General features: G+C 42.0%; 1 protein-coding gene across 2 annotated transcripts; it reads right to left on the minus strand.

Annotated features, from left to right (window-relative positions):
- Nucleotides 1-15,687: 15,687 nt before the first annotated feature.
- On the minus strand, nucleotides 15,688-56,188 carry SUCLG1 (succinate-CoA ligase GDP/ADP-forming subunit alpha). Of its 2 annotated transcripts, none has more exons than XM_043603831.1 (9): nucleotides 56,055-56,188; nucleotides 45,723-45,826; nucleotides 38,314-38,430; nucleotides 35,023-35,235; nucleotides 34,818-34,875; nucleotides 26,051-26,134; nucleotides 24,061-24,212; nucleotides 17,510-17,698; nucleotides 15,688-15,934 (listed from the first exon to the last, which is right to left on the minus strand). In XM_043603831.1, exons 1-9 carry the CDS (start codon nucleotides 56,149-56,151, stop codon nucleotides 15,908-15,910), a joined length of 1,041 nt encoding a protein of 346 aa, XP_043459766.1. In that variant the 5' UTR covers nucleotides 56,152-56,188; the 3' UTR covers nucleotides 15,688-15,907. The 2 variants fall into 2 exon arrangements, with proteins under 2 accessions (XP_043459766.1, XP_043459767.1); XM_043603832.1 differs by having other exon boundaries at nucleotides 55,710-56,159.
- Nucleotides 56,189-72,089: the final 15,901 nt, after the last annotated feature.

The raw sequence follows: 72,089 nt of genomic DNA on the forward strand, positions 1-72,089 counted from the left end.
TGGGGAATACAAAGTTGCCCAGGGCCCCTTGCAGAGCCTTGGAAGGGCAGGGGAAAGAGGCTCGAGGCTTGTTTGGTTGGCTCCATGGGAAGTCTGCCCACAATCTCCATTCCAACCCTATACCTCCCACTGCCTGAAGTTGGGGAGCCTCTCCTGGAGGTGCCTCATTAAAACTTACACCCGATTCTAAACACACTCATTCCCATTCAGGCCAGCATGCCAAAGAAAGCAGTAATGTGGGCAATCAGGATTCTTTCAGTCATCTAACAGATATTTATGTATTTGTTAGGTTGCATCCAAAGTGTATCACTTTTTGTTGAAAACTATCAAGCACTTAATAGGCTTTGAGCATGACCCGAAGAGACATATGTATTTCACATCCGCTTTGTACCAAGTACTATACCAGACTCCAGGGATACAGCTGTGAATTAGATAGATACGCCTGGCCTTATGGATTGCCATCTTGCATTCACCTTAGCAATTTTCAAGTAAGAGAAGGTTTTCGGTCTCCTTTGTAAGTCTCGGCTAATGACCTGGTCACAGTTAATGACCTCCCAGAAAGTCTTTTACAAAATGGACAATCTCCAAGAGTCTTCTAGAGAGACTGCCTCATGAGAGCAGTGGGTGGGAGTGATCGCCAGCATTCTGCTGCTGATGCATCTTTGCAGGTTCCACACAGAACTGCCCCTCTGTGGAAGGCATTGTAGGTGTACTTAGAAACTCGTTAGTTTCATTTTGTAGATAGAGATGAAGCCTGGTGAGAGAAGAAGGGGCAGAATGTCTACACATGAGTTTCAGGAGTGTGGTAGCTGTCTTTTCCACCAGAGAAGTCTGAGAGCAAGATTTGGCTATGGTGGCGAAGGCTGGATTCCCATGGGCTGCCCTGAAGTAACTGAGGGAATGAAGAACTTCAAGGGAAGGGAGGAAATGTTAGGTCAGCCCTTGTTTAATTAAAAAAAAAAAATGCTTTTAGAGGGAGACACCTCCCCAGCAACTATTATTGTCTACTTTGCAAAAATAGCGTGGAGGCTATTCTGAGTTCAGGTTGAAGTTTCAACAGATTGACTTTGAATGTCCCTGCAGTGGAGGTGGGGCAAAGTTTATACCTGAGGCACAGAATTTGGAATCTTCAGAATCTGCTGTTTTCCCCCATCCTCTCTTCCCAGAGTATAGCAGCATCTCAAATAATATCTGGTCAGTGACCTCCAAATAGTGCTTGTGTCCGAATAATACACCGAAGTTTCAGTCAGAGTATTCCTAATCATTGTCCGAATTGTCCTAACAACATTCAACACACCCCAAATTCCTGTTGCTTCTTTCCAGTGTGAATTTATTTTATGGTGTACAATTACCTGGTATAAGGAAAAAGCCTTTAATAAAATGTCTAGTGTGGTCTGTTTTTGAGATTACTCTGACAGGTTTTGGTATATGACCCTTGGTGACCGGGGGCCCCGTACCCTTATGTGTCACCTCCTATCTATTAGATACAACAGAAATATAAGGTAATTTGGAGTATATTAGGGGCATAAAGAATCTAGGAAACCACACCTTAGAGACATCATCAAAATGAAGAATGCAAAAGGAAGCAATTTTGCTGGGGTTTGGCTTTTTATTTCTGAACTTTGTGCATAAAACAATCCCTTTGAGCCCTTTGGAGTAGGGTCTAAAAAGTACCATTTTTTTTTTCTTGAATATTTATTGAACACCACGTAGGTGTAGGGCATGACTCTATGAGACACATGGAGACATAAAATGCAAGCTCTGCCCTCCCTCCAGAAATATACAGTCTGCTTGGGAGGCATAAGATAGATAGAGAAAAGACAAATAACAGACCCAGCTGAACATCGTGAGGAGCACAGACAGTTTGGGCTACAGAAAGTCAAATACCATGCATAGTCCCTAAGACCTTTGGAGCAAGTGGGAGATTGAAGAACATTGAAGGAAAAGGAGGGGAAAGCATTTAGGTTAAAGTAAAGGACTTGTAAGAAGATGGATTTGGAGCAGGTAGGGTGGTCAGAGTTCTGCAAACACTAACTCACGGGATAAATTTGGACTGCCATTTTTTCGTAAGGCATGCAAGCTTAGAAAGGGCTATATGTTTTTTGATGGTGGAAAAACAAAGATATATTTTGTGACACATGAAATTTCTATGAAGTTCAAATTTCAGAGTCAACAAATAAGGTGGTTGGTGCTCCTTCATGCAGTATCATCTCTGACTTTCTCAACTGCAACAGCAGAGTTGGGGAGTCACGACAGAAACTGTTGTTGGCAAAGCCTAAAATATTTACTGTGTGGTTCATTATAGAAAAAACATTGCCTCCCCCTGGCTTATCTGAGGAGAGATCACTTGAACAGATCCAGGCACAGGGGGACCATTGGGACACAGGTCATGGTGAGTCTCACTAGGCTATGGACTTCCAACTCCACTGTCTTTTTTTTTTTTTTTTTTTGTTTTGTTTTTGTTTTTTTATTTTTTATTTTTTTTCTGAAATTTATTGACAAATTGGTTTCCATACAACACCCAGTGCTCATCCCAAAAGGTGCCCTCCTCAATACCCATCACCCACCCTCTCCTCCCTCCCACCCCCCATCAACCCTCAGTTTGTTCTCAGTTTTTAACAGTCTCTTATGCTTTGGCTCTCTCCCATTCTAACCTCTTTTTTTTTTTTTTTTCCTTCCCCTCCCCCATGCGTTCCTGGTAAGTTTCTCAGGCTCCACATAAGAGTGAAACCATATGGTATCTGTCTTTCTCTGTATGGCTTATTTCACTTAGCATCACACTCTCCAGTTCCATCCACGTTGCTACAAAAGGCCATATTTCATTTTTTCTCATTGCCATGTAATATTCCATTGTGTATATAAACCACAATTTCTTTATCCATTCATCAGTTGATGGACATTTAGGCTCTTTCCATAATTTGGCTATTGTTGAGAGTGCTGCTATGAACATTGGGGTACAAGTGGCCCTATGCATCAGTGCTCCTGTATCCCTTGGATAAATTCCTAGCAGTGCTATTGCTGGGTCATAGGGTAGGTCTATTTTTAATTTTCTGAGGAACCTCCACACTGCTTTCCAGAGCGGCTGCACCAATTTGCATTCCCACCAACAGTGCAAGAGGGTTCCCGTTTCTCCACATCCTCGCCAGCATCTATAGTCTCCTGATTTGTTCATTTTGGCCACTCTGACTGGCGTGAGGTGATACCTGAGTGTGGTTTTGATTTGTATTTCCCTGATAAGGAGCGACGCTGAACATCTTTTCATGTGCCTGTTGGCCATCCGGATGTCTTCTTTAGAGAAGTGTCTATTCATGTTTTCTGCCCATTTCTTCACTGGGTTATTTGTTTTTCGGGTGTGGAGTTTGGTGAGCTCTTTATAGATTTTGGATACTAGCCCTTTGTCCGATATGTCATTTGCGAATATCTTTTCCCATTCCGTTGGTTGCCTTTTAGTTTTGTTGGTTGTTTCCTTTGCTGTGCAGAAGCTTTTTATCTTCATAAGGTCCCAGTAATTCACTTTTGCTTTTAATTCCCTTGCCTTTGGGGATGTGTCGAGTAAGAGATTGCTACGGCTGAGGTCAGAGAGGTCTTTTCCTGCTTTCTCCTCTAAGGTTTTGATGGTTTCCTGTCTCACATTTAGGTCCTTTATCCATTTTGAGTTTATTTTTGTGAATGGTGTGAGAAAGTGGTCTAGTTTCAACCTTCTGCATGTTGCTGTCCAGTTCTCCCAGCACCATTTGTTAAAGAGGCTGTCTTTTTTCCATTGGATGTTCTTTCCTGCTTTGTCAAAGATGAGTTGGCCATACGTTTGTGGGTCTAGTTCTGGGGTTTCTATTCTATTCCATTGGTCTATGTGTCTGTTTTGGTGCCAATACCATGCTGTCTTGATGATGACAGCTTTGTAGTAGAGGCTAAAGTCTGGGATTGTGATGCCTCCTGCTTTGGTCTTCTTCTTCAAAATTCCTTTGGCTATTCGGGGCCTTTTGTGGTTCCATATGAATTTTAGGATTGCTTGTTCTAGTTTCGAGAAGAATGCTGGTGCAATTTTGATTGGGATTGCATTGAATGTGTAGATAGCTTTGGGTAGTATTGACATTTTGACAATATTTATTTTTCCAATCCATGAGCAGGGAATGTCTTTCCATTTCTTTAAATCTTCTTCAATTTCCTTCAGAAGCTTTCTATAGTTTTCAGCATACAGATCCTTTACATCTTTGGTTAGATTTATTCCTAGGTATTTTATGCTTCTTGGTGCAATTGTGAATGGGATCAGTTTCTTTATTTGTCTTTCTGTTGCTTCATTGTTAGTGTATAAGAATGCAACTGATTTCTGTACATTGATTTTGTATCCTGCAACTTTGCTGAATTCCTGTATCAGTTCTAGCAGACTTTTGGTGGAGTCTATCGGATTTTCCATGTATAATATCATGTCATCTGCAAAAAGCGAAAGCTTGACTTCATCTTTGCCAATTTTGATGCCTTTGATTTCCTTTTGTTGTCTGATTGCTGATGCTAGAACTTCCAGCACTATGTTAAACAGCAGCGGTGAGAGTGGGCATCCTTGTCGTGTTCCTGATCTCAGGGAAAAAGCTCTCAGTTTTTCCCCGTTGAGGATGATGTTAGCTGTGGGCTTTTCATAAATGGCTTTTATGATCTTTAAGTATGTTCCTTCTATCCCGACTTTCTCAAGGGTTTTTATTAAGAAAGGGTGCTGGATTTTGTCGAAGGCCTTTTCTGCATCGATTGACAGGATCATATGGTTCTTCTCTCTTTTTTTGTTAATGTGATGTATCACGTTGATTGATTTGCGAATGTTGAACCAGCCCTGCATCCCAGGAATGAATCCCACTTGATCATGGTGAATAATTCTTTTTATATGCCGTTGAATTCGATTTGCTAGTATCTTATTGAGAATTTTTGCATCCATATTCATCAGGGATATTGGCCTGTAGTTCTCTTTTTTTACTGGGTCTCTGTCTGGTTTAGGAATCAAAGTAATACTGGCTTCATAGAATGAGTCTGGAAGTTTTCCTTCCCTTTCTATTTCTTGGAATAGCTTGAGAAGGATAGGTATTATCTCTGCTTTAAACGTCTGGTAGAACTCCCCTGGGAAGCCATCTGGTCCTGGACTCTTATTTGTTGGGAGATTTTTGATAACCGATTCAATTTCTTCGCTGGTTATGGGTCTGTTCAAGCTTTCTATTTCCTCCTGATTGAGTTTTGGAAGAGTGTGGGTGTTCAGGAATTTGTCCATTTCTTCCAGGTTGTCCAATTTGTTGGCATATAAGTTTTCATAGTATTCCCTGATAATTGTTTGTATCTCTGAGGGATTGGTTGTAATAATTCCATTTTCATTCATGATTTTATCTATTTGGGTCATCTCCCTTTTCTTTTTGAGAAGCCTGGCTAGAGGTTTGTCAATTTTGTTTATTTTTTCAAAAAACCAACTCTTGGTTTCGTTGATCTGCTCTACAGTTTTTTTAGTTTCTATATTGTTTATTTCTGCTCTGATCTTTATTATTTCTCTTCTTCTGCTGGGCTTAGGCTGCCTTTGCTGTTCTGCTTCTAGTTCCTTTAGGTGTGCTGTTAGATTTTGTATTTGGGATTTTTCTTGTTTCTTGAGATAGGCCTGGATTGCAATGTATTTTCCTCTCAGGACTGCCTTTGCTGCGTCCCAAAGCGTTTGGATTGTTGTATTTTCATTTTCGTTTGTTTCCATATATTTTTTAATTTCTTCTCTAATTGCCTGGTTGACCCACTCATTCGTTAGTAGGGTGTTCTTTAACCTCCATGCTTTTGGAGGTTTTCCAGACTTTTTTCTGTGGTTGATTTCAAGCTTCATGGCATTGTGGTCTGAAAGTAAGCATGGTATAATTTCAATTCTTGTAAACTTATGAAGGGCTGTTTTGTGACCCAGTATATGATCTATCTTGGAGAATGTTCCATGTGCACTCGAGAAGAAAGTATATTCTGTTGCTTTGGGATGCAGAGTTCTAAATATATCTGTCAAGTCCATCTGATCCAATGTCTCATTCAGGGCCCTTGTTTCTTTATTGACCGTGTGTCTAGATGATCTATCCATTTCTGTAAGTGGGGTGTTAAAGTCCCCTGCAATTACCACATTCTTATCAATAAGGTTGCTTATGTTTATGAGTAATTGTTTTATATATTTGGGGGCTCCGGTATTCGGTGCATAGACATTTATAATTGTTAGCTCTTCCTGATGGATAGACCCTGTAACTATTATATAATGTCCTTCTTCATCTCTTGTTACAGCCTTTAATTTAAAGTCTAGTTTGTCTGATATAAGTATGGCTACTCCAGCTTTCTTTTGGCTTCCAGTCGCATGATAAATAGTTCTCCATCCCCTCACTCTCAATCTAAAGGTGTCCTCAGGTCTAAAATGAGTCTCTTGTAGACAGCAAATAGATGGGTCTTGTTTTTTTATCCATTCTGATACCCTATGTCTTTTGGTTGGCGCATTTAATCCATTTACATTCAGTGTTATTATAGAAAGATACGGGTTTAGAGTCATTGTGATGTCTGTATGTTTTATGCTTATAGTGATGTCTCTGGGACTTTGTCTCACAGGGTCCCCCTTAGGATCTCTTGTAGGGCTGGTTTAGTGGTGACAAATTCCTTCAGTTTTTGTTTGTTTGGGAAGACCTTTATCTCTCCTTCTATTCTAAATGACAGACTTGCTGGATAAAGGATTCTTGGCTGCATATTTTTTCTGTCTAGCACCCTGAAAATCTCGTGCCAATTCTTTCTGGCCTGCCAAGTTTCAAAAGAGAGATCAGTCACGAGTCTTATAGGTCTCCCTTTATATGTGAGGGCACGTTTACCCCTTGCTGCTTTCAGAATTTTCTCTTTATCCTTGTATTTTGCCAGTTTCACTATGATATGTCGTGCAGAAGATCGATTCAAGTTACGTCTGAAGGGAGTTCTCTGTGCCTCTTGGATTTCAATGCCTTTTTCCTTCCCCAGTTCAGGGAAGTTCTCAGCTATGATTTCTTCAAGTACCCCTTCAGCACCTTTCCCTCTCTCTTCCTCCTCTGGGATACCAATTATGCGTATATTATTTCTTTTTAGTGTATCACTTAATTCTCTAATTTTCCCCTCATACTCCTGGATTTTTTTATCTCTCTTTTTCTCAGCTTCCTCTTTTTCCATAACTTTATCTTCTAGTTCACCTATTCTCTCCTCTGCCTCTTCAAGCCGAGCTGTGGTGGTTTCCATTTTGTTATGCATTTCGTTTAAAGCGTTTTTCAGCTCCTCGTGACTGTTCCTTAGTCCCTTGATCTCTGTAGCAAGAGATTCTCTGCTGTCCTGTATACTGTTTTCAAGCCCAGCGATTAATTTTATGACTATTATTCTAAATTCACTTTCTGTTATATTATTTAAATCCTTTTTGATCAGCTCATTAGCTGTTGTTATTTCCTGGAGATTCTTCTGAGGGGAGTTCTTCCGCTTGGTCATTTTGGATAGTCCCTGGCGTGGTGAGGACCTGCAGGGCACTTCCCCTGTGCTGTGGTGTATACCTGGAGTTGGTGGGCGGGGCCGCAGTCAGACCTGATGTCTGCCCCCAGCCCACCGCTGGGGCCACAGTCAGACTGGTGTGTGCCTTCTCTTCCCCTCTCCTAGGGGCGGGATTCACTGTGGGGTGGTGTGGCTCGTCTGGGCTACTTGCACCCTGCCAGGCTTGTGATGCTGGGGATCTGGCGTATTAGCTGGGGTGGGTAGGCAAGGTGCTCGGGGGCAGGAGGGGCAGGCTTAGATCGCTTCTCCTTAGGTGATCCACTTCAGGAGGGGCCCTGTGGCAGCGGGAGGGAGTCAGATCCGCTGCCGGAGGTTTGGCTCCGCCGAAGCGCAGCGTTGGGTGTTTGCGCGGAGCGAGCAAGTTCCCTGGCAGGAACCGGTTCCCTTTGGGATTTCGGCTGGGGGATGGGCGGGGGAGATGGCGCTGGCGAGAGCCTTTGTTCCCCACCAAACTGAGCTCTGTCGTCCGGGGGCTCAGCAGCTCTCCCTCCCTTTGTCCTCCAGCCTTCCCGCTTTCCGAGCAGAGCTGTTAACTTATGACCTCTCAGACGCTAAGTCGCGCTTGCTGTCGGAACACAGTCCGCCCGGCCCCTCCGCTTTTGCAAGCCAGACTCGGGGGCTCTGCTTGGCCGGCGAGCCGCCCCTCCGCCCCGGCTCCCTCCCGCCAGTCCGTGGAGCGCGCACCGCCTCGCCGCCCTTCCTACCCTCTTCCGTGGGCCTCTCGTCTGCGTTTGGCTCCGACGACTCTGTTCTGCTAATCCTCTGGCGGTTTTCTGGGTTATTTAGGCAGGTGTAGATGGAATCTAAGTGATCAGCAGCACGTGCGGTGAGCCCAGCGTCCTCCTAAGCCGCCATCTTCTCTCTTTCAGCTCCACTGTCTTAACAATAAGGATTCATTGAAGGTTGTTAAGCAAGAACAGAGAAGCAGGTGTGAAGATAAAGACAGAAGAGAGATTTGAGTCAGGGAACAATTATGAGCACTTAGTTGAAGTATGATGTGATCAAGACTTGACTGGTTGCCTTTACTATTCTCCTGAAGACAGTTCACATGCTCTCCTTGTTCTTCAAGGCTCCAACAAATCTCCTCCACCCTTTCACTTTCAGCTGATGATCTTGTCTATATTCCATTAAGGTTTTTGTTTTTAACTTTTTTTAATGTTTATTCTTTCTTCCTTCCTTCCTTTCTTTCTCTTTCTTTCTTTCTTTCTTTCTTCTTTCTCTCTTCCTTTCTTCTTTCTTTCTTTCTTTCTTTCTTCTCTCTTCCTTTCTTCTTTCTTTCTTTCTTCTTTAATTTTATTTATTCTTGAGAGAGAGAGAGAGGGAGGGAGGGAGAGAGAGAACAGGGGAGTGGCAGAGAGAGAGGGAGACACAGAATCTGAAACAGGCTGCGGGCTCCGAGCTGTCAGCAAAGAGCTGTACACAGGGCCCGAACTCATGAACCGTGAGATCATGACCTGAGCCAAAGTCGGACACTTAACCAACTGAGCCACCCAGGTGCCCCACATTGAGAGTTTTCTAAAAAGAAGAAGAAACAAACCAACTCTGGTGTCCTCCCACAAGGCACCCAATAAACCCTGAATTTTGTCTCCCTCCAGCCACATGGAAAAAAATATGCCTGATCCCATCCCTGGAGAGCCTCCCTGGAGCTTTCAGAATAAAATGCAAATTCAGACTTTAGCATTCTCTGTGTATTCCCAAATCCAAGTCCCGTTGTGGAAGGAGCAGGAGGCTTGAATGACCAGGCAAACAGCTTTGGGAGGTCTCAGGGACTGCATGCTTGTCCCACTGCCCCCAAAAGATATCTGCATCCTAATTCCAGAAAAAAAGGTCTTTGCTTTATGTAATTAATGAAGGCTTTTGAGATGAAGAGATTATCCTGGATTACCAGGGGAGCCCTAAATCCAGTGAGAACTGTCTTTATAGGAGACACATGGGGAGATGCAAGAGAAGAGGAGAAGGTAACATAGAAATGGAGGCAGAGACTGGAGTGAGATAGCTACAAGCCAAGGAACCCCAAGGAATACCAACAGCTCCCAGACACTGCTGATTGTCCCCCAGAGCCTCTAGAGGGAGTACAGACCTGCTGACATCTTGATTTTGGACTCTGGGATCCAGAACCATGAGAGAATAGATTCCTCTTGTTTAATCACCCAGTTGATGGTAATTTGTTGTGGCAGTCCTAGGAACTAGCAGAGGGCTATTTATTTTTCTTACTCCTGATGACTTTTTTTTTTAATATTTATTTTTTATTGTTGACAGAGAGAGAGCATGAGCCAGGGAGATGCAGAGAGGGGGAAGGGAAACAGAGGATCCGAAGCAGGCTCTGAGCTGATAGCAAAGAACCTGATGAGGGAGTCAAACTCATGAACCGTGAGTTTATGATCTGAGCCGAAGTTGGTCACTCTACTGAGCCACCCAGGTGCCCCATCTCTGATGACTGTTTTGTTCCCACTAAAAAAATTCAAAATCTTAATACTAATTTAAATCACAAATTGCTTCAGAATTCCAGATTTCCAATTCCAAGTAATAACCAATAATATCCATCCAGCAGTCAGGCTTCTCACCATTTTCCGGCTCACCATCTCCACCCCCACTCCCCACCTCCGCCCAGTGGGCAGGAAGTCAGGCACTAGGGACAGGGCACAGTGGCTTCTTTCCTCCCCCTCACCCTTTTCCACACTTGCCAGCCTTTATTTCTCACCCTTCTGGGCTCAGAGTAGGACAGCAGGAAAGTTCTGCGCTGACCAACACTATCATTAACTGGCTCTGCCCTGTTTAGTCTTGGATGGTGTTTGTAGATGACTCTTTCTCCCCCCGTGGTTCTTCCTTGGGTTCATTATCTCCCCATTCCCACCCCATCCCTAGAAACCTGTCACCTGCATCTCTCACACTCTTCTCTGGATCACTGCTTATTCCTTCTCCGGCTGTTAGGGATCACCAAAGACCAACCAGATCACATTGTAGAAGCCTCCGTACCTGCAGTGTCAAAATTAAAGTTCTTGCATATCGAGATGTCATTAATTCAGCCCCTGAAAATGCTTTCCTTCCCATATCAGAATACTAATGAGCAAAAAAGGTTTTAAAAGATAGAACTTTATTTGAATAAAAGCCATCAGCGCTGACCTTCACTTCGTCAGCTCAACTTTCCCTTGGATCACAGCATACCTTACCCAGCTTTTGATCTTGAGCAATTTCGAATCTCGATTCCAGATCTGACAGGGCTGACACCGGACACCCAGTCCCACAGAACTTCGATGGCATTCTTGATAAAGTGAAATTGATAAGGAATTGCTGTTCCTTTTCCAGCGGCTTATCCTAAAGCTGCCCAGTCCACCTTGAATCATCCACCCCAATTGTCAGTGGTCGGCTCATTAGCAAGAAGAGTCTAGCTCTGTGACCCTGGAACCAAAAACCAGGTTCTCACTCCTGCTCGGTTCTCCAGCTTTACTCCATCTGATGGCCACGGAGCACTGTCCAGCCCTACCCCCTGCCATGGTGAGCCTAACTCACTTCTGGAATATATAAAACTTAAGGGGCACCTGGGTGGCTCAGTTGGTTAAGCATCCGACTCTTGACTTCTGCTTAGGTCACGATCTCTCAGTTCGTGAGTTCGAGCCCCACAGCAGGCTCTGCACTGACAGTGCACAGGGCCTGCTTGGGATTCTGTCTCCCTCTCTCTGCCCCTCCCGTGCTTGCTCTCTATCTCTCTCAGAATAAATAAAAATGAACTTTGGGGAAAAAAGGAAAAAAAAAAAGAATATATAAAACTCAAGGAAGGTGGGCCATAGTCATATTCACACTACTTAAATAACTATTTCTGTATGTTCAAATTCCCTGAACATGCTGTCTATTCTAAGCACCTCCTGTTCTCCCCTAACTGTTTTGTGATGGCCGGCTCTGGTGCCCTCCTCATGCCCTTCTAGTGAGGCACAGGCCAGGAGTCAGGAGGGGCACCAGTTTCAAATTTCAAATGTCAGTCTTGCCACCAACTTGGTTGCGATGTTAGGCCTAACCTCCAAATCAGCTCTCCCACCTGCAAAATGAGGCTAGGTCAATATTTGTCAGATCTTTTCTGTTATGGTGACTCTGTGTCATCCAGGCATCAAGGGACAATGACAAACTGTCTGCAACTCATGTAAAGAGAATTCTTCCCTGGCCAGTGCCACTCGCCTATGAGCCTCAGGTACAAGTCCTGGCCTGCCTGCTGTTCTCTGGGCCAAATGCCCCATGCCAGGTGTCTTCCAGAGAACAGCCCGGGACCAAGGAATTCACAACTGCACAGTTGCTCCAGATTCTGGGAGACTACAGAGCATGAGTCCTGGACTCTCTGAAAACATTGCATTGACCCAGCTTCCTGACCTCTCCCCTCCTGGGTTTCAGGCCCTTCACCTCCTGGGCCCCAAGATGCCCTTCTGCAGCAACCTCACTTCTTAGAACATCCTAAAGCCAGCCTCACTTGTCTCATGGGACACTCACAAAACCTAAGGTCCTTTTATCTTTCAACAGCTCAGAGAGCACGCAATTAACTATTTCTTTCCCCTGGGGAATACTATTCAGTATAGAGTAAAATGCAAAACTCCACTAAAGATTTCCCTGGGAACATCAGGTGTTGCCCCAAATGTGCCCATGCTGGTCTGCCACAGTACCTGATATCTAGTTCCACCCGTTTCTTCCCCAAAGGGACTTGCTGCTGCCCTGGCGAGGGTATTGTCAAGTGTGAAGTCAGGGTGGGTAAAATTGTGATTTTTCCATGTGCCCCTCCGGATCCTTTCTCCACCCTTCTCTGCCCTGTCGAGCCCTGCTCTGTGCACCGCACCCCCCACCCCGCCCCGGAGGCTGTACTATGCATGGCATCACCTGGACTTGCCCACCTCTGCCTTCCAGGTGGGTCCAGCCAGTCCTCGCACTGGCAGATAAGAGGACAGGAGGGGTGTGAGACCAGGGCATCCATTCCCCTCACCTCTACCATGTCAGATCTTGACTCGGGCAGTGGTTGGGATCCTCTCCTCAGGGCCACAGCACCTGCCAGGACCCTCTCACACAGCTCCTGGTCTCACCTTGGGAAAACAGCTTCCTCTCCTTGCTTGTTCAGGCATAAAGGTGGTAATGGCTTCTCACTCTTCCGAATCCCGGGTGCTTCACTTTAGAGTGTGCCATCTGCCAGCTGCCTACCAGGGACAACCCAGGGTGCGGAGTGCTAAAAGCCAAAGAGATATCAAAGCCAAAATCCACTGAGGGGAACCAAAGTTCAAATATGTGAGAGAACAGGTTCTAATGCCCAGTCCAGGAACAAACCCAGGAACCAAGGTAGGAAATGAAGGGCCAGAAGGTCACAACCCAGAGAAGACAGGACCAAATGAACCAGCCAGGTCAGAAACAAGTAAAAGGGCTTCCATGGGGCTTCCCAATGCTCATCTTTCTAGCCAGCAGGTATGAGCTGCTCGAATAGGATAGAATGACTTCAAGAAGGAAGGGCGCAATGAACTCTGTAATTTCCACGTAAAGTTCCCTTTCCAAGAGCTTAATATTAAAAGACAAATGCCTCAGGGAAGAATTTAAGTTTAGGGCTCTAACATGGCACCCAGGGGATGCGGGATATATATTTCCGGGCAGACTCCATAGCATTCATTGGATTCAACGAGGAATCCGGGGTCATAAACGGTCATCATTTCCAGTTAACTTTATCATCCATTTACCTCTCAGCTTTCTCTTGGAAAAAAAAAAAAAAAAAAAAGAAGTCCCATCTGCTTTCTGTTATATCAGTACTGATTTCCACTATTTTCCAAATTCCCCACAAGGCCTTGCTCCCTCACCTCCCTACTTCCAGCCTAGGCCTTGCAATTCAAATACATGACATTTAAGATGAATGCCACTTTGAAAAAAGAGGCAAAGCCTGGTAAATCCTCATACTCCACAGAAAATGTTTCTGTTCCTCCCAAAAGTACAGTTTGGGATCATAAAGCCCTCCTTGGCGTCCCCTTCTATGTCATAGTTGGCATTTGCTCTCCACAGTTTCCAAAGGAAATCTGGCAATTCTCACAAAGATGTGTGAAATGAAGGACTGTTTCATGGGATGATCATAGAGATGCTACTCTGAACTCTGAATAGGAGGATTCAGCATCAAAAAGACTTCCAGTTCATAGCCATGCCCTCTAGAAGGCAGGCTGTACCGTTCTTGGTGTAGCTGGGAGGTTCGAGCTCCGTCTCGGTGTCTGACCTCCAGATGGCATAGCAATGCTCAGAGATTGGACGGCCCAGGCCTTTTCTTCCCTCTCCCTAGATGCTCTAATCATGCCTGTGGCTTCTGTGACTCGTGCACAAAGACAAACCAGGGTGCCCAGACTTCCATTTGCCGTGGCTTCCTTGGCATTGTCACAGGGAGGAAAGCTCAAGTTCAACACTCCGTCTTGAGTTTCCTCCTTTTCTATCAAGCCAGGGCCCAAGCTGTCTCGCTGCTCAAGCTGGAAACTGATGTGCTGTCTCACCTCTCATCCTTACCCCCTAAGTCCGATGACTTACCGGGTACAGTCCAGTTCATTCCTGACAGATCTCTCCAGCCTGAACAGCCACCCTCCTCTCCCTCTCCTGCCACCATTCTGGTCCAAGAAACCATCATCCCTCAGCGGCATTAATGCAATAAACTGCTGACTGCTCTCCTGCATGTATGACAGGGAAAAATAGGATAAAATAGAGGGAAAGATTAGGACCTGAGGTCCCTGGCAGGGGGGGAAACACGTATTTTGGAACAATGCTGGGAGGATTTGACCACAGCAAACCCCCTCAGGTGTAAGTTTCCTCTTAAGAATGTTAACAGATACCACCTACTCCCCCTCAGGTTCCCCTCAGGAATTTGACAATCGAGATACCTAACTAAAATAAGCAAACCACAAAACTTATGTTATATGAGGGACAGTATGAGTATGACCATAGTCTGACTCCTCACACGATGGAATGGAGTCAATCGGGAATAGACAACCCAGCACCTAGAGTTGTCCGGCCAATGAGGGCAGAACCTGAGAAGGAACAAGGGAGAAGGGGAGGGGGTGCCAACCAGAACCTTATAAAACAAGGACCCTTGCCTATAGTCTGCGGGCATTCACTTTCGAATGCCCTCTCTCTGTAAAGAGAGCTTCCATACTGTTCTTACTTTCTAATCTTAAACTCTGAAAACCTTTGCCCGCTGTTCATTTTATTTTGTGTCCACCTCTTCATTCTTCGAAGCGGCAAGACAATGAACCCTGGGTATTGAGATTTAAAAAAAAAATCCTGCTCTTTGTGCCCTCAGCAGCCTGGGCACGGTCATGGGAGTGCCAGAAGCACCTCTGTCTCCCCAGCCCCCCAAAATCTTCTCCAGCTCCTCCCAGGGCTCACTGCCCCCAAAGACCAGTGTCCCTTCGCCTCCTCAAGGTGAGCTGTTCCCCTCTCCCTGCCTTTGCCTGGGTGCTAGGCCTGCTGCGTGGCTGGTACCTTCTCAGCCTCCAGGTCCCAACTCTTAGCCCCTCCGCAGGAAGGCCTCCCCACAGTCTTTCTTCAGGGGCTCCTCCCTAATTTTATTTTTGCAGCTCTTGTTTTCCTTCAGGGCAGTTACACAATTTGAGAATATCCACTGGAATTGCTCCTTGTTAACAAGCTCCCCTTTAAACAAAAGTATAGGATGGCTACCCACTGTCCTGGTTCCTTGCAGCAGATGTCTTAATTCGCAAGCAAAGAGAAGTAGGCTCTGGATGGGGAAGGGGAGAGCCCTCTGCAGAACCACAGGAAAACACAGCATTATTGAAGACCTTCCACCTCTCAAGCGAAACAAAGATGGGCTTCTGCCTGTAATCCTGATGATGATGATGACAATGGCACTGACAACAAGTAAGTTGCCTTTATATATGCTCTAGTTCTCAAAACTATCCTGAAAGACAGTAGTACTATATATATACATGAGAAAACTAGGATTCAAAAGAGAACTAAAGTTACTCTGGGTCTAAGATAATTAGACAAATGCCGCACTGAAATTTTTACAGCCTCGTTCTCTCAAAAGTTGGTTACAGTGTTCTCCACAGAGTCCGTTAAAACACACACAATATCCCCCACACACACACCTCCCCTTCTCTCACCCTCCCCACCCACCTCATCGGGACAATAAAAAGCTTCAAAACCACATTCAAATCAAATGGTAGCTTTATTGGCTGTCTGCTATACGATGCGATGGAAATCTCTCAATCTAGGACGTTCTGAACCTTGCTCTGGCTTTCTGCTGCACAGACAGACCAGCAATAGGCGCACAGGTTGACAATCAGGGGACAACAGACGCAAACAGCCACGGGTTCATATTTCCATAATGATTCATTCTATAGGTTTAGGCAACTTCTTGGTTTTCCTTTCATAGCATCTTCCTCTTTTCAAACTCCTTCAGAAACAGAGACACACAGAAGAGAGAAGGGATAAAAAGATTTAAGATTCAAATCACATTCATGGTCAAAGTGATTCTGAAACCTCTTATCTTTAGAATCCTTTGAACAACCAAAAATTACAGAAGTGAAATGTAGCAGGATGAAGGTGCTTGAACACAATGTAACAGCTTTCAAATTAGGCTGTGTCAGCTTGAATTTCACTAAACTAGATGCAGAGGCTCAACTTTATGTCTCCCAAACACAGAGGCTGAGCAGCTTTGAACTGTACTTATTTTTCTACTGCAGTATTATTATTAAGAGTTGACAAACTCAACTACTTATGCAAACCTTTAATGCCATACATGAACCACACTGGCCTTTTTAATAAGGCAATGGAAACAGGTTTGCTTCGTTTCTCTGAGAAAGAGACTAAATGCAGATTCAGTTAAGGTTTGAACAGAATGTCAAGTGCACCTCAGAAATATCTGAAAAGGAAACAATACAGAAAATCATATTCCTCTAGACTGTAATAATTCGAATAAAACCAATGTGTAGTTGCCTGCTGCCACCTACTGGAGAAAAATGGTAATGCAAGTCTCAAAAGTGAATGTAAGCATTTGCTTTTCCCCCTTTTAAATAAACTTCATCTTCACACACTCACTAACCACCCAGGACTGTAGCACACAGTGTCTTATTTCAAAAGACAGGATAACACAAAGATTCAACAAAACAAGGAGTCCATTTAATTACCCCTAAGACAAGGGCAGAAAACACTGAGCCAAAACATGGTTCCCTCCTGGGAATACAATTGCTGCCTGTTCTCAACACGTTTAAAATGTTTGGTTTTTGCTTTGCTTTTTTGTCCAGGCTATAACCGTCATAAAAATAAAGAGAAAGAGAGCCTTAAATTATCACTTAAAGAGGCTAAAACTCATTGCAAAGAGATTATGGAAGATAACAAATCATTTAGAACATCTGAAACCAAGATGCTATTTAAAACGATAAAGCAAAGCATATGGTTAAGAGGTACGCCTCCAACCTGCAAACAATGGCATCCCAACACAGCCAGGGCCAGATGCTCAAGATCTGGAAACCCCCACCTCTTCTTTTGATCTCCCTTCCCTGCTCCCCATCAACTCCCTCCTCATCCAGTTTTCATTTCTTGTCACTCAGCCTTCAACCCCTCTCCCTAGAAACAGAAACCTATGAGATCAGGGTAGCCATATCCCAAAGGCCCTCAATGAAAAAAAAGAAATGCAAGGCAATGCCCTGGACTACCCCCAAATGGAATTCATGGCACTTATGGAATCTGAAATACTTTCTTGTAGATCATAGTTTGCCCCTCACAAAAGAACAAATTGCAATGTTTAAAGAAGTTAAATGTCTTAAAATCAGAATCTCTTTCCTGGTCATGCCTAATTAGGGCACTGGGGCCTTAACGGAGCCGTTGGTGCCTGTTGAGTTGTACACCAGAAAGAAAGCAACAGATAAGACCCAGGGGAAAGGGCCACAGTTTCTGGGCACCCAGTGAGTGTGGCCGCGTGCTAGAAGGCCTGTAACTTCAGAGACCTTAGGTCACTGTCATGGCTCACCTTGTAGATGGTGGTTCCCAGCTGCGCAGGAGACATGCTGACCACAACTCCCGCACTCTGAAGGGCAGAGATCTTCTCTTTGGCTCCACCTTTTCCTCCAGCAATAATCGCCCCTGCATGACCCATTCTCCTGCCAGGAGGAGCAGTTAAACCAGCAATGAAGGACACCACAGGCTTGGCCTTGGGACCCTGGAAAGTGATATTTTAAACACTGTAATGAAGAAGTTGACCAAAACTGGACTTCAAATTCCTGAGTCTGAAAGTAAATGGCAAATGGCTTGGGCAGGGCCCGGCCATCCTCACTAAGAGAAGCAGCACAAACATTAAGCTGTAATTGCAGCCCCTGCATTCTCCTCTGAGAGGACATGACTTTTCACACAATCTCAGGAAGAGAATCCTGAGTAAATGTTTGGTCTGTTTAGGTATTAAACTTCAACTTGGCTGTCCACAAACTATTTTACAAATACATATAAGATTCTTTCATTTGAAAAATAAAAGTACACTAAAAAAAAAAATAGAAGTTATGCAATTTGTGATAATGAATTAAGACACTAGATCAGGTTGTTTTATTTCAACCTGATTTTGTATCTTAATTCATTATTAGTTTACCCATAATAAGTTTGCTAGAAAAAAAAAAAAAAAGATGAGGTGGAAGGTAGATTGGAAAAGATGCAGGACAAGAAGTCACCAGACTCAATTTCCTATTGACTAAAGCTGGTTGACTGTGGACAAGACACATCAGCTCTGTAAACCTCTGATTCCTCATCTATGAAATGAAACAGCTAAACCAGAATGCTGGCCAAGGGCCCTTTGTCCTCTGCAGTTCTACGAAGTCTAAGGAAGATCAGGACTAGTTTTATTTAATAAAAATCCATTCTACTATGCAACCTCTAGATATGTAAAGAACACCATACTAGATTCTGAGGTTAAAAATAAAAATCTACGATTCTCTAGACTTATACAGTTAAAGAAATAACATAAAATATTATCAATCAGTTAAGAGATACCAAAAAAAATTGTTTTAATATATGGTAAAATTTCACAGTGAATGAAAATATCCTGTTCATAATAGGAGTCCAGATGCAATAAGGTAGCCAGACAGGTCTATAAAAGGCTGAACCTGCACTCAGTGGAATCTGAGTGCCTTCCTTCAGGCACGATCACCTTCCCCTAGGCCAGGAGTTCGCAAATCATTTGGTCTTACAACCACTTACACTCACAAAAATTGACAATCCCAAAAAACTTTTGTTTATGTAAATTATATCCGATATTTCCTGTATTTCAAATTAAAACTAAGAAATTACATCATTTAAAAATAAAAACTTACAGACTTCAAGCTGTATTACAAAGCTGTAATCGTCAAAACAGTATGGTACTGGCACAAAAACAGACACTCAGATCAATGGAACAGAATAGAGAACCCAGAAATGAACCCACAAACATATGGCCAACTGATCTTTGACAAAGCAGGAAAGAATATCCAATGGAATAAAGACAGCCTCTTCAGCAAATGATGCGGGGAAAACTGGACAGCGACATGCAGAAAAATGAACCTGGAACACTTTCTTACACCATACACAAAAATAAACTCAAAATGGATGAAAGACCTCAATGTAAGACAGGAAGCCATCAAAATCCACGAGGAGAAAGCAGGCAACAACCTCTTTGATCTTGGCCGCAGCAACTTCTTACTCAACACGTCTCCAGAGGCAAGGGAAACAAAAGCAAAATGAACTATTGGGACCTCATCAAAATAAAAAGCTTGTGTGCAGTGAAGGAAACAATCAGCAAAACTAAAAGGCAACCAACGGAATGGGAGAAGATATTTGCAAACGACATATCAGATAAAGGGTTAGTATCCAAAATCTATAAAGAACTTATCAAACTCAACACCCAAAAAACAAATTATCCAGTGAAGAAATGGGCAAAAGACATGAATAGACACTTCTCCAGAGAAGACATCCAGATGGCCAACCGACACATGAAAAAATGCTCAACATCACTCATCATCAGGGAAATACAAAACAAAACCACAATGAGATACCACCTCACACCTGTCAATGTAGAATGGCTAACATTAACAACTCAGGCAACAACAGATGTTGGCGAGGATGCGGAGAAAGAGGATCTCTTTTGCACTGCTGGTGGGAATGCAAACTGGTGCAGCCACTCTGGAAAACAGTATGGAGGTTCCTCAAAAATTAAAAATAGAACTACCCTACAACCCAGCAATTGTACTACTAGGTATTTATCCAAGGGATACAAGTATGCTGTTTTGAAGGGGCACCTGCACCCGATGTTTATAGCAGCACTATCAACAATAGCCAAAATATGGAAAGAGCCCAAATGTCCATTGATGGATGAATGGATAAAGAAGATGTGGTATATATATATATATACAATGGAGTATTACTCGGCAATCAACAGAATGAAATCTTGCCATTTGCAAGTACGTGGATGAAACTAGAGGGTATTATGCTAAGTGAAATTAGTCAGAGAAAGACAAGTATCATATGACTTCATTCAAAAGAGTACTTTAAGACACAGATCAGATGAACACAAGGGAAGGGAAGGGAAGCAAAAATAATACAAAAACAGGGAGGTGGACAAAACATAAGAAACTCTTAAATTTTTTTTTTCAACGTTTTTTATTTATTTTTGGGACAGAGAAGACAGAGCATGAACGGGGGAGGGGCAGAGAGCGAGGGAGACACAGAATCGGAAACAGGCTCCAGGCTCTGAGCCATCAGCCCAGAGCCCGACGCGGGGCTCGAACTCACGGACCGCGAGATCGTGACCTGGCTGAAGTCGGACGCTTAACCGACTGCGCCACCCAGGCGCCCCAAGAAACTCTTAAATATGGAGAACAAACAGAGGGTTCCTGGAAGGGTTGTGGGAGGGGGGATGGGCTAAACGGGTAAGGGGCATTAAGGAATCTACTCCTGAAATCACTGTTGCACTATATGCTAACTAATTGGATGTAAATTAAAAAAATAAAATAAAATAAATAAAAATAAAAAATAAAATAAAATAAAATAAAATAAAAATAAAAACTTGAAAACAATCTTAAAAAACATTCTCCTCAGAAGTGTGGCATTATTTTACATTTTTGCAATTCCTGAATGTCAAATTTAACAAAAGGCAAATGGATTCTGATATCTGCTTTCACATTCAATTTATCATAATATGTTATTTTGGCTGAAGTAAAAGAAAATCTGAGCTCACATACATACATGGTTGGAAAAGGGGAAGAATTTTAATAGCCTGTCAGATAATTGTGGATATTCTTCTTTGATATTACACAAACCTCTTCAAGTGGTAATTTCTTAAAGGTTAGTTGCAATGTTGGAATCCGAAACCATAGCAATGAACTTTCTGTCCTTTGTTACTTTAAAATCCATTGATCTGTCTTACAGTTTGAATGGATCTTTTACCTATAATGACTTTGTAAGATTCATTGGTCAGATGAAAAGCATAGGTTCACTGAGTTATGTACATTTTCCGGATGCTGATCTATTTCATCATTCAGTATCAACAAACCATATTCATCATTATCAATCTCATTAGAAAAGTCTTTAGTAGGAGGAAGTCTTCCAGTTCACGGTGGCAGAAGCGACTTTTCCAAACTATGAATATTCACTTGAAAGCTCAAATTTTATCACTGTCAACAAATACTACAAATTGTTTTCCTTGACATGGCAGGTTCACTTTGTTCATTTTTGAGAAAAGTTCTGCCAAACACCCCAGTCCACATACCTGCGTGTCTGCCAGGCGTTCTGGAGCGTAAAACTGGTGTTCCATGAAGAAAGCAGCTAGTTCAGCTCACAACTCAACTGGAAAGCTGCTTTACCTCCCACTTCATCACAAAATACTGCCTTATGGGTCAGGATTTAACAAACTTAATAATCTCCACTGCTTCATCAAGGACATTCTTAAATGAAGTCAGTTGTGTTTTGTTTTTTAACTGTGAGTACGAGGCAGTGAACGATTACTAGAAAGGTTGCTTCTTGTGCTAAGGTGCCAGCACGCCAGTGCCTGTGTGGTCTGACCCTGCTTACTCCGGCCTCGTCTCCCACCGCTCCTCCTGCTCTTCACCGTGCAGCAATTCCGGGCTGCTCGGCCTCTGTTCCGCTGCTGAGAATGCTCTCCCCGCTCCTTGGACACCTGGCAAACTTCTACTTAACTTCTGAGACCTGGCTCAAGTCTTCTCTTCTCCCATGAGCCTTTCTGACTCTTCCTCCCACAGTCTCCACAAATGCCCTCATGGTTGATCATCTTCCATTCAGGGACCCTGCTGTGCCCTTAACAAGTCTCCACTGTTACACTAAGTACAGTGGCTGTGACTGACTTCCCATGTGTTCCCTTCCCAAACTATATATTCCCTGAATGCAGGAACTATGTTCTCACTTAGCTCTGTATGCCCAGCATCTACTATAGTACAGAATTAAAAAGAAAAGAGTCTACAGGTCAATTATTCATTCACATGTGGGCTCTGCAGTTATATGAGCATCTCATATTTGAGTGGCACTGATTTCTCTTTAATTTTTTTTTAAGGTTTATTCATTTTTCAAAGACAAAGAGAGACAGCGTCAGCAGCGGGGGAGGGGCAGAGAGAGAGGGAGACACAGAATCTGAAGCAGGCTCCAGGGTCCGAGCTGTCAGCACAGAGCCCGACGCGGGGCTCGAACTCACGAACCATGAGATCATGACCCGAGCTGAAGTCGGACGCTTAAGTGACTGAATCACCCAGGCACCGCTGAGTGGCACTAATTTCTACTTGATCCCTCTGTCCCCATACTCACAGAGTGAGAATACTGCACTAGAAAGAAACAAGATTTTGATGAACCTAGAATGTCAGATAAGTTTATAGTCTGTCCTATAAACAAAGAAGAGTCACTTGAAATTTTTTAAGAAGAGAAAATACAATTAAAAAGACTATGAGGAAGTGTAGTCTGCAAATAGGATACAGAAATAATGAGAAATGTGAAAGCCCCAAAACAGAAAGACCAGTCAGGATGAGGTCAGTGTAGTCTGATCAGAGGCCCGGGGCTGCTGACCCTTGCCCTTAATCCCTGCAATCCAATTCCTGATCCCTCCATGGGATCATGGACACGTCAGGCAGACCTGGGGGGTGAATCCCACCCTTAGCTCATTTGTTGCACACCTACCACTGGCAAGTTATTAACCTTCCTGTGTCAGTTTCCTTACTCATAAAAGGACAAAAACATCCTACTCAAAGGGTCAAGATTAAACAACACCACTTTTACCAGTAACTACTCTCATTGTAATGATGATGATAATACTAAAAACAGTAATGGTGGCAGCAGATAATATGGTTCACTCTGTGCCAGGTACTGTGCTAAGTGTTTTATGTCACCTGTTCAACCTAGAGTACTGAACACAGTAGGTTCTTAATAAAAATTAGCCCCATAAGGACTAGCCAGGAATAAGAAAACATACATGAAATGAAGTAAAATGTATATGCTTAGCTTTTCACACTAAATTCTAAGCTATTCAAGAGATTCAGAGCTGGGTCTAAATACATTCCAAAATTCACTTGAACATGGTAATAATGTCATATTAACCTCTTTCCTAAAGAGAAGTCAGTTTTTCCTTAAATTTCAACTTTACAACTTATTTGAATTTGAGACACTCTAGTAACATTTTACCCCAAACTCCTAACAATCTATTTATTCTCTCCTTATCCACCACTTACTGGTGCCTCATGGGCCAGGGGACTGGGCTGGGCACCAACATGCCGCTCCCTGTTGTCCCTGACATAGACCAGAGTGAGAATCGGATATTAAGCATGCCTTGCAGAGGGAACAGGCGAAGGCAAGCGGGAATGAAAACAACTGGCATGTCAGATGGGACATGGAGCTGGAGAAGAGGGTTAGGGAGGTGTGTAGGGACTGGAATAACATGCTAAGTCCACACTTCATCCGATACGGAATGGGAAACTGTAATGGTTCAATAAAACCAGGGGGCATGAGGCTTCGGTGTCTGAGCTTCCGAAGGGCAGATAATTGGGTGGCCATGAGCAGGATGGCCCAGGAGAGAAGGGGAGGGAGTGCTGGCTGAGGAACAGGAGTAGAGATTATCAGGAAGAAACCACAGACACGGTGCAGATGAGGTAAGACGGCAGCTGAAACCAGAGCAAAGGGAGCAATAACAGACGATGCTCTGAATCTCAGTGTATTACTGAGGCCAGATCGTGGTAATAACTGAGTGGAAACAGGTGATGAGAGGGAAGTAAAAGATGCTTTTGAGGCTTCTGCCTTGGAAGCTGCATGAAGTATGATGTTTATACACACTAGTCATTCGCACTTAAGGAACAGGCACAGAAAGTAAATCCAGGGGAAAATTAAGACGAGAAGAACCAGGAGAAAAACCAAGAGGATAGAGACGAAGGATGAATGGAGGCCGTTAGCAACCTCTGCAAAAGCAAAGTCGGGAAAGTAAGATTCAACAGCAGTGCAGCAGCGACTAGCTCAGGAAGTGTCTACTACGTGCAGGGAGCTATATTTTTCCAAACCCAAACCCAAGCTTACTGAATTATGTTGTTTCAAAAATTCTGCAGCATTTTCTTCTGCGTTACCGCCAATTTCACCAATCAATATGATGCCTTCTGTGGCTGGATCATTCAGAAAGATTTCAAGGCAGTCAATAAAATCTGTGCCATTAAAAGGATCACCTCCAATGCCTGAAAAAGTTGAAGAATATCAACACCAGCAGAAAATTTAAGGACAAACCACAAAAATTAGGCTTAGAAATGTTGTTTCAACTCATTTCTTACTTTGCTTACCCCTCTCACCACTGTTTTAAAATGTATCATCACTCTTGCATTGAACATTAAAAACAATCACAAAGTGCTACATTTATTTGTTTCTAATATTACATGAATGCTAAATGGTGGTTGCCTTTTGATACTCACAAAGACTATCTTCTTTTTGTTTTAGCTCCTTTATCAAGCTTCTTCCCTCCCACAAAATTATTCCCAAATAACTCTTTCAAGCATTTTAAGAAAATGTGTGTTTGTGCTGCAAGCTACAGAAGACAAAAGAATGTCTCTTCTCTGATTAAACCTTTTACAAATTTCTTTGCACAAAGTAACTATTAGATGAGGCACACTGCAGAGAAACTGCGTACAAGTTTCAAGACCCAAGTCCCAGTGAGGGATAGAGTTGGGGGTGCACTGACCCCTCTTCCCTTAGATACAGGGTAATGACTACAGCACAAGCATTTAAAGACAACTACTTGGATAGGATTAAAGTAAATGTTCCCAAAGATTGGCTGACACTTTACAAAATTTTTACATTGTAAACTTACTGAAAGCAGGATTGATTTCCTACTTTTCAATGCACCTCTGAAGAGAAGTTGCATTTGAGTGCCAAATGTGTGTCAAGGACTGTGCCTCAGCACACGTTAGAACTGCCATTTCCTAATTCTTCTAACCTCTCTGTGAAATGGGCATTATTATTATTAGCATTTTACAAATTAAAAACAGACACTGGAGAACATGACTTTGGGAACTCTGTTTCAAACCTGTTCTTATTCTCCATCACTTTGTGGCTAAGATTGTGCTTTGTACACAGAGCAGCTCAATTAAGGTTTCCAATAGTGATTTTATGGCTCTCAATCCTAATAATGCTCCAGGGCTATATTGTATAATTTATTATAAAAAGGTATTCTTGAAAGGCTTTTATTTTTTAAATTTTATTTATTTTGACAGAGAGAGAGGCAGAGAGAGAGGGAGAGAATCCCCAAGCAGGCTCCTGCGCTGTCAGCACAGGGCCCTACGTGGGGCTTGATCTCATGAATCATGAGATCACAACCTGAGTTGAAATCAAGAGTCAGACGCTTAGCTGACTGAGCCACCCAGACGGCCTTTGAAAGGCTTTTAAAAGTTATTCTAAAAATTTGAAGAAATATTTATAAAAATGAGAAAACTGCCTGGCTTTGGCAACAAATACTAAAATTATTTTAAAATGTAAAACCTTGTTACTTTTAAAAGAGGTAGGCAGTATAATGAGATAAAAAAGAGGTTCTGGGAGCTCAATCATCCTCAACATAGATTTTCTCACCAATAAAGCTACAATAGTACAACTTTTCAGCTCAGAGGTGCCTCAGAAGGTTGCCTTAAGAATAAGACAACAAACAGCAAAGAATTCCCTAACTGTGAAGCATAAATAACAGTTTACAATGGCAACAAAATGATAATTACAGTAACAAAAGTCCTAATGAAGAACCATTTCTTCACAGCAAGTCAAGTTAGTGGTGTTTTCAGGCACCAAGCCTCTGCCGGAGCTAAATGTCTCACGGTGCTTGTTCCTCAACATGAAAGTCAAACCTTGGACCATGAATCTTGAAAATATATGGTGGTGCTTCACACTTCGGCAAATTAAATTTAAGATCACACCATCTTTTTAATGAAATGGTTATCAAAACTTCTTACAAAAAAATCAAAATAATAATTAGTACTCTACTCTTTCAGTGAAGACACTGTGTTACAGTAAAATGATTTTATCAAAAATCTCTCACCAACGCACAAAGACTGCCCCAGTCCAACTTGTGTTGTTTGGTGAACCGCTTCATAAGTCAGGGTCCCAGATCTGGATACAATACCTTAAAGGAAGAGAATTTAAAAACATTAGGTTATGTTCATATGACAGACTATCATATTACAAATACAAGTATATAAAAAAACCCATTCCACAATTTGCCATCCAAATCAACAATACCTTCAAATGATGAAATAAGAAGAAAAGGTTTAAATTGAAGCAAGGAAGTTTTAAAAGTTAGACCAAGGGGAGAGTACACCATTAGTTAGGATTATTTCACGTCAACAAAGCAGTGTAGGAAAGACCTACATTACCTGCTCTAAGAATCTGTATGAAAGGGGTAGTATCAACATGAACTTGCTAAGTACAATCCTGCTTAGAGTGGCAGAAAATAACCGGTTAGATTTATACATACCCAAACTATTAAGCCACTAAGACATTCAGCCTGCAAACCAGCATTAGTCACACTTAGGAATGCTATATATCTTTCTCACAATTATTTTTCTACTAATTTTCAAGTAATATATAGACTTTAAAAAATCAATATAGAAAACTTTTTAATGTTTATTTATTGAGAGAGAGAGAGAGCGAGCGAGCGTGGGCAGGGGAGGGGCAGAGACAGGGAGACACAAAATCCAAAGCAGGCTCCAGGCTCCAAGCTGTCAGCACAGAGCCTGATGTGGGGCTCGAACTCACAAACCATGAGATCATGACCCAAGCCAAAGTCGGACGCTTAACTGACTGAGCCACCCAGGTCCCCCTCAAATCAATATAAAGATAACTAGGGAATAAGGCCAAGATCCCTCTGAGTTCAAGTCTATCTTACCTAATTCCCTTCATACCATGCGCCTATGAGAAAGTGCCTAAGTTCTCATGTGGACAAGGTATGTACATGTGGGGACGAGGGTGGGGGTACCTAGATGTCCTCTCTACTGTAGTTCACCATACATGGCTGAGCTACAGGGAAGATAATTTCTTTCATGCCACAATCTGTATATAATAGGTGAATCCCTATATATAACAGGTTGAGAATAACTGAGTAACTTCAGTTGTCAGAATATATTATATAAAAAATTTTTTAAATAAAACACAAAACTTTGTATGGGCTAAAAACAGAGGAAGGATTACGGGGTGGTGAATACTTCCAGCATGTCCATGATTTGCTTTCTTTAAACTTCTGCCTTGGAGCACTTCTTAAGAACTCAGAGACTCTTCTAACAATATGATCCTCCTATCAGGGCAAGTAGAATTCTTGTCAGACTGAGACAAAAACCATAACCACAAGCTACTTCAACTTTAGTACAGCATATTTACATTCTTAAGCAAAGTTCTGTGTTATCATCGCTATATACTCATAGTAACACCAGGATGTTATCATTTTTCTAAGGGGCTTTCAACTGATTATAGAAATGATATGTAAATTACATAAATGCAAAATGCATACACAGACAGTAACAAAAGTCATGTTTTTAGGGTAGATTACTCCTATGATCCTTACAGTATATATAGTAAAAGAGGCTATCACTGAAAAATACCTATCACAAGGATACTTCTGCTTCTGAGTAGAAGTACTTTCCTCTGTTCTTCCTGTTAAGTAAAATCCCTGGGCATTATATAGAAAACAAATACAAGAAATCTCTAAGAGACGAAAAAGGCAAGGTGACTGGGGACTTTGAGACTCAAGAAATGATACACCGGTGAGCTCCCTGGGTTTTCTTTTGCCTCATGCATCCTAGATATGGAGTTAAGCAGACAATATTCCAGAAACACATAAGGGTATAGAAAAAAGCATCTTCCCCCAAAGCTTGCTCTCTCTAGCAAAACAGTCAAGGACAGCCTAAGAAAACAGAAAACTCTGAGGCAATAACTATACCATACCAACCAAACACTACAGGAAAAAACTGTGCCTCCACCCTCACTCATATGAGCAAAGGGCCAAAAGGGAATCCTAGACTTCCACATTTAGGAGGCTGCACTGAGGCACCCCAACATACCTTCCAGGTTGGTGAAAGAGAAAGCCAAGTAGGCAGTCAGAACATTCATGTGTGCCAGCTGATAATGAGCCCCACCTCCACCATGTCGGTGGAAACCATGTGGGGAGCCTGCATGTCTATCTTCATCCAGCAGTACTGAGGCTCTTCTCTGGTCTCAGAGAAGGCACTGTGGAGAGTCAGGGCTTTCACCATCACCCAACAATAACAAGACCATCCCCAGTGAATGTCAGCAGAGACCAAGTAGGGGAGCAGAACCGTCATCCCCAGTAAGGAAGAGCCCACCCACTCCAGTATCAATGGAAGCAAGTAGGGAACTTGGACTTCTACATCTACCTGGTAGTAATGAGATGCCTCCCCCAACAATCTCTGCTGAAGCAGTGTCAATACGGGGTTCAAAGAAGACCCAGAGTCTCATAACATAATACACAAATTATCCACGGTTCAATCAAAAATCATTCAGAATATTAAGAACTAGGGAGATTTCAAACTGAATGAAAAGAGAATCAACAGATGCTAACACCAAGATGAAGAATTATCTAACAAGGATTTAAAGAAGGCATGCTAAAAATGCTTTAAACAATTACGAACATGCTTGAAACCAAATGAGAAAAAAGAAAGCCCTTATAAAAAAAAAAAAAAAAATTTGAAGTCTCAGCAAAAAAATAGAAGATAATAAAGAGAACCCAAATGTAAATTTCAGAAGTGAAAAATAAAACAACCAAAGCTAAAAGCTCAGTGGATGAGTTCAACGGCATAAAGGAGGGGAGAGAGGAAAGAATCCATGAAATGGAAATTACCCAATTTGAATGACAGAGCAAAAACAGACCAGGGAAAAAAGCAGACAGATCCTCAGGGACCTATGGTACTACATGTGAATTTACAATTATAGGCCCCTTACCCCAAAGGCTGAAGGAAGGCAGCCCTTTAGACCAGGCGGGGAGTTATAAAGGACCTCAGTAACTGCTCCCAGAAAGCACCTGCCCCATGAGGGATAAGGGGAGCAAAACAGGATAAATAATAGCCAATGGAAGAAATGCGACTATTAGGTGATGGTGTTTCAGAGTGATGATGGGGTGAAGACGTCTTTGGTGCAAAAAGTTTCTGGAGTCCCCGTGTTTCTGGGAGGTGAAGTGGGAGGGAGTGACCCCTTGCACCCCTCAGTCCCCCTACTATGACGCCTCCAAGCCTACAGAGAAACAATGACCGCGTGCATCGCAGTGCATTGCCTCACAGCAGAACGCCACACATTCGGAGCCAGAACGGCTCTGCGGGTTTTGGTTTTTTGCACTGAATGTAGTGCACTGAACGCACTCATCTTCGTGGGCTTGTGTTACCCCAGGATACTGTTAAAGGGCTACTTCAACAAACAAATCAAAGCACACTTGGTGGAGGGTTCAAAACATCACTACAGGTAGGGAGATAAAACAACCAGAGTCACTAACAACAGAGAGCAAGTAACACACTCCAAAAAACACCTCCTCAAGGGCCAGGCCCTAGATAGCTTATGACACCTCTTTAATATAGTGGTGCTCACAGATGCAGGACACATAACAAGCTTTTAAAACACATAGGAGACAGAAAACTAGTCAAAATGATGAAACGGAAGAATTCTCCTCAGAAGAAATTCCAGGAAGGGGCGCCTGGGTGGCGCAGTCGGTTAAGCGTCCGACTTCAGCCAGGTCACGATCTCGCGGTCCGTGAGTTCGAGCCCCGCGTCAGGCTCTGGGCTGATGGCTCGGAGCCTGGAGCCTGTTTCCGATTCTGTGTCTCCCTCTCTCTCTGCCCCTCCCCCGTTCATGCTCTGCCTCTCTCTGTCCCAAAAATAAATAAACGTTGAAAAAAAAAATTAAAAAAAAAAAAAAAGAAATTCCAGGAAGAAATGACAGCTAAAGAACTGATCAAAACAGATATAAACAATAAAACTGAACAAGAATTTAGAGTAATAGTCATAAGATTAATCGCTAGGCTTGAAAAAAGTATAGACGATAGCAGAAAATCTATCGCTGCAGAGATCAAGGAACTAAAAAACAGTCATGATGAATTAAAAAATGCTGTAAATGAGGTGCAAAATAAAGTAGAGGCAGTGACAGCGAGGACTGAAGAGGCAGAGGGGAGAATAGGTGAAATAGAAGATACAATTATGGAAAAAGAAAGCTGAAAAAAAGAAAGATAAAAAAAGTCTGGACCACGAGGGGAGAATTAGAGAACTAAGTGATTCAATGAAATGTAATAATATCCGTATCATAGGAGTTCCAGAAGAAGAAGACAGAGAGAAAGGGGCAGAAGGTGTACTTGAACAAATCATAGCTGAGAACTTCCCCAATCTGGGAAAGGAAACAGACACTGAAATCCAGGAGGCACAGAGCACTCTCTTCAGACACAACTTGAATTGATCTTCTGCATGACATATCATAGTGAAACTGGCAAAATACAAAGACAAAGAGAGAATTCTGAAAGCAGCTAGGGACAAAAAGGCCTTAACCTACAAGGGTAGACACATAGGGGTAGTAGCAGACCTATCTACTGAAACGTGGCAGGGCAGAAAGGAGTGGCAGGAAATTTTCAATGTGTTGCATAGGAAAAATATGCAGCCAAGAATCCATTATCCAGCAAGCCTGTCATTCAGAATAGAAGGAGAGATAAAGGTTTTCCGAGACAAACAAAAACTGAAGGAATTCATCACCATTAAACCAGCCCTACAAGAGATCCTAAGGGGGACTCTGTGAGTGGAATGTTGCAAAGACTACAAAGGACCAGAGATATCTCTACAAGCATGAGACCTACAGATAACACAATGACTCAAAACCCGTATCTTTCAATAATAACACTGAATGTAAATGGACTAAATGCTCGAATCAAAAGCCATGGGGTATCAGAATGGGTAAAAAAAACAAGACTCACCTACTTGCTGTCTACAAAAGACCCATTTTAGACCTGAGGACACCTTCAGATTGAAAGTGAGGGGATAGAGAACCATCTATCATGCTACTGGAAGTCAAAAGAAAGCTGGAGTAGCTATTACTTATATCAGACAAACTAGATTTTAAATGAAAGACTGTAACAAGAGATGAAGAAGGCCATTATATCATAATTGCAGGGTCTAAACATCAAGAAGAGCTAACAATTATAAACGTTTATGCACCCAGTTTGACAGCACCCAAACATATAAAACAATCACAAACGTAAGCAATCTTATCGGTAAGAATGTGGTAAATGCAGGGCACTTTAATATTCCACTTACAACAATGGACAGATCATCTAGACAGAGGGTCAATAAAGAAACAATGGCCCTGAATGATACACTGGACCAGATGGACTTGACAGATATATTCAGAACTTTTCATCCTAAAGCATTAGAATACACATTCTTCTCGAGTGCACATGGAACATTCTCCAAGATAGATCACATACTGGGTTACAAAACAGCCCTCGATAAATATAAAGAATTGAGATCACACCATGTACATTTTCAGATCACAATGCTATGAAACTTGAAATCAACCACAGGAAAAAGTTTGGAAAACCTCCAAATGCATGCAGGTTAAAGAACATCCTACTAAAGAATAAATGGGTCAACCAGGCAATTAAACAATAAATTAAAAAATACATGGAAACAAATGAAAATGAAAACACAAAAGTTCAAACCCTTTGGGATGCAGCAAAGCTGTATTTCCTAAGGAAAATACATTGCAATCCAGGCCTATCTCAAGAAACAAGAAAAACCCAAATATAAAATCTAACAGTACACCTAAAGGAACTAGAAGCAGAACAACAAAGAAACCCCAAGGCCAGCAGAAGAAGAGAAATAACAAAGATTAAAGCAGAAATAAACAATTAGAATACAAAAAAACTCAGTAGAACAGACCAATGAAACTAAGAACTGATTTTCTGAAAAAATAAAATTGATAAACCCCTAGCCAGACTTCTTGAAAAGAGAGAGGACCCAAATGATAAAATCACCGATGAAAATGGATTTATCACAAACAATCCCTCAGAAATACAAGCAATTATCAGGGGTGCCTGGGTGGTTCAGTTGGTTAAGTGTCTGACTTCAGCTCAGGTCATGATCTTGCCGTTTGTGAGTTCAAGCCCTGCATCGAGCTCTGTGCTGATAGTCCAGAGCCTGGAGCCTACTTCAGAGTTTGTGTCTTCCTCTCTCCCTGCCCCTCCCCTGCTCATGCTCTGTCTCTCTCTCTCTCTCTCTCAAAAATAAACATTAAAAAAATAAAAATAAAAATAATTCAAGCAATTATCAGAGAATACTATGAAAAATTATATGCCAACAAACTGGACAACCTGGAAGAAATGGACAAATTTCTGGACACCCACACACTACCAAAACTCAAACGGGAAGAAATAGAAAATTTGAACAGACCCGTAACTAGTGAAGAAATTGAATCAGTTATCAAAAATCTCCCAACAAATAAGAGTCCTGGGCCAGATGGCTTCCCAGGGGAATTCCACCATTTAAATTTTTTTTTTCTTAACATTTATTCATTCTTGAGGGGCAGAGCATAAGTGGGGGTGGGGAAGAGAGAGAGAGAGAGAGAGACAGAGAGACAGAGAGAGAGAGAGGAAGACACAGAATATGAAGCAGGCTCCAGGCTCTGAGCTGTGGGGCTCGAACCACAAACCATGGGGCTCGAACCACAAACTGTGAGATCATGACCCAAGCCGAAGTTGGATGCTCAACCGACTGAGCCACCCAGGCACCCCAATTCTACCAGACATTTAAGGCAGAGTTAATACCTATGCTTCTCAAGCTGTTCCAAAAAATAGAAACGAAAGGAAAACTTCTGGACTCATTCTATGAAGCCAGCATTATTACCTTGATTCCCAAACCAGAGACCCCACAAAAAAAGGAAAATTACAGACCAATATCCCTGATGAACATGGATGCAAAAATTCTCAACAAGGTACCAGCAAATCAAATTCAACAGCATATAAAAAGAATTATTCACCATGATCAAGTGGGATTCATTCCTGGGTTGCAGGGCTGGTTCAATATTTGCAAATCAATCAATGTGATACATCACATTAGTAAAAGAAGGGATAAGAACCATATGATCCTGTCAATAGATGCAGAAAAGCATTTGACAAAATACAGCATCCTTTCTTAATAAAAACCCTCAAGAAAGTCAGGATAGAAGGAACATACCTAAACATCATAAAAGCCATATATGAAAAGCCCACAGCTAATATCATCCTCAATGGGGAAAAACTGAGAGCTTTCCCGCTGAGATCAGGAACACAACAGGGATGTCCACTCTCACAACTGTTGTTCTAACATAGTGTTGGAAGTTCTAGCATCAGCAATCAGACAACAAAATGATAAATAAAAGGCATCAAAATTGGCAAAGAAGAAGTCAAACTTTCACTTTTTGCAGATGACATGATACTCTACATGGAAAACCCAAAAGACTCCACCAGAAGGCATTCATTCTTCTGCATATTGCTGTCCAGTTCTCCCAGCACCATTTGCTAACGAGACTCTCTTTTTTCCATTGGATACTTTTCCCTGCTTTGTGAAATATTAGTTGGCCATACATTTGTGGGTCCAATTCTGGGTTTTCTATTCTATCCCATTGGTCTATGTGTCTGTTTTTGTGCCAGTACCATACTGTCTTGATGATTACAGCTTTGTAGTGGAGGCTAAAATCTGGGATTGTGATGCCTCCTGCTTTGGTTTTCTTTTTCAAGATTTCTTTGGCTATTTGGGGTCTTTTGTAGTTCCATACAAATTTTAGGATTGTTTGTTCTAGCTTTGAGGAGAATGCCGGTGAAATTTTGATTGGGATTGCACTGAATGTGTAGATTGCTTTGGGTAGTATTGACATTTTAACAACATTTATTCTTCCAATCCATGAGCAGGGAATGTTTTTCTATTTCTTTATATCTTCTTCAATTTCCTTCCTAAGCTTTCTATAGTTTTTAGCATACACATCTTTTACATCTTTGGTTAGGTTTATTCTTAGGTATTTTATGGTTCTTGGTGCAATTGTAAATGGGATCAATTTCTTGATTTCTCTTTCTGTTGCTTCATTATTGGTGTATAGAAATGCAACCGATTTCTGTACATTGATTTTGTACCCTGCAACTTTGCTGAATTCATGTATCAGTTCTAGCTGCTCACCCATTTACAAGAGCACCAGTGATGACATGAATCAGGTCCCCACTAAACCTCAGATAGACTATGGAACTCCCTAGAACCTCCTTAATACAAGAATTTGGTTAAGTACCCTACTGGCAGAAGGGCTGACAGGTCTAAGGGATTTTAGTAACAAAGAAAAATCATGACCTTTAACCCAGTCCTATAAACTACTTCACTGACATTCACACAAATATCACTTTATCCTTAGTCATCATGATTCGACCTAGAAACAGCCCAAATGTGCACCAACAGGACAATTTACAAACTGTAGTGTAATCACACAATAGACTACCACTTAGTAGTAAAATGAAATGAGGTCGTGATACATACAAGCACATGAAAGAATCCATAGCATGCTGCCCAGGAAAAGAATCTCTAAAAACTCCAAAAAATATCTTCACTGATTCTGCAGAATTATTATTGACTCTTAAACTCATTCAACTCAGGATAGAGAACTGATTCACTACAAAATCCCTGGTAAATTCCACGACAGTTAAATTAATTAAAATTAATTTGATTTGCCCAGGCACAAATTCTCTTTGTGAATTCTGAGCTTAGCGCAAAGAACTTTTTTTTCTTTAATCTGTAAGAAACATACTCACCAACTCTTCCTTTCTTGTGAATATGGCCAGGCATGATGCCAATTTTGCATTCTCCAGGCTGAAGGAAAGGAAATCACAGTTTCAGAAAAGTGAAAACAACAACCTGTAACTAGTAAGTCATACACACAAACACACTTGGACTGACTCAAAGCTAGTTAGCCTTGTGAAAGCCTAAATCCAGGCTTATTTTTGTTTTTACACTTACATTGATGACTCCAGGGCAGTTAGGCCCGATCAGCCTGGTCTTTCCCTGACGCAGCAGTTTGTGCTTGACCCTCACCATGTCCTGCTGTGGGATACCTTCAGTAATGCACACAACCAAGGGCATTTCCGCCTCAACAGCTTCATTGATGGCAGCAGCAGCAAAAGGAGGAGGAACATAAATGACAGAAGCTGTCGCTCCTGTCTGTTCTTTGGCCTGAAACATTAACCACGAAGCACTTTATTATGGGGCAAATTGTAAACACTGTAAAATGAAGTCAATACCATGATTTTAATAATGTCTTGGGATCAGGAAAAGACACCACCAGGCGACACTGGATGTCTTCATTCTTCCCACTAACAAGATCACTATGCTGTCAGAAAAGAGCAGAACCAAGCAGGGCCTCCCCTCTGCCCCATTAGAATGCTGCTCTGAATTGAAAGGTTCTGGGATGACCCATTCTCTCAGGTGACGGCATGTCAGTAAACTTGAAGGTATGCCTCACTTGCGTTTGTGTACCCTCATTCCTGCGGCCATGTTTACTTTTGTTGCTCTACAAGACACCGTATCACCTACTCAGTACCAAACACCCTATACCTCCCCAGGAGCAAAAGAACTAGTAAGCCACTGAGACTCAGAACTCACATCTCCAATGCCTGTTCAAAACATATCATACTTGATAAATGTTATCAAAAGACATTGAAAATGATGTGTTTTTCTACACTCACAATTTTTACTTTAAATGCACATTAATTATAAAATAAACTAAAATACAAATGCATAAATGGCCATAGAATGAGAATGTGGGTCAAATAAGCATTAGGGTCTATTCTACATCACCCCTCACAATACAGAGCACTTAAAGACCATCAGTTTGACCATGGTTCTCTCTATAGTCTTCACATATACGAATACAAATGTCTCCTTCTACCCAACTCTAGGTGTGGCCACATCTCTTCCACTGTAATGGAAGCTCCTTGAAGACAGAGATTGTCGGTGATCTCTGATTCTCCAAGAGAACCTGTTCTGTGAGAAGCCCTGCAAGAGGTCTCAAGACAGGTCTTGTTAAGGCCTCACCACAAGCCTGTATGCTTAGTATTTCCATCTACAAATTAAGATGCTGTGGCAAAGAGACAGTAAATAACTTACACAACAAGGTGGCATAACTAGGAAGTGAGTGGCAGAGCCAAGATTCAGATCTAAGTATCTCTGATTCCAAAGTGTCTGTTCTTTTCAGTTATAGCAGGCTGCCTTCCTAGAAATGTTAAAATATAACTTAATCAAGATATAAAGCAAAACCTTTGGGAAGCCTGTGCCATGGGATTTTACAAATGGAGAAGAATACTAGGCTATAGAACACACAGGTATAGCTCTTAGAAGGGGCAGAAGTAAAAGACAGTATCTTTCAGAATCATCCCTGAAGGATTCCCTATATCCCCAGACACTGAGGAGCTTTCTCTATGGCATCCCTAATAAAAAGTATCTTGACAATGACAGAAGAACAAAGTCAAAGGATGCTGACAGATGATCAACAAATGATGCCAGGGGTTAAAAATAATTTTTTTTTTTAAAAACTCGGTTCAAGGTGATCAGAGAAGGGGGTACAAAAAAACAAAACAAAACAAAACAAAACAAAACAAAAAACTAGGTTGGAACAAAAAGAAGTCAGATCATAGGGATGTACGTATTTTTTGGAAAATATACCCTGCAGTTTTCTACCTCTTAAAGGCCACAAATACCATCAGAAGCTGGACTGTGACAACAGGGTCTGTGCTAACAAGCGATACTGGATGACAGGTATCCATCCTGTTCATTCAGAAAGCTTTTTCTCAGTGCCAAACAGGTAAGAAATACAGTATCTGTCAAAGAACTTACAAAATGTTACGAATGTCATATTTATTTGTATCACAATGAATAATAAATGGGTTGCTTAGCAACAAAAACTTCCTTTAAAAGAAAGCAAAAAAAGGCCCATGAAAAAGTCAAATCTACCTACAGGAATTATGAAAACAGCTCTTCTCTCTATTTTGAGGTCGTGAAGTCAGCCATAAGAGAATTTAAAGCAAAAAGACTTTAAAATTCTTCTATAGAACATATGATTTTAACTATTTTTTTTTTACTCTTTAAAGTACAGTACACTTAAAACATACATATACACATATAGTACAACCTATTTTCAAGTTTAAAGTAAAATGAAAAATTCTGAATTTGAATTATGTTTTTTTTCCTACATTTTAGGATTAAGAATATAAATTCACTTCAATTCGAAGTTGGTATTCTAAAAAGAGATTAAGTATAAATCTGTACTTTTAAAAAATGTGATACTTGAAAACATGTCTTAAAACTCTTTTAAGAATATGGGGAGGGATGCATCTTTTATCACCAGTACATCGGTCCCAAGTGCTAAGTTTATTTCCTAGATTTTTTTATTAAATAGGTGAGAATTTATACCATCGTTTCTTTTATAATATTACCTTCCTATATATTCATGCAAGTGCAGAAAGAAAATGAAAGAATACACACTGACCTGAAATGAGCTCTTGAGAAAGGTAAAATCTGGGATGTGGAAAACACTATAAAATTTAACTTTACATGCTTTTATATCATCTGAAGTTTTACAATAAGCAAATATTAATTTTGTAACACGGAATTAAAGTTTACTTCAACATACTTTAAAAATGACTAAGAAAGCAGCAATTTGGGGAAGAGACTAGGGCTCTGTGATTTGTCAGTCTGACTTTAAAGCTCAGTTTTTTCACAGGCACACCAAACTGCTTACCCTGAGCCATGCTAAGTCTACCACTTCTCAGCCACGAACTATGGGCGGGACCCTTAACCTCTCTGCATGTATCCTTGTCTTCAGAATGGGGATGGTGACAGCACCTGCACCTCACCGGGTGGTGGCAAGGCCTGAATGAAGCAATGTATATAAAGCACGTAGCACGGTGCCTGGCAAAGAGCCCTTTCTCGGTAAGTGTTAGGGGGTGGAAGCTGACATGTGTGCTGCTAACATCCTGGAGGAAGAGTAAGGAAAGGATTATAAGCCAAACAGAAGCCAACCTACAGCACTTCTCCCCTTACCAGCTCATATGAATGCCTATAAAGAAAATGACACTGGCTGTCGGGAAGACATCCTGAGTCTGGGTGACTAAATCGAACCTACTGGTTTCTACGTTACTGGATTTTAAAATAGCAAGTGACTCTCCTGAAAGGGACACAATTAAGATCTCTATCCAAAGTGTGCTTGCTCTTCTCCTGCTTTTCTTTATTAGCAAACTCGGTACCATTAATTACCTCCTTCACAGTATTAAAGACTGGTAAGCCCAGATGTGTCTTGCCTCCTTTCCCTGGAGTGGTTCCTCCAACTAGTTGGGTGCCATATTCCAGTGCCTGCTGGCTATGAAAGGTGCCCTGAGGGGAAAAAAAGCGCAAGACTCATGAGAAAAGACAGGCTGGGAAGCCTAAAGGCAATCTTCAGCAACTTAGAAAAGAAAAACAAATAGGTTAACTATTTCCCAGAATGTGATAGTAACATATATCCAGCATTCTCAACAACTTGCTAAACCCAGCTCTGAACCCTGAAACAATCCAGGGCTCTGCAAAGCCAAAACAGGTGTTGTTTGGAGTCTTTAAAAAAAATTTTTTTTAATGTTTATGCATTTTTGAGAGACAGAGCGCAAGTGGGGGTGGAGCAGAAAGAGGGAGACACAGAATCTGAAGCAGGCTCCAGGCTCTGACCTGTCAGCACAGAGCCCGATGTGGGGCTCGAACTCACAAACTGTGAGATCATAACCTGAGCTTAACCGATTGAGCCACCCAGGTGCCCGTTGTTTTTTTTTAAAGGGGATCTCCCTTTATTCAATTTTCGAATTCGGCTAATGGTCAGAAACACCTGTGTGTTTACTTAAACTAACACCTCTTTTTCACTGTTCCCCAGCTCCTGACGTCCTCAGATCCCTCATTTATGCAATTTAAAATCCATGGTCAATCATTATAAACACACAACAACCTTGGCTCTCTCTCACTTCAACTTACACATCTAACAAAATCACAATCTTGGTTAAATCCAGTTCCCTACCTACTCTAAAATCATACATGTGCAGTCAACCAGTAGCTGGAGAAAAAAACAGAACCATGCTAACTGATCTCACTTCAAAATACTGATCACTAACCTTAAGGCAAGCTTTTAATGCTGCCCAGCCAACATCCCATAGTTCCCTATCCATTCACTCTCCCTCTTCAACCTCAGCACTACAGACATTTGGGTCCCCTGGATTCGTTGTTATAGAAAGTTGCTCTGTGCTTTGCACAATGTTTGGCAGCATCCCTGGCCTCTACTCAGTAGATTCCAGTACCACACCCTCCTCTCCACCCCACTCAGCTGTTGTGACAACCAAAAATGTCTCCATAAATTAAAAGACTATTTTTCACGAGGCTTCTAGGGCTCTACCTCCCCTGGTTGTCCTCTTCTTTCTCTCTCTCCTTAGACCTCTCTTTTGCATCTAAATTTGGCCCCTGAGGATCTCATCCCTTATAATGGCATTTGGCAACTCCTCCCATACACACAGACACACACACAGACAGACAGACACACACACACACACACACACACACCCCTCCATACCCAACCCAAACCTTTTCTTTGAGCTCCAAACTCACACTGTCAACTGCCCACCTGACATTTCCACTTGGAGAACTAACTGGCAGGCATCTGAATGTGCTCAAAACCAAATTCCTGCCCACCCCCCACACTCCCCTCCCACTCCCCCCCATCTGGGTGAATGACAATTCCACTCCTAACAGATGCCAGATCAAAAGTACTGAAGTCATCCTTGATTCTCTTTTTCTTCTATCTCACATCAGACACAGTATTGCCCTAACTTCAAAATATACCTGACAGTGTCTCATCCCTTCTACTGCTACCACCATGGTCTAAGTCACCATCAACTCTTGAAAGAATATTGCTCTCGGCTCCCTTTCATCTGTTGTCAACACAGCAGCCAGAATAATCCTGTTAAAACATAAGCAAGATCCTAACACTCCTCTGATCAAAACTCTCCAGTGGTTTTCCACTTCATTCACAGTCAAAACCAAACTCCTTATACGGCCCGTAAGTCAATACTCAACCTGCATCCTCACATCGGAACTCCTTCACTGCCTGGCCTCATTTACTATTCTCCCACTGCTCATTTCACTCCAGTCACGTTGGCCTTGTGGCTACCACACACAACAGGCACACTCCTGCCTCACGGCCTTGCTGTCCCCTTTGCCTTGAATGCACTTCCCTTGATCCCCATCCACTTGCTTTGCTCTCACATCTCCCTTAGATCTTGACTCAGGTCAGGCTTCCCCTGACCACCTGACGTAAAATCCCCCCTTCCCCAACCTGAACACCACCACAACCCCACACACATACACACACTTCTACCTCTGGCTTATTTTTTCCAGAAAGCATTTATACTCTCTAACGAACCACATAATTTACTCATTGGTTTTGTTGCCATGTTTTTCTCCCTCCCACCACTAAATATAAATTCTAAGAAGGCAGTGATTTTTTACTACTTTGTTCACTGAGAAATGGCACCTAAACCAACACAAGACATACAGTAAGCACTCAATAAGCAATTGCTGAAATTGAATGGATCTATATGGTCATTCTACAGAGACCTAAAAATGCTGACCCAACTACTCAAATTCTATTACAGGCATAATAATTGGGACTTCACAAGGGACTTCAGAAATTTCCTGATTCAACTTCTTCACTTTTCAAAATAGATAACTTAGACCCAAGCATGTTAACTAACTTGTCTAAAGTCAATGATGGAGTTTTGAAAAGAACCACAAGCCAATGCTCTCTCTTTAAGCAGTGCTATTCAAAGTGTAGTTTGTAGACTCTAGCTGGTCTTCAGTGAGATAACCACAAAAAGAAAAAGAATAAAAAAATTACAAAAAACAAAGGAAAGAAAAATGAAAAAACAAGAAAAAAAATAAGTTAAAAAACAAAAATAAAAATGACAGTGTTTGCCAACTTTTATAGCAATATGATATTGTTGTAACTTTTCTTTTGCTAAAAATATTGGTCTGCATTAGATTGAAAACTAAAAGCAAACAAACACCCAAATTGGTCTTTCACTCTAGACAGCTTAAGAAGCACTGCCCTAGATTACTACTCTGTTAAACAAATTCAAATGGACTTATTTTTTAGTCCTAAGTAGGGCTAAAAGCTGTTAGTAAGCTTATTTTCCTTAGTCTCCCCATTATCACCATCCAGGTAAGAATAGAAATAGTTTTAGGAGTTCAAATCCAGTACCAGAAATTCCACCTACTGGAAATGTGCATTGTTGAAATCCACTCTGAAATACAAATACTCCTCATTCATACGTGGAACAATGTATACGCCAAAAAAAGAACGAGACAACACATAGATTTCCTATGAAGATAAACTCAAAATTTCAGACTTCATTGTTATCTCTATAATAACAGAATCTTAACTAATATGAGACAAGTAAGGTTCCCAATTACTTAAAAAAAAAAAAAAGTAAATGAGAAACAATGCAATTGCAAGTAACTGAAAGACACTGAAACCACCTTGGCTTTCAATATTTAGGCAAACCATCACTTAATTCAGGAAGCACAGATAGTTTCAAATATTGCTTATACCATAGACAACTGCTCTTTTAAAAAAAGGTCATAGGATAAGATGTCATAGGATCAAAAAGAGTTTAGTAAACAAACAAAAACATCATATATAATAAACTAATGCAGAGAATTTGGATTAATCAAACATTTGATTATATGCTAACACAATTAATATATAACCAAAAGAGGACTGAAAATGATTTTAATTGGCTGAGGAGTGATAAAATGTACTTCAAATCTTAGGTGAGCATCAGCTTTTTTTTTTTTTAATGTTTTTATTTATTTTTTAGACAGAGAGACAGAGCATGAGGAGGGGAGGGGCAGAGAGAAGGGGAGACACAGAAGCTGAAGCAGGCTCCAGGCTCTGAGCTGTCAGCAAAGAGCCCAACACGGGGCTCGAACTCACGAACCGTGAGATCATGACCTGATCCGAAGCTGGATGCTTAACCAACTGAGCCACCCAGGCGCCCCAAGCATGAGCTTTCTTTAGAATACATATACGTGGAAGTTAATACTCATAAAATGTATGGTTATCAGAATAAATAAACCAATTTTACCTAGGAACAAAATTTAAAGGTTTCAGGTGTTCCTTTTTTTTTTTTTTTTGATGTGGTTTTTTTTTTTAAGATAGTAGAGGAATAGAAGAAAGGTCCAGTTATTTCAAGAAAATAACTCATTTTTGTGCCAATAATTTCAGAAAAAAGGTAAAAAAGCAAAAGGACATTTTGTACCAAAAACCTTCTAACCAAGTTCATTTTTTAAAAAAACCCAGACCTATGGAATTTTAAAGCAATTTGTAAGTACTTTACTTTTATTTTTTTTATAATTTATTTTTTAAATTTACATCCAAGTTTGTTAGCATACAGTGCAACAATGATTTCAGGAGTAGATTCCTTAATACCCCTTACCCATTTAGCCCATCCCCCCTCCCACAATCCCTCCAACAACCCTCTGTTTGTTCTCTAAGGGTCTCTTATATTTTGTCCTCCTCCCTGTTTTTGTATTATTTTTGCTTCCCTTCCCTTATGTTCATCTGTTTTGTATCCTTAATTCTTTAAATGGGTGAAGTCATATATTTGTCTTTCTCTGACTGACTAATTTTACTTAGCATGATACCCTCTAGTTCCATCCATGTAGTTGCAAATGGCAAGATTTCATTCTTTTTGATTGCCAAGTAATATTCCATTGTATATATATACCACATTTTCTTTATCCATTCATCCATTGATGGACATTTGGGCTCTTTCCATACTTTGGCTATTGTCAATAGCAGTGCTATAAACTTTGGAGCCCTTCTGAAACAGCACACCTATATCCCTTGGGTAAATACCTACCAGTGCAATTGCTGGGTCATAGGGTAGTTCTATTTTTAATTCTTTGAGGAACCTCCATACTGTTTTCCAGAGTGGCTGCACCAGTTTGCATCCCCACCACCAGTGCAAAAGAGATCCTCTTTCTCCACATCCTTGCCAACATCTGTTGTTGCCTGAGTTGTTATGTTAGCCATTCTGACAGGTGTGAGGTGGTATCTCATTGTGGTTTTGATTTGTATTTCCCTGATGATGAGCATTTTTTCATGTGTCGGTTGGCCATTTGGATGTCTTCTTTGGAGAAGTGTCTATTCAAGTCTTTTGCCCATTTCTTCACTGGATTATTTGTTTTTTGGGTGTTGAGTTTGGTAAATTCTTTATAGATTTTGGATACTAACCCTTTATCTGATATGTCATTTGCCAGTATCTTTTCCCATTCCTTTTAGTTTTGCTAATTGTTTCCTTTGCTCTGTGGAAGCTTTTTATTTTGATGAGGTCCCAATAGTTCATTTTTGCTTTTGTTTCCCTTGCCTCCAGAACCGTGTTGAGTAATAAGTTGTTACAGCTGAGGTCAAAGAGGTTTTTACCTGTATTCTCCTTGAAGATTTTGATGGCTTCCTGTCTTACATTTAGGTCTTTCACTCTTTTTGAGTATTTTTGTGTACAGTGTAAGAAAGTGGTCCAGGTTCATTTTTCCGCATGTCGCTGTCCAGTTGTCCCAGCACCTTTTACTGAAGAGACTGTCTTTATTCTGCTGGATATTCTTCCCAGCTTTGTCAAAGATTAGTTGGCCATATGTTTGTGGGTCCATTTCTGGGTTCTCTATTCTGTTCCATTGATCTGAGTGTCTGTTCTTGTGCCAATACCATACTGTCTTGAGGATTACAGCTTTGTAGTATAGCTTGAAGTCTGGGATTGTGATGCCTCCTCCTTTGGTTTTCTTTTTCATGATTGCTTTGGCTATTTGGGGTCTTTTCTGGTTCCATGCGAATTTTAGGATTGTTTGTTCTAGCTCTGTGAAGAATGCTGGTGTTATTTTGTTAGGGATTGCATTGAATATGTAGGTTGCTTTGGATAGTGTTGACATTTTAACAATATTTGTTCTTCCTGTCCAGGAGCATGGAATCTTTTTCCATTTTTTTGTGTCTTCTTCAATTTCTTTCATAAGCTTTCTATAGTTTTCAGTGTGTTTTAAACTTTTGTTTTTAAACAAAAGTTACAGATACTTGAATATTTAGGTATAATCCTATAGATCAAGGGTTGGAACACTATGGCTTGAAGGTATGGTCTGCCACTAGTTTTAAAACTGTTTTACTGGGGGGCGCCTGGGTGGCGCAGTCGGTTAAGCGTACGACTTCAGCCAGGTCACGATCTCGCGGCCCGTGAGTTCAAGCCCCGCGTCAGGCTCTGGGCTGATGGCTCGGAGCCTGGAGCCTGTTTCCGATTCTGTGTCTCCCTCTCTCTCTGCCCCTCCCCCGTTCATGCTCTGTCTCTCTCTGTCCCAAAAATAAATAAACGTTGAAAAAAAAAATTAAAAAAAAAAAACTGTTTTACTGGTATACAACCATGCCCATTCACTGACATATTATCTATAGCTGCTTTTGCTGTTATTACAATGTCATTGAGTAGTTGTGAGAGAGACTGTGTGGCCCACTAAGTCTAATGTTTATAATCTGGTCCTTTCCAGAATAAACTTGACAACTCCTACCCTAGATTACCAAAATGCCACAGAATAGACAATTCTTTTAATTACAGAAAAATCATTAACTTTTAAATCACACACAAAAAGTCATTAACTGCTTTTATCTTGCCATATCTTCTTTTAAGAATGAAAGGGATACTACGGGTTAAGACTCATGGCTATCTTCTAATTGATTTGGTAGTATTCCTTTATTTTAAAAACATCTGCATCTATTATGATGGAACTATAAATTTGTATAAATGTTTTAAAGGGTAATTTATCAATAGCTATTAAAATTTTAAATACACAGAATCTTAAGACTCAATTTTTCTTTTATGAATCTACTTTATAGACATATAAATGTAGAATATGCATTATAGCGTAGAATGATAGGAAGGCAGGAAAGGAGATTCTTATGTTGCATCTTATTGTGGAATCACATTGCACATAGATTTAAAACTTTTGCAAATTCTAGGATGTGAGCAGGGGTAGGGAGAGACAATGAATATAAGTGAATGAGAACAAATTAAAACACTTCAGGCAATTTTGCCTGCTAGCCCCCTTGAAGACCATTTGCCCAGAGAGAGTCCAAAATGAGAAAAGTAGGTGTGCTGATTCTTCCGCGTATCTCAGTTCCCAGGAGCCTCTCTGGGCATAAGCATTTCCCCACACTGATCTGTGTTTAACTGTGCATGTTTTTTGCAAAAGGCCTAAACACACGCCATCTACTTTATCTAGTAGTCAATTGAAGAAACAGTAATCTATTCCAGTGCTGGGGGAAAACCAGTGGTGTTAAACAGGCTGAAAGAGAGTATGTGGGTTTCTAACATCATGTGTTCCTGGGGAGGGACTGTCAAGGTAAGTTTAAACAGAGTTTTCATCTTATAGGCTGACTATAGTACCCAGCCCCACCACCCCCCACCACCAACACCAAGATATAATTCCATCGCTGTACTGTATGCTTTTCTGCAACAATTATATATTATAACTTTTGTGATATTAAAACATAGAAAAGAGTTTAAAATGTTTTTGTATATGTAGTATGCATCTTTATAAAACATCTTGACACGTACCTGCTTACCGGTGAAACCCTGGCAAATAACCTTCGTATTTTTATCAACGTAGAGATGTTTCCGGGAAGCTATATAGGAACAATGCCGAATTCCATTCTGTTGCCCTGAAAAGTAAAGAAAATATGACACATTATAATTTCTCCAAACTATTGGACCATGAATTGAACTTAGTGACACACACACACAAAAAAAAACACAAAAAAACACAACCACCTCAAACCCTCTAATACAGGGGCTATCTTGTGATCATGGAAACTTTAAGTGACACACAAAGACTACAGAAATAGAGAAACAAACAAAAAAGGACACTGTTCTCTTCTCCAGTATCCCCTCTACCAAGAACCACAATCTTGTATCCTTTTCTAAATGTATAAAGAAAAGCTTAAGCTTAGAATTTTCATTCCCCAAAGACAAATGGCTCAAATTAAATCCAGGGACCAGGTATCATTTGTACTAATAATGTTTGCTAAACAGCCACATGCTTTGCCCATTTTACTCAACCTTTTTTTTTTTTTTAAGTTTCCTTATTTTTTTAGTAATCTCTACACCCAGTGTGAGGCTCGAACTCACAACCCCGAGATCAAGAGTCACATGCTCCTCCGACTAAGCCAGGCAGACGCCCCTTCCTTACCCAATCTGTTAAAGCCCAACATCTATAAATAACAGGTAAGTGAAGAGGCACACTTTGTTAGGAGAGCTTGTAAGAACTACTCTGCAAGTCATTCCCCAAAATAACATTAAACATTAACATTAAATGTTAACATTCAATCTTAAGTCAGAGATAAAACTTGTCTAATACACAACCCAAGGTTACTCAATTTGATATCTTCTGATGTAAGACACCAGACCTTACATATAGAAGAAACAGAGAAAATGAAATAAATAAGCAGATGAGAGAAGAACATGTAAAAAATATCTATTTTCAGCAAACTACCTCAATGAAAACTGATAAATCTCTTTAGTTACTAATACCAGCTCCGGTATTTCACAAGTCAGTAGAAAGCAAAGCACTGATGAAATAAAAGTGTGAGCTACTCTCTGACTACTTTAAAACCTTCATTATAGCCCCAACTTGCTGTCTCTGTGGCCCATCCCTGGACCTTTTGAAGTGTCAGGCCATCCTCTTACCATTGAATTAACCCATAGAAGCTAACTCTAGAAAAGAACATCTTATGACATATTTGTCCAGAGTCTACTCCATGCTTTCTGTTTTGAATCGCTGCCTCTTGCCCTCCTAAATCCTCTGACCTTAGGTTCCATAACTGATCTGTATCTGGCCCTTTGGGTATCTCTTGAGCAGTCTTCAACTCCTGTGCATACCTCAGTTTCTAACAACTTTGAATTTTGGAATCCCTTGTACCTCTAGGGAAGAGACAGGCCAAGATTCACCCTTCTCAACTGGGAGAGGAGTGTTCTATGTGCACATAGATCTGCTGGGTAACAGAGAGCTGCATTTTTGAACTGGAGTATGCTGAATGAGGGACCATTAGGGGGCACTGAGGGTCAAGTCCTGCCACAGTGGGCACAGCCAAGCACCTGAACCTAGGACAGCAGACCCTACAAAGGGAATTTGCAGCCTCAGGGCTCACCCTAGCCAGTGCTGTCACTTAAGACCCATTCTTGCCAATGGCTCCATTCTCACAGCTGGAGACCCACAACCACTATACTTGTGGAAGTATTGCCACTGCTATTCCTGACAGAATCTGCCTCACCAGTCCTTTCTATTCCTGGAATCTTCAATACATGGTCCACCATCAGGAATTTTCAGACAGGATAACAGATTCGATTACAAGATCAAATTATAAGATCAGGGTATCTGGAGTGCATACTTGCTAAAAGGCAATACTTGCTTTTTGAAGGTAAAGCTGGGCTCTCCACAAGAATTCTTATACTCACTCTTAAGAAAGGAGAAATCAGACAGTTCACCTCTCCATCCACAGGAGCAGGAGTGGCCCTATCACCATGAGAAAAGACAGGTCTGCCTACATCCATAAAGCATGGGCTCAAGAGCAGAACAACTAAGATCACTATCTTCTTCTTCTTCTACTCCAGACCTCCTAGATTTATGGAGCTTAAGACTTCACAACCCAAGATCTCTGGTGCCCACAAAAACTGCATCAGAAAGTGTGATGAAGAGCAGCTGACCTTACAGTTTCCTAGCCCTTTGGTATTGCTCAGCCCTTGACATTCTAAACCTCTGGTGAAGTCAATCTTGGGAGATCTGCCATGCATATGTGTGGGCATGTGTGTGCACGTGTGCATGGGATCTCTCATCTACTGTATGAGCCCACGCTCATATAGATGTAACTGCAGCTAAGCTATAATAGGCTATCATGACCTTTGAGCCAAATCTAAAATATATGTTTGAACACAAGAAATTCCCGATATTTTGCCCTAACAAGAAACCTACATGATGCCAGACAAGGTGTCACCGGTACTGAAATGAGGATGCTAGAATAATCAAGCACATACCCTAGTTCCTGGAGTTGTCATCATTCATTTATTCAGTCAACATTGTGGATCACCTATGCCAAGCCACAATACCAAGTATCAAGGATAAAGTGTTGAATAAGAATCTCAGCCCTCAAGAGACCCACAATTCACCTGAACTGACATAAAGCAGGCCAGAAGTACAGTTGAAAAGTACTGTGGTAGGAATAGGCCTTGGACATCTGAGGTAGATAAACTCTCCTGTCCCAACTCAGTCTGTGTATATTGGGGGGTAGGGGAGGGTTTGGGGCCGGGAGGTCAGAGAGGATAGGGTTAAGGGATGGATTCCTCACTGGGGCTACCTCCAAAATGAGCCCCAGACTACCAGCAGTTCACACCTAAAATCCCTGCTACTTTATTGACTTCCAACCTCCTAAAGAAGTAGAGGGTTGTATGGTTCCCGGCAATGGCTGTAATCTCTCTGCAACTAAAAACTCTCTTCACATCTGCCCTAATTCTAGCCCATGCAACCCCTTGGCCTCAGATCATCTAACCAGACACGTGCACCTGCATAGTAAAGATCAACATGTCACAGGAGATCCCAGATAAGGAACCACTGACTACTATATGCCTCTTTTTCCAAAATACTGCTCCAGGACATGTAGGTCAACTGAATGAGAGATGCTAGCAATCAAAAGTCTCTGAAACTCAAAGGAAAACCTGAGGCGCCCCAGCAAGCCATGATAGTGGTACTCCATAATCACCAAAAATGCTCTTTTAATCCCAGAAACTCACCCCACCCCAGAGGAGCCTGCCCTATCTCTGGCCTTTTACACCAAGCACATTCTCCCAGATACCATGGCTGTGAGGAGGACCTAAGTACAGAGGCTGACTGTACTTCATAGTTCTCCTCACCTTCATCTGTGCCTCCTCTACAGCTTCAGGATGGAAATAATGCAAAATATGCTTATATTCCAAGCAAAACTCACCGAATTCTTACTTCTATCATTCTTTTCCTCATCCTTTCCTACTTTATAATATCATGGCCCAGAATCGCAGGCTGGAGGCTCCCCAAGAAAGCAGCCTCTCCTCATCCCCACTCCTGCACCTCTTCCCCTTCCTTCCCACAATCCCACCGATCTCTTTCATTTGGCCTGGCAGAGAGCAAGCGACTAGCTGCTGTAAACATTAAATCTGTCAGACCAGCTCTATGCATGTTCTTTCCCTACTTGATTACCTCTCCACTCAAACCATCAATCAAACGCCCAAAGTAATGAAAAATAGTCTACTCTACTTCTGCTGAAGAAAGCAAAGTGGTTTACAGCACAGATCTTCAATTGTCCGTCCACCACTAAAAGATGCTCAGTCACATTTTGGTTTTAAATGTGAACCTGACCTCTATAAAACTACCAAGTAACTAGAGAAAGTGATTTCGTAAGGTTAAATCAAGAACACAAGGTATACACGAGTGGTCCCACCATCTTGCAAATACCTTTCACCTTTCAATTAAGAGAGTCAATGGTACTCAACTCCCTGAGAATTTCACTTGCATTAATTCATGTAAGTTCACATTTAAATAAAACATTGGACAGTGAGGAATCCTTAAGTCTTCACATGACATTCATGACTTGTGAATATAATGGGGCGTGTTTAGGGGATCTGAGATTAAGAAGAATGGAACCTGCAAACACTTTTATGTGGTATATAATACTTATGCCACACACTATGTACGGATGGGTGCACACAATCTGCTACTTTGTTTACTGCCTTATTTCTCAGAAAAATTATTTAAGGTTAAATTTAGTTCAAGATTATTTCAAGTACCATCTAAATACTTTGGAACTTCTAAATGTAAATGCCATGACTATAAGGCCCGTGTCTTGTATACCATAGTGTCTCCCATATGGTAAAGTGCCTTACAGAGTCGTGGTACAACATATGTTCACTGAATTTCAGGACAAGAGACAGGGTCTATAAAAAACACACCTCTATCAAGCTAAATGTCACAAGTTCCATCTCATTTTTCCTACTTAAGGGGAAAGAAGGGGAGAAAAACCTACATCCATTTTTGTACATGCAAAGATCACAGGTTTCCCTAAAATTCTTCTAAATATTGCACAGAAGTCCAGCCCTAAATGCTGCTAGCAGTCCTCAAAGCTTTTATCTTAATCTGGTACAAATTCCATACTAACCTTTTTTTTTATTAAAGCAAATAGAATCCAGATGCAGTAACGTGATGTAAATAGACTATTTCACAACAGGAAAAAAGAAAGAGCTTAAAGCAAAACATACCATAAGTAGAGATAAGGCAGTGACAGACCAGGAAGTGTTTTCATAACACATTAACAGACAAGGAATTAACTTTAGCAACATGAAGCACCAACAAGGTAGAGACCAAAGCCTAACAGAAAAATGGATAATGGCCATGAACAAGAAACACAACTAAAGACAGACAAATGGTATACCAACAGATGATGAGCTACCTAACTTAACTAATGTTAAGAAAATGAGCATTTTAGGGGCACCTGGGTTGCTCAGTCAGTTGAGGGTCTGGATCTTGATTTCAGCTCAGGTCATGATCTCATGGTTCATGAGATCAAGCCCCAGGCCGGGCTCTGCACTGACACCACAGAGTCTTCTTGGGATTCCCTCTGTCCCTCCCATGCTTACATGTGCACACCTACGCACAGTCTCTCTCTCAGTCTCTGTCTCTCTCTCTCTCAAAATAAATAAATACACATTACCGAAAGAAAGAAAGAAAGAAAGAAAGAAAGAAAGAAAGAAAGAAAGAAAGAAAGAAAATGAGTGATTTAAATTACATATTAGGGCAGCAGGAAGGCCTGAGGTTCGCCACCAGGAAGAATTTCCCAATGGTGAAGGCTGCAGCTGCCACACCTTGGGCCATCTCCAGGGAACGTGGTGGTGATGCCTTCTCTCCAGGTTCTTAGAAATCGGGCAGCCTAACCTTGGGACTGCATCCCAGGAGTGTCTGAAAAGGGCTCTAAGGAAACAGAAAGGCCTAGGCTTGAGTTCATGCTCTGCTGATCACCAGCCACTGACCTGGGACAGATCTTTTGATCTCCCTTAACCTCAGTCTTCCCAACTGTAAATGGAATAACAGCTGCCCACAAGGATTCTGTGATGTTGTTATCAGATGATGCTTGTAAACTGGGTAGCAAAGTGGCCCGTATGCTCCCCAAACTGGGTTAACATCCTACATGAACACAAAGGTAAGTCATATAATTCATATTTTAAAATAAGTCCAATGAGAAATGTTTCATATATGTCCTCATGCATATCCTATATATGTTTATCTGTAAATATACTAATCCATGTCTACAAATATTATGTAGTATATACACATACACTTGTAACTTTTTACCCTATGAAACATTTTTAAAGGTGCAGCCTCACTGTGAGAAAAATGGGGACAGTAATATTATGTGCCTCATAGGCAATATGAGAATTAAATGAGTTCATAATATAAAGAGCACATAGAATGATGCCTAGGGTACAGCAAGTGCTATTTCACTCTTCGCTATCTATATCATTATGATTATCAATGCAGAATGAGAAGACCACACTGCTCTGAGGTGTTCTTTGTGCCAAGCTATCTGCCAGGTACTAGGGATTCAGAAGTCAACAAGATGGGCTCGGGTCCTACCCACAAGAAGAGTCCTACCCTGTAAGACAGCTAAATATTAAACAAAGAAACACAAAACTACACGAGTTGCACTGTAACAAAAGGTATGGAGGAAAGGGGCTGAGTAATGAGAGGGATGTGCCTTCAACAAGGGTGATAAATTTGTATCATCCAGTTAGTCACATGCTGAGTCCTCTTCCCCAAAGAGAGCAACCACATCATTTATGAAATGGCTGTGGGATGCATGATGAACCTATGGCCAGAGAGCGCCTGCCCAGATGGGACTCAAACCATAGCCTTTTTTGACCACTCCCATGCTCCCAACCAATAATCAGAGACTCTGTTCATGAAAATACTCCTCTTCCAAATTACCTCACAAACTGGGTTCCTTGTTACTCATTTATTCATGCATGCACTTATGAATTTAATAAATGGATATTTACCAATGGCATATTATATATATGTATAAAATATATACACTATCGTGGTCCCTGCCTATAGAACTTTATAGCAGAGTAACTCGGCAGCTGCTAACTCCCAAACCCCAAACAATCCACTACTCAAATGCGAAATTACATATTCATTTAATATTTACTTACAAATGAAGCTTAGCTGGCCTAAAGTGCCATATTTCATCAAATCTAAAATACTACTGAAGTACTATTAAGGACTAATAAGAGAGAAAAAATGCTGCCAATTTATTGTAGATATGCTCAATTATAAGACACATCTCAATTTTAGAAATATTATAATGTAATAAAAGGGGGGGGGCTATAGCAACAACACTCCTGTCCTTTGGTAAAATGAGACTGTTTTCCTATACTTACGGAAATTATTTTGAACATCCCCAATTATGCTTCTGTGGAAAAATGAATTTGAGGTCAGAAAATCACATTACTTCCTCATGGCTACGCTGGTACATTTAGATGAAGACCATTTCATATTTCTCAAATAGAGATTTGCTTCTCAGATGCAATGGCAACAGATACTAATATCAGAAACATCACTGCTGAGGGTCCCCTTTCCCCAACTACACTTCTGAATATTTGCCTGATTCCAAAATCAGCTTACACAACTTGGCAAACACATGAAAAAGGCAGGTGGCATCTTTGAGCAGGGTAGTCACCTCAACAAAACAACAAGGCTGCCAAAAATGAAAAAAGAATGAAAATTAAAAAGAAAAAGAGGGGTGCCTGAGTGGCTCAGTTGGTTGAACATCCGACTCGTGGTTTCAGCTCAGGTCATGATCCCAGGGTTATGGGATCGAGCCCTGCATCAGGCACTGGCATTGGGCATGGAGACTGCTTAAGATTCTTTCTCTCTGCCCCTCTCCCCAGCTTGAGCTCTCTCTTGAAAGAAAGAAAGAAAGAAAGAAAGAAAGAAAGAAAGAAAGAAAGAAAGAAAGAAAGAAAGAAAAGACAAGAAGAAAAGAAAAAAAGAACACCACAGACCACAGCTTCAGAAGGGAACTATAGTGTCACAAAGCATGTACTAGTAAAAAGAATACTACAGAGTCAGAAAACCTGAGTTCTAATATCCATTCTGATATTGGCCAGGAAACTTTCTGAGTTTATTTCCTCATTTGCCAAATAAAGACATGACACCAGTTGGATTGTAAAGTTCACTTTCTGGCATTAAAATACCATAATTCAGGGGCTAAAAATACTGCCTCTTGTTCCCTATTTATTCTACAAGACCCAACCTACAGGAATCCCTGGCTTGTGTTTAAAATGACCTTGCAGGAGCCCCTGGGTGGCTCAGTTGGTTAAGCGTCCGACTTTGGCTCAGGTCATTATCTCTCGGTCCTTGAGTTTGAGCCCAGCGTCGGGCTCTGTGCTGGCCGCTCAGAGCCTGGAGCCTGTTTCGGATTCTGTGTCTCCCTCTCTCTCTGACCCTCCCCCATTCAAGCTCTGTCTCTGTCTCAAAAATAAATAAACGTTAATAAAAATAAAAATAAAATGACCTTGCATAGCTTTGTGTTTCTTGAAACACTTTACTAACTCAACTTCAAATGTGCTTATAAAATCGTTAAACTGGTTCATGGAAGAAATCTTCCTTATTTTTCATTTTATTTTCTTTCCTCACTTCAACTGGATTCTTTCCCTTTTTTTATAAACTATAAAACTGGTTTGTTCTTGCTTTGTTCTTCGGGTTGTTTGGGTTCAAAAATTTCTAAACATTCCAACAGGGCTCTGGAAGACACCTACAAAGTGTTTGAGTTGGGGTTTTTTTTTGTTGTTTTTTTCCTAAAGCAAATCAATATTGCAACACTTGTGACCTTCAGCACAAATGTACCCTTCAGTTGCTACTGAAACTTAAGAGGACAGAGGAAACAAAATTCTCTAGCATCTCTAGTTCTATTACTAACCTCAGAGCATAAATAAGTTGTGACCACGCTAAAAAAAAAAAGTTTGCTAGGTGGAACTGTTGTGGCTGCTGTTTTACTAGTGAAAGTGGAAATGGGTTTAAAAATGTGGCCTGAGTAGATTTGGAGGATTTAGAGGGATTTCTGCACTAAACACCATAGTCTGTAACCCCTCTAATATAGGAGATAAATTAGTTTAGATCTCAGACTCTCAGATTCTTAATAACAGATTGATCACATGACTAGGATAAATGAAGACCATTTGAGCAACAGAAAACTACACTTGATGGTTTTTTAAGGCCCTGTGTAGGAAAAAAGAACTCCCAGTTCTGTGAGCAAAGGGTTACTAAATATTGGTAACGTGGATTAAAGATCCTGATTCTTTAGACACTTCTCCTAAGACTCTCCTCCTACTAAGACAGCAGACCTACCTGAGGCTAGGATTTTTCAGAAACTCAGAGGAGCAGGACCCCAGGTGAGAATGACATGGCTATAATTAATCCCTTTTTCTCTTCTGCTTACAATACATTCAACTGTCCTTTAAATTATACACAAGAATCTCCAGAAAACTTTCCCAAATAAACCCAACTTTTTCCTACTTGCCAAAGTTATCTAGCCAGATGTTTGTCCTACCAGATGTGGTCTGGTTAAGGAAGTGTAGCTATTAAGTGCATACTCATCCTCCCACACTTTTGGAATGTAATCTTCTCAAGAAATGAATTAAGTCTTGTCCAATACTCAGTACAAGCCGAATTAGGAGGGAAGTGTAAGAAAGGAAGAATAAAACTATCGCTGAGTGTGTATTACATCCCGGGTACCTTATATAAATTGTTTCAATAATTCTGCACAGTGAGCCCAGATTATCCTGTACTTCATCATTTCCAGGATGCACATTTTTTCACTTTTCAAGATGTCTTAAATCTGGATGCATCTGACAACTCATTATGGCATGGCACAATTTTAATTGGCAATCATTTTCTACTGTTAGTAGTAGACAAAATAATGGTGCCCCATACAAGTGATGATGTCTCACATTCATTAAAATATTATTTTCATGGGATTGGAAACAGAAATTGAGAAGCGGATTCAGAAAAGTGCCTAGGGTTACTACACAGACTGTAAGGGACTAACCAGACTTCAAATGTGATATGGTTAATTTCAAAGTCTCTTCCTATACAGTCAACCTAACACAGAGACTTTGAACACAGCAAGAATTTTCAATAGTCAGCATTACTCAAAGACTAGCAACCTTGGTTATTAAATGTTCAGGAACCGAGGAGTCCACACCGCCTGGTGGAGACACTGCAAATAGTTGGTTAAGGTTCCAGCCAAACCTAAACTTCTAGGAGTCTTCTGGGCTATGCTGACTCTGGGGTGCAGAACCCAGCTTTCTGCTAAGTCTACAATCTACAGGGAAAAAACAAAAACAAAACCAAAAACAAGCGGCAGCCTTACTCCCTCTCCCCAGTTTGCTACTGAGACATTCTTCCCCCATCTCTCCATCTAGACGCTCAACTCTCCCAGCTGAGTTCATCCTGGACCACCTCACCTCTCACTCCCAAATAGGGGCAGTCTAGATGCCGCCCCCATCCGGCCATTCATCATCGCGGGCGCTAGAGCATGCCCCCAGGTCTGCAGGGCTCCCAGACCCGAATCCGGGTTCGGCCACCCTACTTAGGCCAGCAGCCAAAGTCACGCCCCCCACCCCACAAAGCTCCAGCAAAGCTCCTTCCGCCCCAGGAGGTCCCCGACGTGGGGCCGCACTCTCGCGGCTCCCAGGCCCCCGCTGAGGTCCGGCCCCGGAGGGCCCAGCCACGGCCTGGGCCGGGACGTTGGGCCCGGCGAGGCCAGGAACTCTCGGAGACCTGGAGGAGAGAGTCTCGGCTGGACTCACGGAGGAAGGAGCGCGACAGGAGGCGGGCGGCTGCCAGGCAGCTGCTGCCAGAGGCCATGGTCGCAGTGACAGCGGCAGCGGCAAGAGCTGCGGTCATCCACCAATGACACTCCCAGGCCCCCGGGGACCTGGTAAGGGCCGAGGCTCGAAGAGGAAATGGGTGGCCATGGCAGTCGCCTAAATGAATATTCCGCCGCAGAGACTTCGCCAAACATTGGACACAGTAGGTAGAGGGGAAAAGAGGTCTCTTAACGGAGAAGAGGACATTAACTCGGCTGCTCCCCGGAAATGTGGGGAATGTAATTCAACATTAATTACAACGGCAGCTTAGGAAAAACCTCACGCGAGGCGGGTCGGCGCATAGCATTGTGGGAAATGTAGTTTGGTGGCCTCGACTTTGTGGTTTAGGTGGAGGCTTGCGGGAGGGGAAGCGAGCGGGAAAGGGGATACTCAGACTCAGGAGATGGGGTGGCAAGAGGAAAGAAGTGCGAAGAGCAGTGCAGAACTTTCCGTATCCTTAAACCAATCTGGACCTTCATTTATCTCGGTTGGCATACGGAGAGGCCAATATTATTCCTCACCACATACCCTTGTGAACACCTGGAAGAATTACCGATGGTAACAATGTGAGTTCATGCTATTGTCCAGTGAAGGTAAGGAAATGACGAGAAAGACCAAAAACTACCTTACTGACACTTAATTTCTTGGAATATGGATCTTTTGGTCAAACAAGCTACCATACAGCCTTTGACTAGCACTAAGTGAATCCCCTTCCCTGGGGATCCTGGAACATTGAAGTTATAGATCAAATGTGACTGCTTCTTTTTAAACAAACCGGTCATTCCTGTAAGTGGTTTAGAAGGAAACTCAGAGTCCAGGAGTCAAAGAGTAAACAGATAAAGTAATCTCTCTCCCTGCTTCCAAACATGATCTGAGGTTCCTTGTCATTCTCATCAATAGAATTATGATAATTTACTGACGTAGTAATTACAATTTACACTGAGCTATGTGATGTATGAGTAGGATTACCCAACAGAGATTTCCCAATATTTCTTCTATGATCCATATATTGTCAGTCCTGGGTTGGACTTGTCTACTCACAAATCCCTCCCTTATCTAATGTATTATGTTCTTGCGATCATGTATTTAAATAGTATCAGTGGTGGGGTGCCTGGGTGGCTCACCCCACCCAGATTGAGCCAAGGACTCTTGATTTTGACTTAGGTCATGATCCCAGGGTCATGAGTTCAAGTCCCACTCTGGCTCCGCACTGAGCGTGGAGTCTGCTTAAGATTCTCTCTCTCCCTCTATCCCTATCCACCTGCCCATCAAATGAAATAAAATAAACAGTGGTTTCCAAATAGGTCCAGTATGAAGACTCATTTTCAAAAGCAAAGTTCTTCCTAAACATTTACATGATGATAGTTATGTTTTTAGTTTTATTTAATTGGTAAAATGCATGATGACAAGAAATAGAATTCTGGTATGATTGTAATGAATTTTTATTCCCACAAGACACGGATTTTAGCTTGTTTTGTACACTGATGTATCCTCAGCATCTAGAACAATGGCTGGCACAAAAAGAGAACTCATTACTTGTTGAGCATTATTTCTTGAATTGACAGATAAGAAATAGCATATACATTTATTTATTGAATCCACACACAAAGTTTGATGGTGTTTCAATCATTCAGAATAACTACACCTCTGCCCTAATTCTATAGCTCATTGATAGGAGACAGTTGCAGTAGGCACTAACTATACTACCTATTTTTATATGCAGATTGGTTTTGGAGTCAGACAGATCTGGATTCAAATTCCCATACTGTTGTGGGCTGTGTGACCTCTGGTTTTTCTCACTGAGATGGGTATGAAAATCCCTGTCTCATAATAGTGTTGTGAGCAGTTAATGCTCTTTGTACCTTATAAACATTCAGTAAATGGTAGTTATTATCATTAAAGATAAGAACTTTCATCTTCACGTGGCAGGATGATGTTTTGAAGTTCCACCAGATGTGGAATAGGACATTTCCATGTGTGTCCAAACTTTGGCTAAAGCCCCAAAGATGAGGGCAAAAGGCCATAAGTAACTCCACATTCTAAGGAGGGAAGCCTAGGAGATACGTCCCTCAAGATTGTAATAAGAGTAGGACAGAATTGTTTTTGGATTCTCCCACTCACACCCTAGCAACTCAAATAAGCAAAAGACTGGAATTCATTGAATGAGGGAATTCTGAGTCATGAGTTGTCCCCTGAGGTTCCCCTTTCCTCTCACCCCACCAGACAAGTTCGTGGCAAAGGGCTCCTTACTAAAAGGACTGGCATTAAATCAAGGCTAAATCCTTGCATAACTGCAGAAGTTCATGAACCTACCCCAGTGTCCTAAAGTAGATCTAGTCAAAGAACATTCAGGAAAACTTGAGTTTGGATGTCAGACCTAAACATAAAGCCTAATATCTGCTTCCTGTCTGGAGAACTCCAGGCAGGAGGCTGTCTAGAACAACCCTCACTTGGAGGCAGGGCATTGTTTGGTATGGCAAGATGTGTAATAATCCCATGGGTGAAATTGATGCCAGGAAAGAAAGCTGAGCTTCCCCCTAAGGATCTCCTGCTGGGACAAGGAACCATAGCATAAAAAACCATGGAAGATTCCCCCCCTCCCCAGGGGCAGGAGGGGGACAGTGTAGGGGAGAGGTTTACAGGAGGTCAGCCAAAGAGCATATAACTCATCAGGATACTGTGCGGATGGGGTTCCCTAGGCAGGGTGGGAGGAGAGGAGCTACGGAGAAACCCACAGCATTCCAGAGCATAAAGACCAGAGAGAACCTCAGATCACCCCATTTAAGAGATTTTATCCAAACCTCACCCCACCCCTGCAGGAGCCAAAAGCAAGGAAAGAGGAGAAGGAGTAAAAGAAGGAGGAGTAAACAGACCTTGACTCCTTCCCAGCTGCAGGTTGTGGAGCCATAGATCGCACCAGACATTGGAGGGAGTAAGGAGCTTTGAATTAGGTATAAGATTTACATTTTTGAATTGGATTTAATGGGACTTAGAATTATTAATTTTTTTTAATTAAGGCAATTTTCCCCACGAATAAAAATCCAAAAGTTACAAAAAAATTATATAGTGAGAAATCTTTCTTCTGTTTCCCCACTACCCAGTTCTCCCAGGTTAAATCAATATTATCCAATTTCTTGTGTAGACTTCCAGATCTACTTTGCACATATACAAGCATACATATGTATCCATTCTCGTACCCCCCACATCACCCTTCTGTGTTGCCACTAATGTGGGAAGAAAAAGGGCCAAAACAGGACTGGTGGGGGAGTCAGGAGACCAGCAGTCAAGGTGACTACTATCCATGCTGGCAGTCCCATGGCCATGTCTTATTCTGCTTAATTTATTCTGAAGAACCAAGAATCTTGCAACCAAGAACTTGACAGGTCTGAGCTAAGTAATGAGGTTCAAACTATTGGAACAAAGTCTCTCATTTGCATTATTTTTAAGGAAATAAATCAGCTGTTGTCACTGATCTGTATACCCCAATCAGACCAGAAAAGAGAATCTGACCAAGACTCTGGTGGATTCTCTAACTGATAAAGGAAATACGGGTTTGTTTGTTTTTCTTTAATATATAGAAGAGGAGTTCTAGTTCTGTATTTTACCTTGATTTTAATATGAGCCCCCATTCTTCCAGGATTTCAAATCCATCTTCTTTCACCAGAGTTTTGTCTAAATTTCTGGTGGAATGTTGGGGCGAGTTGGATGAGGCAGAAGAAGCATTTGGTCCTTTGTCCGTACAGGCAGCCCCTCATGTGCATCCTTCCATCTCATTCTCAGCTAGTGCTGTATCATCCCTTCCTCCTACTTGCAATGCTCCTCTTGGTCTGGCTCTACCAGCTATTTCTGGGCTCTTCTTAGGTGCGTGAGAACCACTCAACCCCTCTGGTGCTGTGCTGGACCATAGCTAACATCCCTGCTTGCCTAGATGCACCGTTTAGCAGAATCTTGTAACCATTCTGCTTGCTTTCTCTCTCATCTGTCTCTGTCTCTCTCTGTTTCTCTGTCTTTCTTTTTTTTTTTTTAATTTTTTTTTTAACGTTTATTTATTTTTGAGACGGAGAGAGACAGAGCATGAACGGGGGAGGGTCAGAGAGAGAGGGAGACACAGAATCCGAAACAGGCTCCAGGCTCTGAGCTGTCAGCACAGAGCCCGACGCGGGCCTCGAACCCATGGACCATGAGATCATGACCTGAGCCGAAGTCGGACGCTTAACCGACCGAGCCACCCAGGCGCACCTCTCTGTCTCTTTGGCTAGGGGCCAAATTGTCTCCCCACCCTCCAAATTCATATGTTGAAGTCCTAGCCCCCCTGATGGCTATATTTAGAGTAAAGAAGTAATTAGGGTTAAATTAGGTAAATTAGGGTTAAACACCAATATTATTAGCGTTCTTATAAAAAAAAAAATACAAGAAGGGTGCCTGGGTGGCTCAGTCAATTGAGCGTCCAGCTTTGGCTCAGGTTATGATCTCACAGTTCATGGGTTCGAGTCTCACATCAGGCTCTGTGCTGACAGCTCAGAGCCTGGAGCCTGCTTCGGTGTTTCCCTTTCTCTGCTCCTGTCCCACTAATGCTCTATCTCTCTCTCAAAAATAAATAAACATTTTTTAAAAAATCATTAAAAAAAAAAAAAGAAATACAAGAGAGCTCTCTCTTTCCACCATGTGAGGACACAGCCAGAAGGCAGCCATCGGCAAAGTAGCAAGAGAAATTTCACCAGGAGCCAAATTGGCCAACACCTTGATTTTGGACTTTCAGTCCCCAGAACTGTGAGAAATTTCTGTTGTTTAAGCCACCCAGTCTGTAGTATTTCTTTATGGCAACCTGAACACACAAATACACCCTGCTTCGTGTATCCCTTAACTCATTTTGGTGATTCTTTTGACTACTCGCCTCCCTCCACCTTCAGGCAGGGGGACTTGGGGGGGGGGGGCGGCGGGGATCAATGCCTATGCTCTCCTGGCTCCCTGCTCGTTTCCTAGCCTGGGATCCTTTTCTGGTCTTGGAAACATTAACTCACATTTTTGGTCCAAACCTAAGTTGTTTCTGCCATTCTCAGGGACTTTGAGATACACATTCCTTTCCTGGGGGCAATTGAGAGTGCCAGAAATAAATTGGTAAGGGGAAGGAGTAGAAATATTTAGGAGAAGAGGGCCAAAGAAGGAGCTACTGGAAGGAAAAGCATCAGTTAATGTTACAGATTACCTCCCTGCTGCAATCTGGGTGCCCCAAAGCTTTGTGTGTATTCACCTAAGCAGTCTGACTGCCATGTGGAAATGGAACAAAAAGAACCTTGTCTAGTGCCTTAGCTCAAGGTGCTGTAACAAAGTACCACAGACAGGGTAGCTTATAAACAACAGAAATTTATTTCTCGCAGCTCTGGAGGCTGGACATCCAAGATCAGGGTGCCAGCATGGTCAGGTTCTGGTGAGGGTCCTCTTCTGGGCTGGCCCTTCTATAGCCTCACATGGCAGAAAGAGGACAAGACAGTGCTCTGAGTTCCCTTTTATAAGCACACTGATCCCATTCATGGAGTTCCACCCTCATGACCTGATCATCTCCCAAAGGCCCCACCCTCTCATACCATCACATTGGGAAGTAGCTCTCAACATAGAAAGGGGGGTTGGGGGGGGAGCACAAATATTCAGTCCATTGCATCTTGGACTAGTTCTGCCAACTTCTTTATGGGCAGAAAACAAAACAAAACAAAACTGCCAGCCTTCCAAATGGAGAAAATCTTCTTCATCTTCACTGGCACAAGCACACTCGAAGAGAAACATATTGGAGCTGAGAAAGGCTGGGGCCTCTGGGGCTGATGAGCCAGCCTAATCCCTCAGGCTCCACTATAGGTGTGACTAATTCCTTCATAAAACAAGTGTAGAGTATAGGAGCTTGCATCCTTCGCCCTACTTTATGGAAGATGGCACAACACAAATCAGAAACACTTGACCTCAGACACAGCTCCAGCTTTTGGAAAACTACAAGACATGAGTCACAAAGACTGGGGATTATTTTCATCTCAAGTGCAGCTTCAAAGAGAGGCAGAATCACACAGCACAATTCTAAGAGCCAACTAACACCACTGGCCGATTTGAGCGGAGGCAGACTCTTTCCCTCTCCCCTTATAGGGGAGAGCCAGCTTAGCTGTCTTGAGGACAAAGAACTTTCTGAAATGCACTTGTAGGGTCCTCCTGAAAGCTTATTACAGTTCTTTGAATGATCTATCGACTCAGCACCTGCAAAGGGGAGGTCTCATCTGTGTTAGATCCTCACAAGAATGTCAAGAGCTTCAATCTCTCCTTTAGAGGAAGTGGTTTCCAAACCTAATTTCTTTTCCCCATACTTGATCCCTGTTGCAGATTTGGTGCCCTGAAAACCCTGTGCAAGAGTGTGCTGGGGACCACCTCCTACAGAAGGGAAGGGAAGAGAGCAAAGTTGAAAGGAAGGAGAGGTCCAGCTGTGGTGCGGGTCCAATAACAGAGTCTTGGCCAATGCCCTTCAGAATCGCCCTGAATCGGGCAAGATGGTCAGGCTTCTATAACCCCACATGGATTGTCACCAAGGTGTGAGTAGGATCGTGGCTGAGGCAGCTGTTTGCATTCAGAAAATTCCTGAAAGGGTTGGGAGAGCTGAGAGACAGCTGAAGAAGACTCTCAACCAATAGCACTCCCAGGGAGGAGGGCGACATGTCCTTCATTGAAGGAGATACGTCCTGCATCTGGGTAGTGCATCACAATACCCACTGGATGCCCCTTTCTGGGAGAAAGTCTGATAAGAAAGCAAGAATCAGTCCTCAGCAAAACCATAAAGAAGACAGCTTGGTTTGAGTGTCCCTCTTAAGATTCCCCTTCTTGTGAAGACTGACTCCTTTCCTTTTCCCTAGAAAGCCAGTGCTTTCATGCTGCCCTGTGCTGGATCCCGCCATTTTCTCACCACCTCTAAGAACTTCTGCAGACATTGTCCTGTTTCTCAAGGATTAAATACACTAGGACTTTGCTTCTGTCTCTCAAATTACAGGTTTCTTGTGCATTTTAACAGAGATCACCTATATCTTCACACAAATTAGTGATTCATGTTGAGAATTTCTGGAATTATAGTCAGGAAAGCTGTTTTTCCACCCACCTCTGATCCTTCTGAGATAACTTTCCTTCTTCATCAAATACATCTTCTAGTTCTGTGTGTGTGTGTGTGTGTGTGTGTGTGCTTTTTAATTTTTTGTAGCAGATGAAAATCCAGGATACCAGGACAGAACCAGATTCCATGAGATTCTGGAATGTAGCTGAAAACATTGTGACATGGTTTCCCACCCTACGGTCTAGTAGAGGGGCAAAGAAGAGTCCCAGGAATTAGTACTAAAAAGAGAGAAAAGCCCTGGGGCCCCTGGAAAAGAAAGGAGAGGGATCTTAGGACGCTGGTTGTGGCCTGAAAAAGGACTCCAAGGTGGAAGAGAGGGACCCATGTTCCTAGAAGACAAAGCACTCCACAAAAAACAACTCCAACAGCTACCAAGTGATGGCATCTCTAACTCAGGCTCCCATCCCTCATCTGTGTTCAGCATTTTCATTGCCTGGGGCTATGAAAGCCCCTTTTTCATTGGGGTTTCATGTATTTGTGCAGTAAGTGGCTAGTGTTGGGCTTTGAAGTCCAATATGACCTGACAGAATTTGAAAAGATCTGCGTGGACTCAAAACGATGCACACCTTTCAATCCGTGGTCTAACATGCCTTCCAAACTGTTATTTCATTCTCTAGAAAGATGAACCTTTATTTAACTTTCTTTCACAGTTAATACAAAAATAGTATACTTATTTATTATAAATTTTGCAGATAATTTCTACTTTGTGATCGATTCTTTTTGATATCATCCAAGTTCTCCAAGGTTAACACATTATTTTTATAACCAGAAAAAGAAATAATTAGCACTTTTGGTTTTTTTTATGAATGAAATGATGTGATTAGGACCCAGACTCTTAACTTACAGACTTCTGTCTGGTAGAGATGTAAATAGTTTCTATTCAGCAGAAAACTCAACCCTAAACTGTATGGTATCATTGCCCCGTTGGATATTTCCCAGTTCTATATGTCTCTTGGAAATCTCTGTGCCTCACATTCCTCCCTTGTAGGTAGGGATAATAGTACTTATCTCATAGGTTTGTTGTGTGCATTAAATGAGACACTCCATATAAAACACTTGGAGAAGAGTCTATAATAGTAAACAATAAGTGCTGTCTGTTATTATTACAAACTCATTTAACTGAAAAATCTAGGGTATATCCTTCAGGTATGGCTCAAGTAAGTCACGAGATCTTGCATCCTCACAACTCCACCCAAATCCACTAAGAGAATGCTTCTGTCTTGGCTCCTCTACCAAGAACATTGGGACTGACTATTTGGAAAGACTCGTGTGCACTTGTCAATGCAGGTGCCAGTGGGGCGGGCAGCAGCAGGCAGCAGGTGCTCCAGGCAGAGGCAAAGACACAAGAGACTCCATTCCCTGGAATCTGGGTCCTGCTATCATGGATTAAGACCCTAAAGTCCTACACAGCCCCAGTAGCCCTGCTTATTTCTACTTCATCATTTTTTTTAACATTTGTTTATTTTTGAGAAAGAAAGAGAGTGCGAGCAGGGGAGGGGCAGAGAGAGAGGGAGACACAGAATCCAAAGCAGGGTCTAGGCTCTGAGCTGTCAGCACAGAGCCTGATGTAGGGCTCAAACTCACAGACCGTGAGATCAGGACCTGAGCCAAAGTTGGACGCCCAACAGACTGAGCCACCCAGGCGCCCCTCTACTTCATGATTTTAGGCTGACTTTCACATGCTTAATAGCAGTTAACATGGTATCTTTCCTTAAAAATGATTCTCTATGCATTAATTTTTTTTTTTTAAAGGGGGACATCTGGGTGGCTCCGTTGGTTGAGCAACCAACTTCAGCTCAGGTCGTGATCTCGCAGTTTGTGAGTTCAAGTCCTGAGTCAGGCTCTCTGCTGACAGCTCGGAGCCTGGAGCCTGCTTCGGATTCTGTGTCTCCGCCTCTCTCTGCCCCTCCTCTGCTCATGCTCTGTCTCTGTCTCTCTCTCTCTCTGTCTCTGTCTCTCTCAATAATAAATAAACATTAAAAAAAAAAAAAAAGATTCTCTATGAACTTAGTCCAAAGACAGGCAAGATGAAATTGTAAATAGGAAGGAAACAAGATTTAAAATGAAAACAAGTGAAAATACCCTCTACATGTTCACCCAATTCTGGTGAAGGGGACCCAGCTCACAAACATATAGAACGCAATATACATGGGCTTCACCATCAGACAGTCCAGAGCCCAAATCTCTGCCCTGGCACTCACAGCAGTGTCACCTTGGAAAAATCACCTAATCTTTCTGAATCTCAGATTCCTCATTTATATGTCATGAAGCTCAAGGAGCAACTCATATGCTCTGCTTTGTTCCCCATATGCAGGAAACAGCAAGATCAGACATCCAGGTCTACCTCCCATTCTGTTCCTCTGAATGTTTTTTTTTTTTTTAATGTTTATTTTTTAAGAGATGGAGAGACAAAGTGTGAGTGGGGAAGGGGTAGAGAGAGAGAGGGAGACACAGAATCTGAAGCAGGCTCCAGGCTCTGAGCTGTCAGCACAGAGCCTGATGCAGGGCTCGAACCCACAAACTGTGAGATCATGACCCCAGCTGAAGTCAGACAGTTAGCTGACTGAGTTACCCAGGCACCCCTCCTCTGAATGTTTATGACAGTCTTAAGGGAGCACAGAATGATCCAGATGGCTCTGTTACTCTGACAGAAATAGGTGACAGCAGTCCAGGCTGTGGAAGTCCATGTTCTCAGGCAGCACTGATTGCTAAGCCCCCCTCTCCTACTGAGCAGTGCCACAGTGACCCTGGAGTACTGGTTCAGTACTAGTCCATGTATCAACCACCTTGCAGATCCATCATCCTCTGTTTCTGGTGACCCACACTTCCCAAACAATTGTCCCTCCTTGTAAACCTGCCTGTAAAAGTGGTCACATCCTGTGATCCCAGGTTGGTCCACCCTACCCATCTAAGGTAAGCTGTTTTCAAAGGTTCCCAGGTGATTTCCTGCCTCTGTCGTGACACAGATGGCAATTTGTCTTGCTAAAGAAGAGGAGAACCACCCCCCCACAACGTACACCCACATATACATTCACAAATTTAATTTCTGGAGAGTATCCCTCTTGTATGGCTTCCACAAACCATACATTTTTTTATATTTATATATAAAATACGGATCAGAACACCTACTTCCCAGGGTTATTATAAAGAATAGAAGAAACAATACATACCAAAAGTGCATTGCACACTTCCTGACACATAAAAGCTCCTTGGTGAGTGTTAGTTCACCTTCCCTCTGATCCAATTAGTTACCTTTATGGTGTATTGACAGCCAAAACAAACAAACAAACAAACAAACAAACAAAAACAGAAAAAGCTGACATTTAAGTAATACCTCTGAGGGAAATAGATGACCAAAGTTTTGGATCTTCCTGAAAGTGAAATGAAACCAGATAGGCAGGCACTTAATGTATCAAGCTATTGAATACAATGAACTCATTTTTTAAAAAAGACAAAGAGGGGTGCCTGGCCGGCTCAGTCGATGGAGCATGTGACTCTTGATTTCAGGGTTGTGAGTTCAAGCCCCATGTTGGGTGTAGAGATTACTTAAAAATAAAATCTTTAAAAAATAATAAAAAGAGAGAGTACAATCTGTTGCCCCCGAGGAAGCTGAAAACAGGTTGTCTTCCTAAAGCCTTAAATCCACCTGGGGGATTTGCCCAGCTCAGTTGTCCTCAGTCATGATGGGCAGCAACCCCAGATTCACAACTCTGTTTTTTCCAACAACTACTGTCTTGAGGCAGCTCCTTGGGGCAGACTTGAATGTCTCTCATCAGGGTCTAGCAGATGTGGCTCTGGATGGTACTCTAAGCTCTGCAGTCAGTTTGTTCTCATTGTCGGAGGGGATCCCAGTGTTCCAAGAGTGTGGCTTCGGTGTAGGGCTTGGGAGACCTTCCATGCCTCCCTTTCTAACTATCCCTGCAAACGGGACTCAGGTCCCCAGGAGGAAGCAGTTAAAAACGCGGGTGTCAGACAAGGGGGAGGTGGCGAACAAAGCAGTGAGGTCAACAGGTTTTATTTAACTCCATTTTATTCTGAAAGTTAGACCTGGGGAAACAAAACCTCTCTGTCACAAAAGCAATATAGGAACAAGAGTAAAGAGAAAGGACGTGCCCTGCGTCATATATTTAGTGATCAAGGATCAGCACACGCATCTCTTAACCTTGACTCCACCCCCGCCGAGTCAAAGCAACAGCTGGAGCCAATAGCTCCAGTAACAGCTGGAGCCCTGGGGCATTCGCTCAGGGATGCTTCTTCAGGATCTAAGCTCTCAGAATCTCCTAAATGAGGCATCTCAGGAATTTGTATTTTTAAAGAGCTCCCCCGATGATCCTCATGTAGCCCCGGGCATTTGGCAACTCTCTGCTTTCTACCAGTAGTGCTTAGGAGTCCGTACCTGAAGCCTTGATTACACTCCTATGCCTGTTGCATACTACAAGTCAGCAGTGCCAGCAGGTGCTGAGGACAACAGAATGTTGCAAAGAGAGACTGTGTTTCAAAGTATTTACCAATTGGGAAACAATTAGAAATTGGCTCAGTCATGTTGGGTTGGTCAATCTCTCTTTGCTGCCTATGCCCCTGCCCCCGCTGTCCCTTCCCCCAACCATATACAGTCATCTAGCATGATCACGAGAGAATGAGGAGGACAGCAAATTTTTTAGTCTTTTTTTTTAACTTTTATTTTGAAAGAATTATAGGTTTACAGGAAATGCAATGATAGTTCAGGAGGTGGAGGATACATTGCTACCACTGAATGGTGGTGAAAGTTCCGGCTTCCCACTTAGCCAATTCTGACCCCATCCAGGAAAAGAGGGGGAAGGGGTGCCTCATTACTGCTGGGTGGGGATGGAAGTCTAGCATCCCACATGGCTTTCACTGATACCCTTTTGGGGGAGGAGGAGCTTTATTATTACTGAGTCGGGATGAAAGTACCAGCCCTCCACCAGATCTTCTTGCAGGGGAAGGGGGGGGGGCACCTTGAGATAGTATGGAAGTTTAGGTCACCCACTTGGCCTTCGTTGACGGGTGGGGATGGGCCATCTTTTTTTCCATGGTGTTTGGCTAGGGTAGAGTGCTGTCTTCATCTGTTCAGAATACTATAGAAGTATACCATAGACTGGGTAGCTTATAAACAAGAGAAATTTATTTCTCACGGTTCTGGAGGCTGGGAAGTCCAAGATCAAGGGGCTGGCAGATTCACTGTCTGATGAGGGCTTACTTCCTGGTCATAGACAGATCTGTGTCTATGTTCAAAAATCTTCACTCACCATAGGATAAATGTTTGTGAGATACTATGTGCTAAAAAAAAAAAAAGAAGTGAAAACTGATTTTGCACAGTATCAACTTGGTGAGATAAAGTAGAAAATATTTTCTCTTAACTGCTAGCACTTATCCCTGAGGTCTCTGACTTCACCCCCAAACTCGCTTTTCTGCCTCATTTCCCATTACAGACATTAGCTTATCCTACACACATCTTTACACTACTGCACCTCTCAAACATATCCTAATATTTTCACAATTCTGTGAATTGTAGCCCAATGCCTTGAGAGGTCATCATTGGGAAATAAGCCTTAAATGGAACCAAGGTAAATTTGAAATTTAAGGAAAATGTAAGAAGTCATTGAAGTCTCCCCCCCCCCCCCCCCCCGCCCCAGGACCCCAGGAACTTCAATTCCTGAGGCTGCCCTTTTCCAGCTATACTTACCCCTCAGCCTGCAGACTGCCTGTCTGTTACTTACCACACCTCCAGCTTCCTGCTGTTTAATCTGCTGTCACCTAGGTGCAGTTGGGGGAGAGGAGGGAGGGGAAGTGCACACTGTGATTGCCCAAGGCCTTAATCTGCCTTACCACTCTGAGCTGGAAAAAGTATGGAAAGGGCTTCCAAAGGGAGGTACCTAGAGCTTGAAAAGTAGCTAAATTATCTTGTCTGCTGGTTAATAGCTAACTGGCTTGCCTCCTTTATTGCCCATGCAGACTTGGCTATCTTCCAGGTTTGCATGGCTGTTTGCCTTTCCCATGCAAGAAAGGAGTTTTCTTTCACGGCAAATGCAATATAAGAACAAAACATTGAGCAAAGAACAAAGATGCCAAAGGAAACCGGTTCTACAAAACTATCTGGACTCAGTGGTCGAGAAGGAATTTAATGATTAGAACCAATCGATCACTCATTCATTCAACAAATATTTGTTCAGGATCACCTATGTGTCTGGACCGATGCTCAGCAGTGAGTTCAATGGTGAGCAAGGAGGCTTTCTGAAACCCGGAAAGGTGTAGACTCCAGCTGGAGGTGCCAAAGGAGCCAATAACAGCCAGGCCTCAGGTTGAACATTTTTCTTAGCTTCAGACAGGTATTTATTTCTCTTTATTTGCCATGGACAGAAGTGGCAGATAGGGTCTGGGGCTCAGGAGACCTGAGATTTTGGTCCTGGTACTGATTAAGACTCTTAACGGTACAATTTTCTTTAAAAAATTTTTTTAATGTTTATTTTTGAGAGAGAGACAGTGCAAGAGGGGAGGGGCAGAGAGAGAGACAGACACAGAATATGAAGCAGATTCCAGGCTCTCAGCTGTCAGCACAGAGCCGGACGCGGGGATTGAACTCACTAACCACGAGATCAGGACCTGAGCTGAAGTTGGATACTTAACTGACTGAGCCACGCAGGTGCCCCAGAATTTTCTTTATGCATTAAGTCTCACCATCTGGCAAATGGTAACATGCATTTCTGCCCCTCCTATACTGTTCAGCACTATTTTGAGGATCAAATGTGGACAATAGTAGAAGGTGTTGGGGTACCTGGGTGGTTCAGTCAGTTAAGCATCCAATTCTTGATTTCAGCTCAGGTCATGATCTCACAGTGGTAAGATAGAGCCCGCATGAGTCTCTGAGCTGGGTGTGGAGCTTGCTTAAGATTCTCTCTCTCTCTCTCTCTCTCTCTCTCTCTCTCTCTCTCTCTCCCTCTCTCCCTCTCCCCCTCTCCCCCTCCCCCACTTGCACACATGCACACACTCTCTCTCAAAAAATAAAAAATAATAAGTATATGTTTATTTTTTTAAAAAAGAAGATGCTGAATAAATGGATATTATCACACTATCTAAACACCTCAAATTCAGGCACACCAGTTATAAGTAGCACTGCCTCAGCTATATAATGAATGAATGACAAAACCCATCTTATCCCTGCCAGCTTGAGAAACTGCAGTGTTATTCATGCCTCACAGCCACATGGAGTCTGGTTTGTATTGTATCCCTGGATGACAAAAAGCAATTCTTGCAGAGTCAATGAGCCATTGCCTCTGATCCTTGGATGATGCAGACAGAACTCAAATTTATTTCCTGCATTAAAGCTATAGATAACACAGGAAAGATTTGTTGCTAAATCTCAGGCATTAGCAGACACTCAGCAAATGATGCTAATGACACTGCCTGTGAATTAGGGGCCTGAAGCCTGCCCTTGATGAAATCCTGCTAGACTTTCACAAATGCAATTTAGGTCCATTGAAAGAAGCAGCCAGGGAGCAAGGACAGCCCCCTTTCCCAGGTCAGCAAGGAGAACTGAGGTCAGCCCTGACAGCCTGACACTGAGGTCTTTAGACCTGGTACCAAGTCCCTGTCTATGACGAAAACTAGAGGAAAACATCTCTGGGGGCAAACACCCTACTCTAGGACATCATGACCCTGTGTGATATGTATACGCGTCAAAGCTGTCTTTTTTAAAGCGGTCCTGTCTCTTGTCTTTGTTAACTGTTACACTCTAAAGACTCCAGCCCACTTTTATACTCAGTTGGGGAATATAAATTGGGTATTTTGTTCTTAGACATGAAAAGAAAATTATCCCAAGAAAATAATTCACATGATTATCATTCGTTATTTAAATATTTCTTGAAACCCTGTCTGCCTTCCCCAACTAGTCAGAGGACAGGAGCTACATTTTATAGTTCTTTTGGGTATCTGCCCTCCTACATCCCCCCGCCCAGAACCCCCACTCCTACCCCTGTGTTGTGTACATAATAGGCAGTTAATAAATGCTTGTTAATAACTAACTGAATGTGCTATTCTTCCAGACAAAAACTTGAATGTTTATAAGCAACTTTATAATCGCCAAGAAGTGGAGACAACTCAAATGCCCATCAACTGATGAATAGATAAATAAAATGTGGCATAAATCTATACAGTGGAATATTATTCAGCAATAAAAACAAATGAAGTACTGATACGTGCTACATCATGAATGAGTCTTGAAAACATTGTGTAAAGGGAAATAAACCAGTCACTAAAGACCCTATGTTGTATGATCCCTTTTATATGAGATGTCCAGAATATGCCTATCTACAGAGATGGAACTAGATTGGTAGTTACCTAGGGCTGGAGGGAATGGGAAGAATAGAAGATGACAGCTAAAGGGCATAGGGTTTCTTTTTTGAGGTGTTTGAAAATGTTCTAGAATTGGGGTTCAATCAGTTAAGCATCTGATTCTTGATTGCGGCTCAGGTCATGAGCTCGAGGTTTGTGAGTTCGAGCCCCATGTCAGGCTCTGTGCTTACAGCACGGAACCTTCTTGGGATTCTCTGTCTCCCTCTCTCTCTGCCCTCTCCTGACCATGCTCTTCCTTTCTCTCTCTCTCTCTCTGTCTCTCTCTCTCAAAAATAAGTAAATAAACATTTAGAAAAAGAAAGTATTCTAGAATTCACCAGTGATTGTTACACAATCCTGTAACTATACTAAAAACCACTGAATTGTACACTTTAAATTGATTGTATATGAATGATGGGTCAATAAAGATGTTACTTTATTTTTTTTTAATTTTTTTTTCAACGTTTATTTATTTTTGGGACAGAGAGAGA

The sequence above is a fragment of the Prionailurus bengalensis genome, chromosome A3 (genome assembly GCF_016509475.1).
Source record: "Prionailurus bengalensis isolate Pbe53 chromosome A3, Fcat_Pben_1.1_paternal_pri, whole genome shotgun sequence".
NCBI lineage: Eukaryota > Metazoa > Chordata > Mammalia > Carnivora > Felidae > Prionailurus > Prionailurus bengalensis.

Bases quoted from the DNA above. Each gene is read 5' to 3' on its own strand.
- SUCLG1 (XM_043603831.1), bottom strand. From the start codon at position 56,151: ATGACCGCAGCTCTTGCCGCTGCCGCTGTCACTGCGACCATGGCCTCT. The intron at 35,236-38,313 runs GTAATTAATGGT...TTAATGTTTCAG, and splicing joins TCTTTAATACTGTGAAGGAG to GCCAAAGAACAGACAGGAGC. The intron at 34,876-35,022 runs GTAAGTGTAAAA...CCTTTCCTTCAG, and splicing joins ACTGCCCTGGAGTCATCAAT to CCTGGAGAATGCAAAATTGG.